The 72,089-nt window shown below is 35.5% G+C and overlaps 6 protein-coding genes, 2 long non-coding RNA genes, 2 other non-coding genes and 1 pseudogene across 12 annotated transcripts; 5 read left to right on the forward strand and 6 right to left on the reverse strand.

The window, feature by feature from the left end:
- Window positions 1-8,789: 8,789 nt before the first annotated feature.
- Window positions 8,790-8,896, forward strand: LOC128291937 (small nucleolar RNA R71). Its single transcript, XR_008281921.1, has one exon. It is a non-coding gene; the product is annotated as a small nucleolar RNA R71 (small nucleolar RNA).
- Window positions 8,897-21,828: 12,932 nt separating this feature from the next.
- Window positions 21,829-23,483, reverse strand: LOC128291786 (uncharacterized). The gene is made up of 2 exons (XR_008281676.1): window positions 22,101-23,483; window positions 21,829-22,014 (listed from the first exon to the last, which is right to left on the reverse strand). It is a non-coding gene; the product is annotated as an uncharacterized LOC128291786 (long non-coding RNA).
- A 1,612-nt stretch (window positions 23,484-25,095) lies between these two features.
- On the reverse strand, window positions 25,096-26,696 carry LOC108488476 (uncharacterized). Its single transcript, XM_017792751.2, has one exon. It carries the CDS (start codon window positions 26,306-26,308, stop codon window positions 25,379-25,381), a length of 930 nt encoding a protein of 309 aa, XP_017648240.1. The 5' UTR covers window positions 26,309-26,696; the 3' UTR covers window positions 25,096-25,378.
- A 1,107-nt stretch (window positions 26,697-27,803) lies between these two features.
- On the reverse strand, window positions 27,804-31,121 carry LOC108487177 (uncharacterized). Its single transcript, XM_017791444.2, has 4 exons — window positions 30,544-31,121; window positions 29,557-29,972; window positions 28,449-28,704; window positions 27,804-28,356 (listed from the first exon to the last, which is right to left on the reverse strand). Exons 1-4 carry the CDS (start codon window positions 30,944-30,946, stop codon window positions 28,238-28,240), a joined length of 1,194 nt encoding a protein of 397 aa, XP_017646933.1. The 5' UTR covers window positions 30,947-31,121; the 3' UTR covers window positions 27,804-28,237.
- Window positions 28,686-30,075, forward strand: LOC128291900 (uncharacterized). The gene is made up of 2 exons (XR_008281883.1): window positions 28,686-29,231; window positions 29,575-30,075. It is a non-coding gene; the product is annotated as an uncharacterized LOC128291900 (long non-coding RNA).
- Window positions 31,122-31,824: 703 nt separating the features above from the next.
- On the reverse strand, window positions 31,825-37,147 carry LOC108489262 (probable phosphoribosylformylglycinamidine synthase, chloroplastic/mitochondrial). Its single transcript, XM_017793666.2, has 4 exons — window positions 36,974-37,147; window positions 36,727-36,778; window positions 32,306-36,506; window positions 31,825-32,092 (listed from the first exon to the last, which is right to left on the reverse strand). The coding sequence occupies exons 2-3, from the start codon at window positions 36,766-36,768 to the stop codon at window positions 32,310-32,312; spliced, it is 4,239 nt and encodes a 1,412-aa protein (XP_017649155.1). The 5' UTR covers window positions 36,769-36,778; window positions 36,974-37,147; the 3' UTR covers window positions 31,825-32,092; window positions 32,306-32,309.
- A 1,131-nt stretch (window positions 37,148-38,278) lies between these two features.
- LOC108489285 (lipid phosphate phosphatase gamma-like) lies at window positions 38,279-40,781 on the reverse strand. Of its 2 annotated transcripts, none has more exons than XM_017793715.2 (3): window positions 40,286-40,781; window positions 40,071-40,143; window positions 38,279-38,566 (listed from the first exon to the last, which is right to left on the reverse strand). In XM_017793715.2, exons 1-2 carry the CDS (start codon window positions 40,779-40,781, stop codon window positions 40,082-40,084), a joined length of 558 nt encoding a protein of 185 aa, XP_017649204.1. In that variant the 3' UTR covers window positions 38,279-38,566; window positions 40,071-40,081. The 2 variants fall into 2 exon arrangements, with proteins under 2 accessions (XP_017649204.1, XP_017649205.1); XM_017793716.2 differs by lacking the exon at window positions 38,279-38,566 and adding an exon at window positions 38,575-38,727.
- Window positions 40,782-41,149: 368 nt separating this feature from the next.
- LOC108488158 (elongation factor 1-alpha-like) lies at window positions 41,150-43,572 on the forward strand (annotated as a pseudogene). Its single transcript, XR_008281884.1, has 3 exons — window positions 41,150-41,278; window positions 41,954-42,432; window positions 42,522-43,572. The product of XR_008281884.1 is annotated as an elongation factor 1-alpha-like (transcript).
- Window positions 43,573-50,339: 6,767 nt separating this feature from the next.
- On the reverse strand, window positions 50,340-50,779 carry LOC108488159 (uncharacterized). The gene is made up of 2 exons (XM_017792458.1): window positions 50,717-50,779; window positions 50,340-50,660 (listed from the first exon to the last, which is right to left on the reverse strand). The coding sequence occupies exons 1-2, from the start codon at window positions 50,777-50,779 to the stop codon at window positions 50,340-50,342; spliced, it is 384 nt and encodes a 127-aa protein (XP_017647947.1).
- Window positions 50,780-62,024: 11,245 nt separating this feature from the next.
- On the forward strand, window positions 62,025-62,660 carry LOC108488160 (uncharacterized). The gene has a single exon (XM_017792459.1). It carries the CDS (start codon window positions 62,025-62,027, stop codon window positions 62,658-62,660), a length of 636 nt encoding a protein of 211 aa, XP_017647948.1.
- Window positions 62,661-71,800: 9,140 nt separating this feature from the next.
- On the forward strand, window positions 71,801-71,907 carry LOC128292271 (small nucleolar RNA R71). The gene has a single exon (XR_008282255.1). It is a non-coding gene; the product is annotated as a small nucleolar RNA R71 (small nucleolar RNA).
- The last annotated feature ends 182 nt before the right edge of the window (window positions 71,908-72,089 follow it).

A 72,089-nucleotide genomic window follows, 5' to 3' on the forward strand; every position in this document is an offset into this window, starting at 1 on the left:
TTGAGTCCTTATACTTTCGTACCTAACTGCAGACGAAACAAACCGTACGCTGAGAATACTCTCATGGTATTTCCATAAACAATAGCTTAATCAACTTTAAAACATGGTAATTCAAACACATTATTGCTATTATTCAATATCAATCAAGACTTTAATAACCTTTACTTTATTTACCCTTATTAACATAACTCGGACACTAACGGATACACGGATCCAACCCACACTCGGGATAAGCACATAGTGCTTCATCGAACAAATCCGAACTTTAACATTATAGTACACAAAGTACTTCATCGGAACAAATCCGAACTTTAACGATGAGTCGACACATAGTGTCTCATCGACTCAATGTCGGAATATCCCAATACTTCCAATTCCTATGACATGTCAACTATATCCGACTAGCCCGACATTGTTAATAGGGTATTCAAAATCACATTCATTTCAATATGGTAAAAATACTTACCTCATTCACATTTTCATACAATATAAATATCAAATATAGCAATAACGATTAAGCTCGGTTTATAGAAATACAAACCACTATTTATCGAATTTAATCGATATCTTCGTTCACTTTCTCTTTTCCTTCTTTGATGACGTATCCGTGCTACGTTTGCTACTAACAATCATACAATTAAAATTCATCAATATACTAATTCATAAAACACATTTTCACTTTCTATCAAACTTTTACAAAAATTCCAATTTCGTCCTTTTTCCATTACTAATCTTTTTCTTTAACTTAAGCTTCATATTCTCTTTTAATCAACTCATTAACAATTTCTAACTCATAAAATTCATTATAAAACATAAATTTTGAGCTCTATTCAACTTAATCCCTATTTAAACCTAACTTAGAATTCTTTTAATAAATCACTCAATTTTCACTTCTAACTTCAATTCCTATCAATTTAACCCATAAAACCTCAATTTATTCAACTAAATCAATATCTAAAAATTTTCTATTTTTCTTCATTTTAACCTCATACATGTAGAACTTTGAATTAGGCATCCATAAACATAAAAATCATAAGAAAATGAGCTAAAACAACTTACCAATTAAACTTTAGGGCCTTAATCCTCAAATTTCCCTTTTCTTTTTCTTTCTTTCTTTCCTTCTTTCTTTCTCACGTTTGCTCTCTGTAACTCTTTCTATGTTTCTTTACTCATTATTATTTATTCATTATACTATATTATATTATTAACCTATAAAAAATATAAATTAACATGTGTAATAGCTATAACATAAAATATCTTATAGCTATTACACATATATACCAACTATTACACATGTTATATCATACATTCACACACATGGCACTTAGGGTCTAATTGCTAGATTAGTCCTTTTACTTCTTTAATCTATAATTAAACTTTTATTCCTTATGCAATTTAATCCTTTAAACTAAATTCAAGCTACTTCACTTAATTAAACACTAAATAACCATTCAACTATAATTCATAAATATTTCTAATAAATATTCATGAATAAATTTCACTAAACTTGATACTCAAGACTCAATTTCCGATACCGTAACTTTCGGTTCATTACAAAAAGAAATTTAGGGAAAATACTTTTTGGAAAATTTGATTGATTAAGACAATACCTAAAGAAAAATCCACTTAGACTTCACTTGTTAGTTGACTCTGAATCGGACGATTTATTCATTCAACTTGTTCTATAGAGATCTCTAAGTTATATTATTATCTCTCTCGAGACTAACAATGTCTAACCCTAGATTGAATAATTGAAATCTCTTTCTAATTAACGCCCTAGGGTTGCATTAACTCGATTTATGGATCCCCCTATCTCTAGGCGCGCAACCAACTCCACTTAATTATGACAAATTTACTCTTAGACAGGGTCTATTCCTCCTCTGAAGAAGAGCTTAACTTGAATCAATATCCTGGAATATCAAAACAAGAATTAAAGAATACATAATTAAGAACAAGTCAAATATTTATCATACAATTCAGATAATAATAACAAGATCCATTCTTAGGTTTCATTCCCCTTAGGTATTTAGGGTTTTAGTTCATACTAATGAAAGAACACATCTCAAAAGAATAAAAATAACAAAACATAAGAAAACCCAAAACTCCTAAAGGAATCTAAAGGGAGATCTTCAGTCTTGATGGTGAATTCGGCTTCTGAGATGGATCAATCGGCTTTCCTTGAGCAATTCCTTGCTTCCTCCTATGCGTCCCCCCTCTTCTCCTCTTCTAGGGTGTATTTATAGGCTTTGGAATGCCTAAGAGCCCTCAAAAGCGGCCTTCTTCAAATAGGACTCTGCTTGGGCTTGACAGGGACATGCCCATGTATGATTACTTCAAGAAGTGGTTAAGCCTGTTAAATAGGCACGGGCGTGTGGTCTACCCGTGTGGGTCGTGCTTCGATTCTGCCAAATTGATACGGCCGTGTGGTCTGCCCGTGTACGATTACTTCAGGCCATGGTCAAGCCTGTTAAATAGGCACGGGCGTGTGGTCTACCCGTGTGAGTCATGCTTCGATTCTGCCAAATTGACACGGCCGTGTGGTCTGCCCGTGTGAGGAAGTCTAGGCCGTGTTAATTTCGTACGTTGGCCCATTTTCTCCGTTTTTGTCCCATCTCGGTCCTTTCACTCTTCTATGCTCACCTAAGTATAAAACATGAAATTAATTCATTAGGAGCATCGAATTCACCAAATTTAAGAAAAAATCATCCATAAAATGTACTAAGCATGGGATAGAAATATGTATGAATTACGGTTTATCAAATACCCCCACACTTAAGCATTTGCTTGTCCTCAAGTAAAATCCTCAACTCATAATCAAAATAAATTCTTCTCAACTTATAATTCTTATCAATAATATCTCAAACTAATCCATAAGTAATCAAACATTGAAAATTTGACTAAAAGAACATCAAAGTTTCAAACATTCCAAGTTGGGCATTTTATCATGAAAACATAGGTGTCTCCCATCATCTAAGTAATTACCTTTGATTCAAAATATCACAGAGTTTCACATCCTCACTAAAGATTCACTCAAATCACTCGAGGTGTTTAAGTACAATAAATGAAGCACTCAATAGTCAATAATGAAAAGTCATTACCATAGGCTTGCATGAAAATCAAATCTCCACCACTATAAATTGAAATGAAAAATCAATCAAAAGGTCTTTAGAGGGTTGTAACGTGGCTTTGGTTAGAGGGTGTGGTCACAAGCTGAAAGAAAGGGATAGAATCGAAATTGAATTGAAAAATTATCTAACTAGAAAAATGACTAGTCATCAATTGTGTACAACAAAGCTTTTTCTCAGAATATGGATTTTAACTTCTTTAGCTTAGAAGATCACTACTACTAATATGTATACATGTATTATTTTTTAAGAACAAGTCAAATTACAAAATAGAATAAAATATAGCTAAGCAACTATTCCAACTCAAATCTTGACAAAAATAGGGATCAAATTAATTTAGGGGATTTCAACAATAATAAGTTATGGGTTAATATTGAGGGTAAATCAATGAATGTGTTGTTAGGCTCAAGGGGGTTCACTAAGGGTTAATTGTGAAGGTAGAATTTTATGGAGTGAGTGGGTTAAACCTAGGTGCCTTTCTCATTTTGACATATCAAATCAAATGGTGTGGTCTTGACATGCATATTCAAGCAAGTTCTAGAATAACAATTCAATACTGATGCACTCATAATGAAAGTGAGTATGAAAGAAATAATAGATGCTCTAAAGACTCAAAATCTCACAAAAATTATGGCTTTTTGATGTTTAAACTTGTGAATTCCAACTCAAGGTAATACCTAAACTTGGGGGAAACAACCTAAAAGTTTTTAATTCTTCAAAAATCAATTCATCATGCTTGATTCTCTAATGTCTTAAAGTTTAAACAATCAATGTATAAATGCCTATGTTTTAATTCAAGACATATCAATAAAAATCATAAATTAATTAAAATTCATTCTAATAGTGATATGAGTAATTCACGTGAGAATAAGACAATATTTAAGGGTTTGTTAATGGTGATATAAAAGACCCCCCACACTTAAGATGTACATTACCCTCAATGTACAAAGATAGATATATTGACAATGATAGATTTATAATCATAAGATAGGGAGAGAAGTGAAACTTCCTGAATGATGAATGAACTCCTTGAACTGGAGTTTTGGAGAATAACCTGCGTGAGAGTGGAGGAGGATACTCCGATGGTGTTAGAGGTTCATTAGTCCACAAGTCCTACGCCAAAAAAATATTATATCTGGTGGTAGCTATGGTCGTGGTCAAGCAGGACATGGCAGTCGTAGAGAACCTTTCCCGGTGGAGTTTTTAGTTCCTATGTGATGATAAGCTTGAGGAGCTCTTTATAACTGTGACAAAATCAGGAACTTTTTAGGAAGTATAAGGAAGTATAATTACTCGTAATAGAATAACCGAAGTTGATAATTGTAAAATAAAAAATTATAAAATATAATAGAAATAAGCTTAAAGAAAAACAAAAAGTAGTCTTAAAATAGAATAAAAATAAAAACATAAAATAATAAATAAAAGTTTTTAAACATCTTCATCGCTAGGTGGTTTAGGAGGTGGGGGTGGCGATGAGATGTGGAAGTGCTGACAAATCTGCTGTAAAGTAGCATCAATGTTATCGAAGCATTGAAAACACTGTTGCTCGAATCGGGTAAGGCACTCAAGATGTTAGTGTATGAACACGCCGCATGAACTGGACGAGAGGGTGGTGGTGGCTGAGATGGTGGGTCCTTATGACGTGGAGGGACATCATCAGTAATGTCCTCAGGGTCTCCCTCATCGGCTGATTGGGCGAGGCGATACTGAGGAGGGTGGGTTCCTCGGCGCTTCTCGATCATCCTCATACTAAGCATGCTCGAGATGCCTTATGGGGACATCTAGCCAATAAGAGTAAAGGAGGATGATTGGGTTGTTGTGTTAATGAGCCCGAAGTGCCGTGCCAGTCGAGTCACGTAGGGGCCAATGGAGATGACCCTCCTTCGATCCCGCTCCGTTTGGTGGCGAATGGCGAGGGCAATAAAGTAGGTGAGGTCGAGTACATGTCTGTTCACCGTGCTCCATAGAAAGTAGGCATCGTGAGTGCTGATGACATCGGTGCTCTCTCGACGTCCTGTCAAAGTGTATGCCAAGATGGCGTGTAGGTACCTCAATAAGGGAGAGAGAGCAGATGCCTTGGAGCGGTTTGGGTCGTAGGTGGCTGAATCGGGGACCAAATCGTACCAGCACTATGTGGTGACGGAGAGTGTTGAGGTCGTTCTTATCCATGAACTCCTCTGTGTATAAGCCCAAAGCTATACCGAACTCGGGCACACTAAACTAGCAGACTAAACCGCCGAGACGAAACTGGACTGTTCCAGGACCATCAAAGTTGGTTATGGCGTCTTGAACATGGAATGTTGAGCAAAGTTTAAGTGTGAGCTCAAGGTACGTCGGCTCGATGATTGCAAAAAAGAGGTCTCATGGATCGGTTGTCAAGAGTGCTCTGTCCAATCATTGCAGCGGCCCACACCTAAAGGTCGGGCCCGTAGGATTTGGAATAGTTCCTCCTGATTGCCGGGTAAAAATTGGAAGCATGGGTGGTGAATTTCCGCGGTAAGGCCCGAGGAAGACCCCCTTTTTACTTTTTCGAAGCGGGAATGGCAGTTTTCTTGCCACATGAGCTTGACATGGTATACCTGCAAGAAGAACAAAGAATATAACATAACTAACTAACTCAAGAAGTAATCATGAATATAGTTAAACTAACCAGTCCAACCAACAATACTCAACAGTTCAATCTAAATGATAGAAGTTTATATAGCAATTGACATAATAAAAGCATGATTATTTTCAATATAAAATGACTGAACTAGACTCTTATCGGAACACACGAAAAGAATGAATGTATAAAAAAGCATTGACTAAAATGGCAAAGAATGAACGTATAAGCATGACTATAGTGAGAACTATGAATATAAATAAAAAATCTGCCAAATAAAACCATATGATTCATAAAATTAGTAAAAGGGATGAAGAAAATAGAGAGAAAAGAGTAAATAAATGCTAAAAAGATGAGAATGGGTGTCGAAAATGGAGTTAGAGGCGGTGCACGGGCGTGGCAGAGAGCCCGTGTAGACTTGCAATGGCTAGGGTTAAGGATATTGGGTGAGGAAGATGATGAATAGTGAAGGGTATTTATAGATTTTGGGACACACGGCCAAGGAACACGCCCGTGTTCCCCAATTTTAGCCTATGTTTTTCTCATTTTTTTTTTGAATTTGGGCGTGTCTGACATTTGGCCCACGCCCGTGTTCCTTGGGCGTGTGGGTGCACATGGCCGTGTCCTGCTTCGTTCGCTTTTCCTACGCCCGTGTATGAAGGTCCACACCCGTGTTAATTTGACAGGTTCGACCACGGATTCTAGACAGGGGCGTGGCAAACGCCAGTGCTATTTTCTCAGGTTCAACCATGATTCTAAGACACGGGCGTGTTGCACGCCCGTGTTGTTTTGGTAGGATCGCCCACGGCCATGTCGCACAGCCATGACCATTTATCGCAGCCTGTGTTTAGGAAAATCTTTGCCCTGTTTCCACACGATATTAAACACGCCCATGTGCTTGGCCGTGTGGGTGTGGTAAACCTGTATTCAAGAGCTCCATTAATAAGTTAGGTGTTTAAACACTTAAAATTTAAAGAAGTTAATATTGTTAGTGCTCGGGCTGCCTTCCAAGAAGCGCTTATTTAAGTGCTCGGGTTGCCTCCCAAGAAGCACTTATTTATAGTCTAAGATTGACTTACCTCCCCATTGAATGGTCATGGTGGTTTGAGGAGTTTATACTCCTCATCCCTGCTATGACTCTCATCAAAATAAGGTTTTAGGCAAGTATTGTTTACCTTAAAAGTGTCGAATTTGGGATGACTTACCTCGACTGTACCAAATGGGGAAATGCTAAGTACTGTGAGAGGAATTTCTTCATTCGGCTTGCCAGTGTCAATGTGAGGATCTACGGCATCTAATGAAACTTTGTCTCCAACCTTAATTTGATTTGGTGAGGCATTGAGCTCATTCTAGCGTAGTTTTGGTTCATCGTGTTTTCTCGGTTTAAATGTTAGCCATTCATCTAACTCCTCAATTTGTAACATTCATTCTTCATGTGTAGATACTTTGTTTTGGATTGAACATGGCTCATGTGTGTCCTTCAAACTTATTTCCTGCAAAATAGGTTGCACCGTATGATCAGCCTTAGTAGAACAATTTGTACAATCACCTTCAATTTTTGATTTGTTGTTCAGGTTGCGAGCTTGAAGGGTGATTGTTTCGTCTTCCACATGAAGTGTGAGTTCAACTGTGCCAACGTCAATAAATGTTCTAGCAGTTGCTAAAAAGGGCCTTCCCAAAATTAAAGGAACGCTACTATCCTCTTCTATGTCTAAAACAACAAAATCAACTGGGAATATAAATTTATCAATTTTAACGAGTACGTCTTCAATGATACCGCTAGGAAACCTGACAGTTTTATCTACTAATTGAATGCTCATCCTAGTTTGTTTGGGTTTCCCTAGACCTAGTTGCTTAAACAATTTGTAAGACATAACATTGTTACTAGCCCCTAGATCAGCCAACGCATTATTAACATCTAAACTACCAATTAAACAAGGAACCGTAAAACTCCCTAGATCTTTTAGTTTGTTGGGTAGCTTATTCAGAAGAATGGCTGAGCAAACCGCGTTCAACTCCACATGCGACTTTCATCTAACTTTCGTTTATTTGCTAGAAACTCCTTTAAAAATTTGACTGCATTTGGCATCTGTGAAAGTGCTTCAATAAACGGTAAGTTAATATGTAGTTTCTTTAAAAGTTTAAAGAATTTACCAAATTATTCATCTAAGCGGTCTTTCCTTGTCGCATTGGGGTATGGTACACAAGGTTTATATTCTGGACTTACTGATTTTTGTTCATTTTGGCCTACCTCATTCTTACCTTCGCTTACCACCGATTCTGGCCTTGGTTTTGCCACTAACCCTTCCTCATCTTGAATGGCAATTGCGTTGAGTTGCTCCTTTGGGTTAGATTCAGTGTTGCTTGGCAGGCTACCTTGTGGTCGTTCGGAAATCAACTTGGCGAGTTGTCCTATTTGAGTTTCAAGCCCCTGGATTGATGCTTGTTAATTTTTGAGTGCCGTCTCGGTATTCTAAAAATGAGTTTTTGACACCGAGATGAATTTGGTTAGTATCTCCTCAAGGTTTGGCTTTTTCTCCTGCTGGTATGGTGGTTGCTGAAAGCCTGGAAGGGGTAGTGATTTCTGATTTCCTTGGCCTCCCCATGAAAAATTTGGGTGATTCCTCCAACTTGCATTGTAAGTATTGCTATCAGGATTGTTTTGAGATCGAGGATTACTACCTATGTAATGTAACTGCTCGTTCTCCATGTTGTGGCCATAAGATGGGTATTCTGAATTGCTTGATCCACCTCAATTTGCTTTGCACTACATTACAGGATGAACCTATGAAGAACTAAGAAAACCACCAATTTTCTTATTTAAGAGTTCTACCTGATTAGAGAGCATGGTGACCGAATAAACGTTATAAACATCAGCTATTTTCATTGGCTTTGTCCTCATGACTTGCCACTGATAGTTATTCAGTGACATCTCCTCTATAAACTCATAAGTATCTTCAGGTGTTTTATTATTGATGGTTCCGCCAGTAGTTGCGTCAACCATTTGTCGAGTCAAAGGATTCAGGCCATTATGAAAGGTTTGAACCTGTAGCCAGAGTGGTAACCCATGGTGAGGGCATCTTCGCAAAAGGTCCTTGTATCTCTCTCATGCATCGTAGAGTGTCTCTAAATCCATCTGCACAAAAGAAGAGAAATCATTACGTAATTTAGCCGTTTTAGCCGGCGAAAAATATTTTAGTAAAAACTTTTTGGTCATTCGTTCCCAAATAGTGATTGACCCCCGTGATAACGAATTCAACCACTGTTTAGCTTTGTTTCTCAAAGAAAAAGGGAATAATCAAAGGTGAATAGCGTCATCAGAAACACCATTAATTTTAAATGTATCGCATAGTTCCAAAAAGTTTGCCAAGTGAGTGTTGGGATCTTCGTCCTGCAAACCATCAAACTGAACAAATTGCTATATCATTTGAATTGTGTTAGGTTTTAGTTCAAAAGTATTTGCAGCTACAGCAGGTCTAACTATGCTCGATTCAGTTCCTGTTAAAGAAGGTTTAGCATAATCATACATAGTGCGTGGAGTAGGATTCTGACTTACTAGATTAACAGCAATCGCAGGAGGTATCAGGTTTTCCTGATTTTCAGCCATCTCCTTGGTTGTGGTTTGAATATCTTCCTCTTACTCATTCTCTATGTATTTTAAGCTTCGCCTTATTTCTCCTTGGTTTCTGCGAACGGTGCGATCGATCTCACTATCAAAAAGTAATGGTCCTGACGGGTTTCTCCTGGATATAAACTAGAAAAACTTTTCAGAAGAAAATAAATGAAGAATTAGAAAGGAAATAAAAATTTAAATTGCAATTGCAATAAAACTAAAATGGCTAAAGTAATAAAAATCAAGTGTTCCTAATATCTTAGTTCCCCGGCAACGGCGCCAAAAACTTGATACGTGATATTCATGACAGGCTTTAAATATTTATAATGAATCGTTCTTGAAACTAACTATTATCACGATGAAGGCAAGTGTACCTATCAAACAGTAGTATAGCTTTAGCAAGACCGGGTTATCGAACCCAAAGAAACTAAAAGTACTAGTATCAACTTTCATTTTATTATCTAGCCTAAAAAAAATAAAAGGGTTTTGTTTATCTAACTAATTGATTAAACTAAGAAATCATAGAAAAGAAATTTAGGGAAAATACTTTTTGGAAAATTCGATTGATTAAGACAATACCTAAGGAAAAATCCACCGAGACTTTACTTTTTATTTGAATCTGAATCAGACGATTTATTCATTCAACTTGTTCCGTAGAGATCCCTAAGTTATATTATTATCTTTCTCGAGACTAACAACGTCTAACCCTAGATTAAAAAATCGAAATCTCTTTCTAAATAACGCCCTAGGGTTGCAATAACTCGATATATAGGTCCCCTTATTAGGTTTCACCCTAATTCGGCAAAATCTTGTCACCCTATCTCTAGGCGCGCAACCAACTCCGCTTAATTATGACAAATTTACACTTAGACAAGGTCTATTCCTCTTCTGAATAAGAGCGTAACTTGAATCAATATCCTAGAATATCAAAACAAGAATTAAGAACACATAATTAAGAACAAGTCAAATATTTATCATACAATTCAGATAATAATAACAAGATTCGTCTTAGGCTTCATTCCCCTTAAGTATTTAGGGGTTTTAGTTCATACTAATGAAAGAACACATCTCAAAAGAATAAAAATAACAAAACATAAGAAAACCCAAAACTCCTGAGGGAATCTGAAGGGAGATCTTTAGTCTTGATGGTGAATTCAGCTTCTGGATGGATCAATCGGCTTTCTTTGAGCAATTCATTGCTTCTTTCTGTGTGTCCCCCCTCTTCTCCTCTTCTAGGGTGTATTTATAGGCTTTGGAATACCTAAGAGCCCTCAAAAGTGGGCTTTTCCGAATAGGACTCTGCTTGGGCTCGACAGGGACACGCCCGTGTGCGATTACTTCAGGCTGTGGTCAAGCCTGTTAAATAGGCACGGGCGTGTGGTCTACCCGTGTGAGTCGTGCTTCGATTCTGCCAAATTGACACGACCGTGTGGTCTGCCCGTGTGAGGAAGTCCAGGCCGTGTTGATTTCGTACGTTGGCCCATTTTCTCCGTTTTTGGCCCGTTTCTCGTTCCTGTCACTCTCCTATGCTCACCTAAGTATAAAACATGAAATTAAGGCATTAGGAGCATCGAATTCACCAAATTTAAGGAAAAATTATCCATAAAATGTGCTAAGCATGGGATAGAAATATGTATGAATTACGGTTTATCATGCGGCATTCGATGTGAGGCACACGGCTGTGTCCTAGCCCATGTCCTTACCCATGTAACTCTTTAACTTAGGTTACACGGTCATCCACACGCCTGTGTGTTAAGCCGTGTGGACAATTTAATTTTCAAAACTTAGGTGCAGGATTCACATGGCCATGTCACACGTCCGTGTGCTAGGTCGTGTAACTCACACGGCTGACACACACGCCCATTTCTCTGCCACTGTGACCAATTTTGAGCATTTTGTTTCCCAATTTTTAAGATGCAAGGGACGCACGGCCAAACCACACTCCCGTGCATATGGTCGTGTGTCACACACGGTTGAGACACACGCCCGTGTGTTTGCCCATGTGGATAGAATAAAACCATTTTCCAAGCCTTATTTCTCACACTTTTTACCTTGCACCTACATCAACACTTTAATATGTTCACCAACCAATTCAAGGCATATAAATCAAACTAATATTCAAGTTTTATACATGACATGTTGCTCACACTTTCAAGTATTTATCTTACTCTTTTCTAATCATATACTTACCTAAGTATGATTTTGTCTAAGTTACTAATCCAAGCATACTTATATACCAAACATGATATAACTTCATGCATTAATATATTAAATATGTTATCACTAGCCATTCCAATGGCTAATTACAACCAAAACATTTACATACCCTTACTTGTCAGCATTAGCCTATACATGTCATTATACCAAAGTAAGTTTCCTGTTTATACCAAAACAAGCTGAAGGATAGTGTGATGATTTTTCGACCGCTCTCTAACCTTTACGAGCTTTCGAGTACTATAAAATAGTGGAAAGAAAACCGAATAAGCATTTTAAATGCTTAGTAAGTTTTTTTAACAGGAATTTAACTTACCATATATTTTTATTAAGATAAGCACACAAAAATGCATCCAAGCAATTTGGCTAATAGCCTAAAACACAAATTCATCAATCATGTTAGTCTAGTAATTCACATAATACTAAGAACATAGATGAGCTCATCTTTTAATGATTTTCATATACGTATGTTTTCTATATAATTATTCCATATTACATGTACATTTCCATGACAAATCATTTCAAGTTTATTTTAGCCATGTCAAAACTTTACCCGTTGAATTTGTTTGAAATATCGATGGATACACTCATGTAGTACACTTGAAGTGTACAAAACCGAAATCTATCAATTCATATCTAGGGGTACCCAATTAAGGCACATAATCAGGAAGTATGCTCTCGAGGCATATGTCAAGAAGCTCAAATGAGCCATGTAACAGGATGCTTATCCGGGCTAAACAGGAAACTCCTAAGAGTTTAGAATAGGAAGCTCATTGAGCTTAACAGGTAACTTCGAAGAGTTATTAACAGAGAGCCCCAGATAGCATAATAGGGGTTCAAGCGAGCCATGTCAAGAAGCTCATAAGAGCCTATATTGTGTAACAGAACGCTCACAAAGAGCTGTGATAGTGCGCAACACATGCACAATCACTATCGATCAGGATGCTCGTAGGAACTATATAACAGGATGCTCGAAAGGGCTTATAACAGGATTGCTCATCCAAGCTATAGTCTGTTCGCAACATATGCATGACTATAATCAATACGAGAAAATATTGTGTCCATTGAATTTTATTATTCATACAAGACTCAAGATTTATCCAGCTTTGTCGATTATGTATTCAATTTCACATCAATAGCATTTACACAATTCATACATACAATGTAACGCCCCTAACCCGTATCCGTCGCCGGATTAAGGTTATGAGGCATTACTGAACAAAAGCACAATTTTGAACATTCACACAAGTCATATTCATTATATAAGCATATGTCCAATTAAATGTTAATCATGATTTTATTAATTCATAATATATATACAAATCATATATTCAACATTTTAATGATATTCGAATATCTAATAAATATCAAACATTTTAATTCATATTTCTATACATATACATATTAAATCAAATAAAATATATCACATGGCATTTTGTCCATTAGCATATACGGCATTAATAACTTCACCATATGATCAAGTATGTTTCATTAAACAAATAAAACCTTATACACATTTAATTATATCAAACTTGGACCATTTTAGAACATTAATAACAAAACATATCAAGCTTAGTTCACATACTAAAAATTATACCCAAATCATCTATATATATAGTTAACCATTTTATAACACAAGTATCGACTTAAAGCGCACTCAATTCACTTGCCAATCATCATGCCTAAAATGCATATACACAACCAATCTATTTTTAACCAATTCGGTCATTTATACATTACATAATACACATATAATATTCTATGGAATTAAATCAATATACCTATACACATACATATAAATGCCAAATCATGATTAACTTACTAACATGATGTATAACGTTTTCTTCACTTAATGCAAGCATATTGAACTTACAATAATCACAAGCCATAACCAAGTTACCTAATTACCTTAAAATATAACAAATCTAAATAAAATAATAGGTAACGTATCAAGCAAAATTTCTACTTATATATGTACCATAAGTGAACACCGAATATACCCCATGCATATATCTTAATTACTACCTAAATAATACATGATATACCTTAACTCATTTATCAACCATTATTTATCTTATTGCCGAAACACATAAACAAACTCCACAACATCATATACCTTGGATACGCTTTCAATATAAGTTCAAACCAAGTTCATATGTATATACAACCATTAGCATTATAACCAACCATAATTCACATGAAGATATATAATGGCCGAAACACCAAAATCACAACCAAGCATAACCATCATCAAAACGAAGCATTAAATCCAAACATAACAAAATATTAAGCCATTTTTGCATGGCTCAAGATTACATTAACCAAAATCAAACATTTCAAAATATAATACAACTATACATGCCATAGTTTCAAAAATTCAGCTTGACCAAAGTCAGTCGATAGTGTGATAGACTTTGCTGACAATCCCCGAGCTCGTAACTTGAATCCAAAATCTATAAAACAAAGGAAAACATATACACACACAATAAGCTATCATAGCTTAGTAAGTCATAAGCAAGTAATAATCAAATGAACATTTGTATTTAATCAACTAAACCAAATTAAATTATCTTTAATCAAATACACATTTTACATACTTGAAACTCATATATCATCACATTATCAATAGTTAATTATAGTAACTTAGCTGAATACACATAAGTTCATAAGCATATATAATTCTCAATTACATAATGCATATTTCATTCGTTCATCTCAAGTAAATACTTACCTTAACTTTCAAATCAACTAACTTAGCACATACTTGACATTTTAGCTCGATATCACATTTGATCTTTAATTGATATTGCCCGTTGAACCATTTGAAATCGAATAGATTATTCAGATAATCACATATATCGTACAATTTCAATGTCCCAGACGTGGTCTTACATGCTATCTCATATCAATGCTACTGTCCCAGACAGGATCTTACATGAATCAAATATGATGCCGATGTCCCAGACATGGTCTTACTCGTAACCACATATCGATGCCAACATCCCAAACGTGGTCTTACACAAAAACACATATATTGATACCAACGTCCCAGATGTGGTCTTACATGAAAACACATATCAGAATTCTATGGTTTAAAGGGGATGTTGTAACTCGATCGAATTGAACTCGTAAACTTAGTTCCCAAATATATTCACATTTGGCTTTCACTTATATAATCTCATACAATTTAATTTTAGTATATAAACTCGTATAAAATTAGAATTAACAATATATATTTGCTTATAAACTTACCTCAGACGATGAAAAACGGAACGAGACGACTAATCTACAACTTTAGTTTTCCCCCGATCCAAATCCAATTTCTTTGGTTCTTGATCTATAACATATTCAAATTAAACTCATTAAAACATATTTTCACTCAATTTAGTCCAAAAACACATAAATGGAAAAATTACCATTTTACCCTTGACATTTCATACTTTTTACAATTTAGTCCAAATTGCATAAAACACAAAACATGTAAATTTTGCACACATCATGCTTAGGCCGAATGTTCCTAGTGTTCATACAATTCCATAAATTTTACTTATTTCACATTTTAGTCCCTTAATTTATTATTTTTTTTGCAATTTAGTCCTAATTACTCAAAATCATCAAAAATTCCAAAACAAAACATATCAATCCAAATCATATCTTTCATATTTCACCAAACAACATCACAAAACTCAAATATTCATCAATGGCATAACTCAAAATATTCACCAAAATCAGAAATTCGAGCATGGGCTTTGTAGATAATATAGCAATGACTTCAAAAACGTAAAAATTATCAAAAACCAAGCTAGTTACATACCTTGATTGAGCTTAGCAATGGCCGAACATGAGAAAACCTTATTCTTTTCTTTTTCTTTTAAGTTTCGGAAAAAGCAAAATATTATGAAACCATATTTTAATTTTTATGTTTTATTATAACATATGTTATTTCATGATTTACCATTTTAACCTTTGATATTTAATAACTGAAACATATATATTAAGGCCACAACCGTCCATCACTAACACCAATGGTCGAATTGCTTTATAAGTGCTTTGTATTAATAAGACAAGTTCAATTAAACACTTTCACACTTAACCATCAAATTTTCATTTTACGCGATTAAGCCCTTTTGTAACTCCCCCACGCCCGAAACCGTCACTGGAGTCAAGCTTGAGGTGTTACTAAACTTATCTTACCTTTTAAACAACTCTAAATCACTTATTTTAATTTTCGGAATAAACTATTTTCTGCGTCATGGTTGCTTAAAAAATCATTTCTCGAGTTTCAAAACTCGAAATTAAGATCCGTAAATTTTTCCTAAAACTAGACTCATATATCTATCTATTAATTTTTTTAGAATTTTGACTTAGCCAATTAGTACAGTTTATTAGTTAAAGTTATCCTGTTTTAGAATTGACTACTGGCCTCTACTTACTACGAACCACTTTTCTCTCTATACAAAATTCATATGACTATACCGTTTGTTTCCATTAAAACTATATTAAATAAGGATTCTAAACATATAAAGTACACCACCTAATTATTTTTGTAAAATTTATGGTGAATTTCTAAATTTGGAGCAGGGATCCAGAAATTGCTCGGCCCTATTTCACTAAAACCAGATATCTTATAAAATACAAAACCTTTACCTGTTTTGATTATTCCATATGAAAATAGACACAATGAGCTTTAATTTCATATATTATTCACCATCAACCCATGTCTCTACAATTTCTTGTGATTTTTCAAAATCACGTTATTTCGATAATTGAATCTGTTTTTAAGTTACTTTCACATTTTCATAGTTTTCATGTGATAGTTACTACTTAATCATACATACTATTAAACATGTATATCATCAGCCATTCTATTAGTTAATCACTAGAAAGTATTTACACATCATTCATTGATCATATCATATTAAAAGAAACCAAGTTCCTATACATGCCATACACAAAGCGAAACGTTTAACTATACCAATATGGTTTCTTCGATAGTGTGATCGGTCTCCGAGCGTTTCCTTCGATCCCCGAGTGGCTTGATAAAACTATAAGAAAAAGAAAATAAAGAGAGTAAGCACTAGGCTTAGTAAGCTTACAAGCAAATAAATTACAACATTCAACATGTTGAATAAATATACATAATGTCACCTAGCCTCATAAACTTCCTTTACTTCTCATTTTCTACATTGTTCTTTACTCACTTACCTTCTTTCTTACCTGACCTTTCACTATTCATAAATATAATCTACCTTCCCTTTTTGCTGATAATTCACTGTAATTTAACGTGTACAATAACCCATTGAACCACTCGGAATACTAAGGATACTAGGTCGTTCTCGTCTATCAATATCTCGCAATGCCATGTCTTCGACATGGACTTACATGAATTATTCTGTCTCCAATGCCATATATATATATATATATATATATATATATTATGGGCTTACATGGCTCATTCCTGTCTCCAAAGCCATATATCTGATATGGACTTACATGGCTCATTTCATCTGTCTGTCCTATCAACCCCAATATTCTAACATTCCTAAGGTTCAAGCGGGGCTTCGATGCTTTTTCTCTCACTTACGCCTTTAATTCGACTTTAAATATTCTCATAACATAAATATATAAATGCTGGAATTTGACAATAATAATGTAAATAAAAGAATATTGCATTTATTTACTGTAAACTTACCTTGATACAAAATGTGACTAAACCTTACAATTTAGTCCTTTACTTTTTCTTTTCCTCGTTCTTCTTTGGATTCTTGATCTATAATATAAAATATTTCTACTCATTAGCATTTATTTGATTTCTATTTCACTTCACAATTTATGCTGTTCAAATTTCGAAATTGCACTTTCACCCCAAAATTTACAGCTTTTTTACAATTTAGTCCTGCTCAATTCACCCATCAATTGAACTAATTTTTCTAAATTAACACTTTTATTTTATCATTATAAACTATTTCACAGCCTTTGATATTCTGAATTTCAACACCAACATCTAATTCACAATTTTGCTCACAATTAGGTCCTAAATACCATTTTCTATCAAAATGACTTAATAAAACAACCTTAATATGAAATTAGAACTTCAATTTCATAAAATTCATCATAAACTACCCTTACTCAGCCAGGGTAACTCCCAATTTCACCCACCAAATCAAAAACTAATGAATTAGATGATTGGACCTAATTGTAAAAGTCACAAAACATAAAAATTACTAAGAAATAGTAAAATTGAACTTACATGGTGCAAAAATATGAAAAACCAGCATAGGAGACCTGCTACGGCGTTTCGGCTGAGAAAGATGAAGAAATGTCTAGATTTTCAATTACATCATTTTTTAACTATTAACTTTTATGCTAATTCCAATTTTGTCCCTTGTTCACATTGTTTTCTTGCTTATTTCATACCCAAACCGTCCAGCCATTAACCTTTGGGTCTAATTGCTCTTTAAATCCATCTTTTAAATACTTAAGCTATTTACTCACAATTTAACAAATTTTGAGCTATTTTCGATTTAGTCCTTTTAATTAATTAGCTATCCAAACATCAAAATTTTCTAACGAAACTTTAATACTAACTCAATGACACTTCATAAATATTTATAAAAATATTTATAGCTCGATTTTAAATTCGAGGTCTCGATACCTCGTTTTTGACCCGTCTGACCTAATAAATTATTTTAATTCACTAATTTCACCATTTCACAAATTCTTCTAAATTCTTACTTGACTCATAAATATTAAGTTACTATCTTGTTCAATCTTATTTGTCCTATTTAGTGATCTCAAATCACCATTTTTGACACCACTGAAAATTAGGCCGTTACATTCTACCTCGGATTTGTGGTTTCGCAACCACTGTTCCGTTTAGGCCCTATTTTGGGATGTTACACCTTTTATTTAATCGGGCACTCAAACGACAAAAATTAAAGCACGAAAATTTTACACATATAAATTCACATATAACAAACGTAGAAAAATAATTTTAAAATATTTTTGACTTAGATTCATGGTCCCGAAACTACCGTTCCGAATAGGGTCTAAATCGGGCTGTTACATACAACATTCAATTTAAGCATATAAATAAATAAGATTTAGTTACACGAACTTACCTTGTTACTTGTTCGTATACAAAAATTTACAAATCTGACACTTTTTCTTTTCCTCAATCTAACTTCGTATTTGAGTTTTCTGGATATATATAAATGAGTTTAACATCAATTTAATCCATTTCATACTCAACTGAACTCAATTCACTTCTTATGTAAAATTACTATTTTGCCCTTATACTTTTCATAAATGATAATTTTGTCCCTAGTCTCGGAAAATAAAATTCATGTAATTTAATCCTTATTCCAAGCCTAACCGATTTTTACATGTTACAATAACAGCACATGAATTTCAGAAAAATTAAAATTTTCCATGGGTTTTACCACTTTTCAATTTAGTCCCTAAATCATAATTTCATCAAAATTTTCTTTGTAAAAGTTGTTTATCTATTAACAACCTTTCATTTTCTACCATAAATTTCAAGTTTTCAACATTTACATCCATGGAAAAATTTCTATACTTTGATATCTTTACAAATTAATCCCTAAACTAGATAGATTAGACTATTCCGAACACAAAAATTAAAAATTACAAAAAACGGGACAAGATTACTTACCCAATTAAGCCAATAAAGCTTGCTTTCTCTTTCCTAGGGTTTTCATGTATTTTTGTGGAAGAAGATGATATAAAATGATGATATTAAACATTTATTTAATTTATCATCTTTTATTTATTTCATTTCTAATTTAGTCCTTTTCTTTTCTAATTTTTCATGGATGAATCATAAAAAATATCTACTAACTTTTATTAATGGTCTAATTACCATATAAGGACCTCAAATTTTTAATTCTATAGTTATTTGATACTTATAGCTACTAGAACTCAACTTTTGCATTTTATGCAATTTGGTCCTTTCCACAATTAAACATGAAATCGGTAAAATTTTCTTATCGAAATTTTCATACGTCTTTCCTATCACAATACAGAACATGAAATATTATTAAAATAAATTTTCTTTTTGACTCGGATTTGTGGTCCCAAAACCACTGTTCCGATTTCATTGAAAATGGGCTGTTACACTCTGGACAACGGTTTACTTGGGAAAAGGTTTGGTTACTAAGTAATAATATTAGGGACCATTTACACCGATATGTCACAAATTCTTCATTGAGGGATTGCTTTCCCAACTATTAGATTTTCAATGCCCCTTATTCGATTTCCGATCATTGCCTAGTTATTCACTTTTTACGATCCAACACTTTGGTATTCTGATAGATCCTCTGCCAGATTATTTTATTTTGAATCCTGATGAGTTTTTTAGCACACATGTGAAGAGAAAATTAGAAGTGTTTAGACGACATGTAGTGGGTCGATCGGTCTCTTCTCATCTTATAGCTTTAGGCGCTGCTTTGTCTACATAGAGTAAATTATTAACTAGGCAAAAGAACGAATTTCTTTGGGTTGCAACAGATTGGTTAGTGCAGTTAAATCAAGAAACACCATCAGATGTTATTTTGGTGGAGATTACTAATCTTAAAGGGCTCTTAACTTGGAGGATGATAAGGAGGAATTACTTTGGTGCTAGAGGGCTCGGTTGAACTGGTTGAAACATAGTGACCGTAATACTACTTTCTTCCATAAATATGCCTCCTATAGAAAATGTGTGAATATTGTTATTGGTTTATTTGATAAGACTGGCATTACTAACACTACGCTCGAGGTAATGTCTAGGGTGGCTAAATAGTATTTTGTGGATTTGTTCTCTTCTTTCTGTCAAGGTGACTTATATCATATGTTAGGGGGATCGACGTCTATATTACCTGCAAATGAATGAGGACTTGTTGTTTGATTTTACTCCTCAAGAGATTCGGTCAGCCATAACATGGATGTTTCTTCTGAAGGCTCCGAGAAAGGACAATTTTCCTACCTTGTTTTTTCAGAATTACCGGCATATTGTTGGACCTAACATTACGGATTATTGTCTAGGGATGCTTCGGGGAGAGTGTCCCTCTTTAAGATTAATAGTACGAACATTTTCCTCATTCCCAAAGTTGGAAAGCCATGGCACATGGCACATGTCACAGTTCGTTCGATTTGCCTTTGCAATATGATTTATAAGATTATTTCCATGGTGTTCATGAATCGTTTAAAGAAGGTACTTGATGTCTGTATTGATGAATCTCAGAGTGCTTTTGTTCTTAGACAATTTATCCCTAATAACATCCTTATTGCTTATGAAGTTCTTCATTTTTTTAAGCGAAGACGGTTTGGGAGGACAAATTTTTTTTCGCTTAAACTAGATATGAGCAAAGCTTACGATCGAGTTGAGTGGCACTTTTCGTAGGCTTTCATGCATCGAATGGGGTTTTGCTCTGACTGGGTTTCCCTAATCATGCTTTGTTTTTGTACGATGTCCTATTTCGTTGTTCTTAATGGGTCTGTGGACGATTTTTTCCTTCCTTCTAGGGGTCTTTGCCAGGGCGACCCTTAAGTCTTTATCTTTCTCTATTGTGTGGTGAAGGGCTTTCATCTTTGCTCCGTTTGGCACAATGCGACAAAGTGTTCCATGGTGTTCGTCTTGGTAGGTCTGGCCCGCGCCTTACCCACCTCCTTTTATTTTGTAGATAATTCTATGATTTTTGGTGATGCGACAATGGAGGGTGATACCACGATTAATTTATCTTGGATAAGTATGGACTATGTTCAGGACAACAGGTTAATTTTGATAAATCTTTTATTTATTTCGGTGCTAATGTAGTTCCATTGGTTTGTTCTCGTCTTGGCTCTCTACTAGGGGTGCAAGTCACCACAAATCTTGAGAAATATTTGGGTTTACCATCTATGGTTGATAGTCGAAAGTGAGAGGCTTTCTAAAACTACAAGGATCATTTTCGTTGATGCATTGATGGATGGAACTTGCGGTTCTTATCTCAAGAGGGTTGAGAGGTTTTTATTAAATCAATTTTGCAAACACTCCTTACTTTTACTATGTAATGCTTTTTTTTCCCAATTCTTTATGTCGTAACTTGGAGGCACTTATGAGTAAGTTATGGTGGCAAAAATCGGGAGGATGTACGAGACTTCCTTGGTGTTCTTGGGCCTCTTTGTGCGAATTGAAATGCAATGGGGGTATGGGATTTCATGATATGGCAAAATTTAATATTGCTTTTCTTACGCAGTGTTGGCGTATTATACCCGGGTTGTCTTATGAGTCGTGTTTTTAAAGCCAAATATTTTCATATAGTGGATTTTTTGCATACAAGTTTGGGGTTTCACCCGTCTTTTACCTGGCATAGCATCTGGAGCTCTCGGGGTTTGTTAGAGAAGGACCTTGGTCGGCGGGTGGGCAATGGACGATCCATTTCCATTTAAAATTATTGGTGGCTTCCGAGTAGTGGCAACTGCAGAATTGAGAACACCTATGTTTGTACTCAGTCAATTGGGTAAGTGATTTAACGTAACCGGGTTTGGCTCATTGGAATGTTACCTTGGTGAGGTCCCTGTATTTCGAAAATAAAGCCGACCGGATCTTAAGTATTCCTCTCACGTTTTGCCTGCAATGACATGCTTGTTTGGAAAGGGGACCCAACAGGTTTCTATACAGTCCGTAGTGGTTACAAAATGTTCATTTCTTCTGCGCATATGAACTATTCCTATACTAGTCGTAGCCCTACTATGTGTTCTAGAGTTCTTTTCACAACATTGTGGAAAGCTAGAGTCCCACCTAAAGTGCATATTACGACTTGGCGCTTCTACCATAACTATGTCCCTACTCTATCTACACTCTACAACAAACACTTTTCTACAAATCAGTATTGTTCTAAATGTCAAACCGTCCTTGAGACAACTTACCATGTTATACGGTATTGCCCTTTAACAGCTTCGATATGGGAGAACCTATAGATCACTTGGCTTGTGTCATACAACGATGCAGATTTTGTTAGTTAGCTCGGTTTCTTGTTTACAACTTATTCTGAGGACTTGATAGAGTTGATACTTACGATGATTTTGGCCGTCTGGATGTCGAGGAATCGTAGGTACCATGATGGGATTACCCACACTTCTCTGAATGTCATTTCCCTTATTCATTCGTATCTCTAAGATCTGACTGCCCTCGATGGGACTGTTGGGGCTACAGTGGGTTCACGTGCTGAGTCGTGGAACCTTGCAATTGAGCTTTTCGTAAAGGCAAACTTCAATGCTACGTACAGGGGACGCATACGGCCAGGTGTTGGGTGCCTGCACACAACTTCACCGCCATGTCTCATTCGCTTTCACTGTAGAGGCATTAGCTTTTACTTGGGTTGTGGAGTTTGCTCATGACCTCAGTTTGAAGAGAGTTGTTTTTGAGGGGATTCGTTGACAGTTATTCGAAAGCTCTACTCCAAAACAGAAGACAGGTCAAAAATTTCAGCTCTTATCAAGGAAGGTCAGCACTGTTTGCTTACCGGTTTCATCGTTCTCGCCATCAAACATTGTTACAGGGAACAAAATACCATTGCTCACCTACTTGTGTCTCTAGGTTTTCGATGGGCTCATGACCAGTTCTCGGTGGAGCGGGTTCCGTCGGAGATTGAATCTGCAGTAGCTACCGATAGGTGGTGGATCGACCCTCCCGATTAGCACTTTGCCATTGTGTGGTTCTTCGAAGCAATATCCCTGTAATCCTTTGACCTACTTCGTCCTTTGCCTCTCCATTGTCTTACATATCTCGGTCTACCTTTTGGCATTGGAGAGTTTTGGCTTCCGTGTGTTTTCTTGTTTGCTGCATTTTAGGGGTTTTTTCCCTTTTTTTTTTTTTTTTGCCTTCTAGATGCCTTTAATGGGTCTGTTGGGTTTATTTGCTTTTTTTTTCTGTTTGTGCTGGGATAGTGGCAGCGGGCCCTGCTGCTTGCTTTGTTTGTTTCCCGTTTTGCCCTTCAATAAATGGAATCCACTTTTTCAAAAAATATGACTTCAAAATATAAATTAGGTATTTTCATATTTGTTTGGTTTTTTTACATAATATCCTATTTATCAAATAAAAAGATGCAAGTCATATGACATTTTTATCCTTTTAATTAAAAATTTAAAATTAATTTATGCAAAAAATAAAACTACTCATAATTTTAAGGAGGGTGATTCACTTACACCCTTTCATCTATTTTATATAATTAATATTTTCACAATTTAACTATTACATTTATCAATATAGTTATACATGACATGCATGTAATTTTTGAACTAATTTGGTATTTCTACCATATTAATTTAAAATATGGTAAATATTAATATTTATTGAATGGTTGAGAATTTTTAATAAAATAAATAGTTAAAATTTTTAATTTATGTTAAATTTAATATACATAATCTATATATATAAATAAAATATAAAAATAAAGTATAATCGTTAAAATGTTAATCATATAAAATTTTAAAAAATTAGAAAATTACTTTAATTTTATTCTAATATATATATATATATATATATGTTAGTAATTGTCCCAATTTCTAATTGAAATAAAATAAAAATTCTCCTACCCACTTGTGAATTTGACCGTCACCAATAATAAACATGATAATGGTCCTTTTTGACTAAGCCTTCCAATCAAACTAACAGATCTTAACAGGATCGCGAAAACAAAATTCCCTTAAACTAATCCTTGGAAGGGGGATTCAAACTTTTTTATCTTTCCAGTAAAAAATCACTGAAGATTGTTTAAAACCACAATTAACTTTTTGTTTCTAGCCACAATATTCAATAGCAGGCAGGGCCATAGCTTCCTACCAAATATATATATAAAAGCTGGTCAGAGTATCCAAATAGGTATAAAACTCATCAAACAACCATAATTTATGATAAGGGGATCATGACCTTCTTATTCTAAAAATTAGGTTACATTTTGTCCACTTCATTTAAAATATGAAAAATTAGTTTCTATATATTTTTTTGACATAATACTTAAAATTACTCATGACTCCTTTAATTCTTAAATATGAGGATAATACGTTTTAGCGCATTTGAACCCATATCCTCCACTACTTACAATAATATCCATATCAATCGAGTTAAAACTCAATTTCCATTTTCAAATTGCAACAATTTGAATATTTTTTATTATAAATGGCATGTAATATCTTTTAATCAATTTAAAACCTGAAATATATATTTTGATTGAGCTTCATATGACACCACTTATGTAAGTTGAATTACGACTCCAATTTTAATAATTAGGGTCTGTTTAGTACGGTCTCTAATAAGTACTTTTAGTATAAAAATATTTTGAGATAAAAATATTCTTAAATAATTTATTTTTATAGGCTGAAATTTTTAACTTCTCCCCAAAAATATTTTTAAATAGAGATGTATTGTGTTTAACTTATTTTTATTTTACTCTATAATATTATTATAATATCTAATCTCACCACCATTATTAATCATAGATAAACGCAGCAGGGATAATTGTATGTATCAAAATATCAAAAGTAATTTGCCAACACCATTGATCTCTGTAAGTGCATTGAAAAGAAATTTTATCATTTGATTTCAAATTCCAGTATACTATTGACGAAGCCTTTCTTCTTTGAAATGTCCCCCCCAAAAAACCACCTTTTTTTATGTATTACCTAAGAGCTGTAGAGATTCTCTCTTACGGCTCTAGATGATGTCTTAATACAACACTCATGTATAGGGGGAAAAAATTTAAATTACAGCTTCTTCCTAGAAAAGAAAATAAAAGCAAAAATATTCAGAAAATTAATTGAAGAAAAATAAAGTTAGATGAATCACGTGAAACCCAATTTTCTTTTCTTCCAGAAATTCATCTCAGGATTGAGTCTTTCGGCTGTTCTCGCCGGTTCCGATTTACACCTTGTGAGGATTAGAGGCCGTACATCCCCAACGTGCTCTGTTTTCAACTCCACTTTTTCCTCTTCAATACCCTTGCAAAATCCCAGATTTTCTGAATCCATTTGGGTTCCCTGCTCCGAGTTTCTGCAAAGGGACACTTTTTTCAAACTGGGATTCTCTTCTTCTTCTTTGAATCCTCTGTTTTCTAGCTTTGTTTTCTCTGTTTCTTCTTCGTTTTTGTCTTGGTTAGCTAATGGCGATCCCCAAAACCTACAAGCTAAAGAAGAAGATCTGTACGGAGCAGATCGACAACGTGTTAAAAGCAATGCATTTTTGGGTGGCGATGAACAGGAAGAAGATGCGAAAATCTTAGCTTCCTTCTCATTTTCTTCACTCTTTTCTTCTTCTTCTTCTGGTACGGAATCTCCAGTTTTGATCCCAAATTTCGATGAATCTTCCCCATTCTGTGGTTTTCTACAACACCCCATATGGAAAAACGCCCCCAATTTCTTCCAAGAGCATCGAAAACCAGGCTTGGCCTTGACTTTCCCAGGGAGATGATGAAAAAACAGAGCGTTTCTGATCCATTTACAGCGGCTACGGCGGCGAGTCGGGAGTCCGGGTCGACTGGATTTGGAAGCGGTTTGTTTGGAGCGTCTGACACGAACCTGACCCATGCAAGTAACTTTAGGCGAAGAAGGCTCTTGGGTTTCAATGGCGGTATTCTTTTTCCTAACGAACATTGGGCTTGTACGTGACCTTCCCCTGCTTCTACTCCCGACATTGCTTCTCAAAAACCGCATCAATGGTGGCGGATACTTCTCAGCACGACCCGGACTCGACATGGGTTTCGACGATAGCTTCATTTTCCCTCCCAAACAAGAACACTTTTTTTTTCTTTTTCTACTCTTTTTATCACGAGTATTTGTAGATTTGGCTTTCGCTTTGCTTTCGTAACAAGCTTTTTTTTTCTTTTTGAGTTAGGAGATTGAAAAGATTTGTACTTTGGCTGTTTGTCTTCCTCTAAAAGCATGTGGTTTTGCGTGTAAGAGGTCTGGGGATGGCTGGCTGTCCGTCTTTGGGTCTGCTAACAAACTGAAGAAGATATAGTGGTCTCGTCTGTGGTCACCTTCCTTGTTTGTTTTTCTCTCTGCTTTTGCTTCTTTTTTTTCTTATTAAAAAATTATTTTGCACGGATGGGTGAATCCATTGTAATATAACACATAAATATATATTTTCTTTTGTTTTTTTTTTGGGGGGTTGTAGTCTTGTAGGGTTCTGTTTGGCTTAGCCTGGTCTTGCCATCGAGGTCATTCATTATTTTACTGAAGAAAAACAACCTGTAAAAAAACAAATGAAAGTAAAATAGGGAAAACGACAGATTCATCTGCAAGTGTAGTTAATATAGTGCAGTGATGACCGTTGGATCTTGATTCAGTGTAGTAACATTAACATCCTAATAAGCTATTGTTTGGAAGAAGAGGAGTTTTAACAGGATAAGGTGAGGCTGTTGTCTATTCAGTTCAGTCACAGAAAAGCATTCATGATTGGATGGTGATTGATGCAAAGCGGAAATAAAAAATAAAAATGTTAATTTAAACATAAAGGAATTTTGTTTGATTATACTCATTTATCTTTTGCCCTCCATGAACAAGTGTAGAATCAGTAGCTAACAAGGATAAAAACTGTAGATCTGTAATTTATACAGTAAACCACAGTACAGAATATAAATAATGGTTGAATCTGTTTGCTTTAGATTAGATCCATAGGTCTAACATGACAGGACAGCCTGTACTTAAAAAGTCAACCATCTACATATGAAGACATCAGATTTCTAACACTGATGTTTTGAATATCAGACATTCTGTTTTGAATGCTTGTTTTAGGTTTGCATGCTTTAAGCCTGACAGTCACCGCATTAGGTCTTTCACCCTCGTAAACTTGACCCTTTTTTTTCATTTTAATCTACAAAATATCATTGAAGAAATGTAATGGATTAGAAAAGCTGTTCACTTGTTGTGATCAAAAGTCAGGTTAAAGTGAACTGATCATTACCCTTTATAGATATCTCAAAGCTGTTGGAAATCATGGGAGGTTTTTAAGTTTGGTTTTGTTTACCCTCCAATGGCGCCTGATAATGTGAAATGGGCTCTATCTATCATCAATAAAAGTCAAAAAAAGTAGAAATTTTTCAGGTAAAGAACAAGTTATGGGGTCATCTTCCATGGCTCCACCAATATTTTATCTGGCTCTGAACAAGCAACCACCACCGCACTATAAATATCTCTTACAATTGCTTGCTTCCAAGATTACCCTTTTAGTGCATTCAAATCAACCTTTGAGAGTTTGCGGGAGGGACTGTTATTTACCAACAGGCGAATGGACATAATTGTAGTTTTCTCTTCCAACAAGATAACAAAAAAGTCAACTATGATATACAGGCTTTCCCTTAGGCACTCAAGAAAGAGCTTGACTAACAACTAGGCAAGCTATATCCAAGTCAATTAGGAACTACTTCGTGGAGAGAGTTCAGCTCCAAACACTAGGCATAACATATATATATAAAGATATCCTAATAAAGTAATCAGACACTAAGGGGAATACAATAAACAGACTACAATTTATGGGTTTCTGATGCTATAGTAATATAATATTGAAGGGTCCAGTCAAGGAGGTGCACAGGGAATTAGGCAAGCTAGATTTTGATTTTAAGAATGGTGTGGCCCACACTGTTGGTATTATTGTTCTGATGGTCTCTGACGATTGCTTATGAATTTCCTTGATATCAGTTGGACTTAAAACTCCATATGTCTTTTCATACCAACCAATGATTTCCTTGTTTCAGATCCACTTTTAATAGAGCTATCTTGATCCTTCATACATTCTTGGTCCCCTTGGGCCTCTGTATCATCATCTGAGAATCATTGCATTGGTATTAAAGATAAGACACTACAGAATTTAACATAATCTGTAGCCTAGAATTCATGAATCTGATCTAGGTCTTACCTGAGCCAGTCGACAGAGAGAAATTAGTCAGGCGTTTAACGCAATCCTTTAGTGCTTGGAGTTCAGCTTCTTTCTCTCGGAGCTTGGATTGAGCCGAATTCAATTCAGATTCTAGCTCCTCGATTTGGTTTTCCTGCTGCTCGATTAACACATGGCACAGTTTCTGATCTAGTTCAGACGGCAATACTCCCTTGCTCTGGTATGAATCAAACCTCTCTCCCACTGGCTCATGCAAACTTTTGGCTGAAACCTCAGTCTGCAAAAGTATTTTCGGGTGAGTAGCAAAATTGTTGTAATTCTAAGCAGAAGCAACAGAGTTTATAAAAAGTCAGAGCAGAAAAAATATATATATTTATGTATATGTACTCATTGCAGAGGTATTTATATGTTTCCCATCTTTCTTATGCAATTTTTCTCATTCATCAGCTACTATGTTTCTTTACTCTAACCACACAAATTGGCATATTCCGTCTTTAAGGTCTGTTCAATGTCCACAGTTATCAAATTTCCCCATGTAAAGTGATGCTATCACTGCTCATCTTCATTCCATATGTTTCAGTTCCTCTTGGTATGGCTTAATACCAGCATGCAGAAGTTCCTATTCATATTCGAAAAAATATCCAAAGTGCTCTACATTATGAAGGTTGCTGCATGCACCGTTAGTTCTGTAGCACGATTTACTTTGAAAATGTTACGTCAGTTGGTCACATGAACTATCAGCTAGTATTAGCATCAAGCGGTCAAGCTATGAACTAAGATCCACAAAGATATTCCTTTCAACAAGTAAACCTACTAGCTACTCTCTCATGCATTTTACTCCTTGATCACTCACACATACAGTAAAACAGTTAGTGGTTAAATTTGGTCAGCTATGGAATTTCATTGATAAGAATCATTTGTTAAAGTGGTCTGCAATTGCATTTAAAAGAGAATTGTTGGATCTAGAGACAAAATTATCCCTTTGAGAGTTTAATCAAAATCTAATTTTAGATAACTCTTGTCTTAAATATTTAGTAAAGGTAGAGATATGGATAAACCAGTAAAAAGGAAGCACCTTTAACCAGTAAGTAATTGAAATGAAGGATGTAAAGGTAGTCGAAAAGTTAACCTCACTCAATTTTTGCAGTTCTAACTCGAGCTCTGCCTCTAGTTGATCCATTTCCACAACCTCCAGCTCTGGTTCAGGCTCTTCGGTAAGAACACTACTGGCATATTCACCATCATCAATTACTGGGAGGCTGCAGACTTTGGTCTCATTATGGTCTCTGGTCCCAGTACCTGACTTCCCAAGCAGTAACTGTGAATTCTTGCCACTAAACTTCTTTGAGCTTGCGGCAACTTCACTTGCAGATCTGGAAACATGTAGATTGCAAGATGATTTTCTTTTACATAGTGTAGTTTTTAACTCCTGAACCACTTTTGCAGTCTCATCCATGGCTGAGTTCAATTTATCAATCTCAGCCCTCCCAGCTGACATTATGTACATGATACCAAAGCCAAGTCCCCAGTGAAATACAGAGCTATCTGAGGAGTAAAAAATACCAAGTAAATTTGAGTATTAGAAAAAAAAGTAAGTGTATCTTGACAGACACAAGGAACTATAAACAATCTTTATTACCCCTCTTCATCACTTTCTATTGTATCGATTATCAAGTCAGGAATTTCTTTACCAAAAGAACAATCTTTTAATAAAATATTCACAAAGCCCACCCCACCCCACCAGCAGCCCACTTTTCTCCAACCTTGAGAATTAAGTGATGGACTGAGAAGCGGTTGGTTCCATAACCATGTTTGCAAGTTATGTATACCGCTAGAGGTCTAGACATTGACTTGGCAACATATAAACATCTTTTACTCTTCCATGTCTGACATTCACAACAACTTAATAAGATCACAGTGCAAACTGGAGCTCTGTTTACTATCACTTAGATATTAGATGACAAAAATTTGAGAACTTAAAGACATATATAATTCAATGAATTCCATCAAAATTCAAAGCATACCCATATCTACAACTACATTTAAATTCTAACATTTGCAGGCCTGACTGAACATCAAATACAGCTTAAGAGTTGATAAATGAATAGAATCATACCTTTAGAAGGGAAAGCCCCACACTTATAAGCCTCATTTTTAGCAGTTCTCCTCTTCTTCAAGCAAACAGAAAACTTCTTTTTGTTCACCTCTACACCACTACCACCGTTTGATCTTTTCTCAGCCTTCTTCAAGACAACTTTTTTCCTTGCCTTAACCCCAGTTTTAGTTTTCACAGCAGACTCAGAACTGGAAAATCTAAAGAGCTCACCTTGCTTCGGTTTTCCATCCCAATTACTCTCACACCCAGATTCCAAAAACCGATTTTGGAGACGAGGATCTTGTTTTTCTGTATCAAAATTGGTGTTTGAGGAATCTTGAGAAATTGAGTTAGGGTTAAAGAGGTGTTTAGCAAGGAGTCCGGTGGATCCTGCAACAGCTGCGCCCAAGAGAAGTTGCCACATTTGAGATCAAAGAGCGAATAAAGGCATAATTTTTGAGAGATCAATGCCTTGAAGAGTAGAGAGAGAGAGACAGAGGGGTAGGTGGCAGTGGCAGTAGCAATTTGCTAACTTTCTTAATTTTCGGACACATGTTTCCCGCTCTGCGCCATTTTTACCAATTTTCGACCATCTACCTAAGGTTTTGGAAATGTAAAAAATATTTTGGTAAATAATGAAAGTAAATATTTAATTAATTATTACATATATTTAATGATTTTCAAATTTAATATCAGCTAAATGACACTGTAGTTAAATGTAATATAAAAATATTAATAATTAAAATATATAACATTTTAAATAAAAATAAATAAATATTAAAACTATAATTAACTTTGATTTAATGTACAATTGTTTATATTAATTTTAATTTGATATAATTATACACGTGAAACTTTAATTATAATTTAAATGTATACTTAAAACTTTAATTTTAATTTAATCATCCTCATTTAAAGAAATAAATACATTAATTTATTTTTATTCGAATAAATATAATTATTTATATATGCAACATATAAATATAAAATAATATTATATTAATAATTGTGTTAATAATTTATAATAATTGTATCAATTAACATTTAACTTACATACTCTTATATTAGTGATATTATTAATACCAATCAATTAAGACTCAATTCAAATATTGCTAGGTTACTTCTTTAAAAGAGAATATTAGTTTAGTACTTTTAAAATTCTCATAACAGCAATTCCTAAAAATATTCGTGGCACACAGTAAATCACACGCAACTTCAATGAACTAATTTTTAGATATGATAGGAAAAAATAAAATAAACCCAAGATAACAGGTGTAAACACACGATTGAGGCATACATGGATTATATTCACTATGGAGCTCTCAAAGATACTGTGATTTATTAGTAGATGAAAGTACCAAAAAATATTATGAGCTGACACCGAACAAGATTGTAAAAGGAAAGCAAAAAAAAAGTAAACTCTCCTGTCAGTTGCATGATGAAGAAATAGAATTAAGAAACAGTTCCTGAGGTTTGCACAAAGCAAATACTCATAACAATTAAACTCAGATGAAGCATCCATCATCAATCACACTTCAACTCCTCTCATTTGTCCTTTGAATCTCATAACCTGTGATTAAAAAAAATTTAATAAAGTGAGCTCAATGCAAATGTTATTTCCAAATAAACTAGCGGTTGCGGTTAAATTTTGTCATATTTGCTATTACTTCTTTAGATTATGTTGCAGGATTTTGTCGAAGACAAGCACATACACTGCGCTTTCAATAACTTTCAAATATGAAATGCCAAGATCAAACATCATAAGTTGAGTAGAAAAACTGACCATATCATGAGCACCACTCTCTGGCATTTTGGAACATTCTTAACCATGGACTAGGGCCTTTCTTGTCCACATTCCAGTCCTTTGGATACCAAGGGAACTGCCACATCAGGAAACACCGCTCTGGATGAGGCATCATGGCAAGATGTCGACCATCAGGAGAACAAATTGCAGCCACTCCTAATGGAGAACCATTCAAGTTGAAGGGGTATGCCTCTGTTGGGTTCCCATCATCGTCGCAATATCTTAATGGAGCCAAATCTGAATGTAATACACTATCCAGAACACCATCATCAGGAAAATATGCTCTTCCCTCACCATGGGCAGCCCATACACCTAATGTACTGCCTTCCATTCCTTTAAACATCATGGCAGGAGAGTCCTTTATAGTCACACTTGTGAACCGGCATTCAAATCGGCCAGACTCATTGTGCACAAACCTGGGCTGTGATGGGTCCCCACCAGCACCAAAAACACCCCCCACTTGTGGCCCTGGAACCCACCCTAACAGAGCCATTAACTGACATCCATTGCAAACGCCAAGACTGAAAGTATCAGGGCGCTTGTAGAATTCCTGAAACTGATTGAGAAGAGGCTGATTGAAGCGTATGGACGCAGCCCAACCTTTTGCAGAATCAATCACATCGGCATAACTAAAACCTCCAACAAATGCAACTCCACGGAATTCATTCAAAGAAATAACTCTGTTAAGAAGGTCCGACATTGCAACATCCCAAGGCTCAAAACCAGCAGCATAAAATGCTGCTGACATTTCTCTGTCTCCATTGCTCCCTTCCTCACGAACGATGGCTACTTTCGGTTTTAAAGTTGTAGTAAAAAATTTCTCATCCGTAACTGAAGGAGTGAAAGACAAGGGCCAAGAAGGCTCATGCCGGAACTTCAAACCTTCTTTCTCCAGTTCCACACAAGATGCCAATCTCTGCAACTTTTCGAGCTGGAAACTTGTATCCTCCCACATATCTCTCAGCAGAGAAGTTTTCTCATTTAAATGAGCAATTCCATCAACCTTGAGCTCTATCACAGGTGAGGTGGTTACTCGTCCTATTATCTCAGCAGAAACATCCACACTGCTAAGCTTCTCCATCACACTACCCAAGTTATTCTTGCTTACCTCAAGAATGACACCAAGCTCTTCAGCAAAAAGTGATTGGAAAACACTATTTCCTAGAGAAGCCAAGTCCAATGCAATGCCACAATTTCCAGCAAATGCCATCTCCAACGCGCAAACTAGTAATCCACCATCACTGATATCATGACCTGCAGAGATCAGACCATCTCCAAGAAGATCCTGCACCCCCTCAAAAACTCTCTTAAGGTAGGAAACATCATCAATATCAGGGCAGTCATTCCCAATCTGATCAAAAACCTGAGCCAAAGCAGATCCACCCAGACGCCGCTTTCCCTTTGCCAAATCAATATGAAGCAAAATACCATCATCACCTTGCTTCAAATCTGGGGTTACCGTTTTTGTTATGTCAGGACAAGTGACATAAGCACTAATTACAAGATTTCCAGGAGCCTTAACAACCTCCCCACCTGCATGGGCAGCCATTGACAGACTGTCCTTCCCACCATCAATAGCGATACCGAGTTCAATCATTGCTTCTGAAAGAGCAATAGCAGCGTCATACATGGCTGCTCCTTCACCCTCAAGCTTGGCAGCATACATCCAATTTCCACTTGCTTTGACATCAGACAAAGAAGTAACCTTTGCCCAAACAAGATTTGTGAGAGCTTCTCCAACAGCAAGTCTAGCCATTGCTTTTGGATCAAGCAGCCCCTTGATAGGCTGCTCTCCAATGGCACAGGCACCCCCAGTTAAGTCAACATAACTTTGAGCAATGACTGCAACATCGGCTAGAGGTAACTGCAAGGGACCAACCGTTTGCTGCTGTGCTACAAGACCTGTTACACATCTATCAACTTTTGTTGTCAAAAACCGTTTGGAACATACAGATGGAAGTCTTAATACTCTCTTCAATGAGTCCATGACTGTGATTGCAGGAGCAACATCAAGCGGTTCTCGTGCATAAGACACTCGCTTGAATTCAAAGGATTTTTGAGGCATGTCACCAAGCACTTTCTCAAGCTCAAGATCAACAGCTGGAGGAGGGGGAGGGAGTCCACTTGCACGACTTTTTTCAACAGCTACGCTATCAACTAGAACAACACGTCCCTCACCATTAATAGTCCCAATAACAGCCATTGAAAGTCTTTCCCTTGCACATATTGATTCCAACAGCTTGCGGCTTTCAGGTTTTACCAAGATTGCGTCTTGTTCTTGATACTCTGCACCCCATATCTCCAAAACAGACATAGTGTGATCTCCAACAACAATGGCTCTAATATCAATCTCAGCACCCTTTGGGTATATGATTTCCTTGACAACATTGCAATTCCCACCAGCTCCCTGATCATGAATGCTAATAATCGGGTTATCCTCCCCCATCTCAATGCAGGCACGAACTACACGGTATAGTTTTTGTGCCATTTCTGCATCTCCACGCTGTACAGCATTAAAATCAAGTTCTGCATCGTTCTGGCCACTAACCATACTAGACGCAGCTCCACCACCCATTCCAATACGATATGCAGGGCCACCAATCTTTACAACTAACATTCCAATTTCTGGGTCCCCTTTCGATATATGAGTGTGATCAATCTGTCCAATGCCTCCACTAAACATGATGGGCTTCAACCATTCACGACGTTCACCACTAGGGAGTCTCATTCCAAATGTTCTAGTAAAACCCTGGATTAATGGCTCACCAAATTTGTTACCATAGTCAGATGCACCATTGCTAGCCTCGATGAGAATTTCCAAAGGAGAAGCCAAATTTGATGGATAAGTGAAAGATGAGTCTTCCCATGGGGCATATGATCCCTCTATATTAAGATTCCCAGTTGTGTAACCAGCTGTGGATGCAACAACAAATGATCCTCTTCCAGTGGCATGTGTATCCCTAATGCGGCCACCTGCACCTGTCTCTGCACCAGGGTAGGGTGCCACTGCACATGGGAAGTTATGTGTTTCAGCTGTAAACAAGACATCAATTTCACGAGTTGTTTCATTTAGTAGGCAGGCAGTTCCAGGCTTAACTGGTAGTAATCGGTATGCAAGAAACCCTTTTATTGCACTCGAATTATCCTTAAAACCAATGACAGAATTATTTGGGTTTGCTTTCAAAGTGCTCTTGACAATTTGCATGAGGGTCCTATCCATGGGCTGTCCATCAATAACAATCTTCCCTGTGAAAAACCAATGCCTGCTATGCTCACTGTTAGATTGGGCGATATCAAATAACTCTACATTTGTCGGATTCCGCTTTATGTCCTCCACAAACAGCCTGGTATAGTACTGCAAATCTTGTTCATCAAATGCTAAACCCATTTCGTGATTTATTTCCTCCAACGCTTTCCTTCCCCTCTCAATGATAGGCACAAAACAAACCTCCTCCAGAGCCACACTAGTTTCAAATGAAGCGAGCCTCTGCCAATAAACACACTCCGTCATCCGATCATGAACCATCGCAGCAAACTCATTAATTTGATTTTCCTGCAATGCTCCCTTACTATACAACAAGTATCTTCTGGACCTCTCCATTCGAGTCACCTCAGTCAAGCCACATGATTGACAAATTGAAACAGCATTCGAGGACCATGCTGTTGTAAAAGACAACCTTGGCCCAACTTCAACTATCACTGTATTCAACCCTTCTTGCCTCTTCTTCACAAGAAAACTCTCAGTTGCCAAATTTTCAGGTTCGTATGTTTCCCCAAGAATCCATTTAAGTGTTGAGAACTTCTCAGATGAAATCTTTGAAGCAAGGCCTATATTAAAACACTGCTCGGTTTTCAACCCAACAATCTGATTGGAAACTTTGGTTTGTACCGATTTGAGAAGCTCGTCGTTTGCACTTTCTTGTATCAAAGGGATGCGGTAAAAATGGACGACCTCTTGAGCAGGCTTTTCAATCAATCCAGGTTGCTCATCAACCGAACTAGTAGGGACATTTCCAGAAGCCATTGCTTTAGGCTTTGACCGAGAAGTGCACCTCGAAGAAGCACCTTTTGTGTTAGACAGGTATCCCATCCGGCTTGGATTACATAGCTTGCCCCATAATAGATTCCTTGGCTTAATCGAAGAATTTCTCTGCAAAAACAGAGTTTGCCTTGTTGTACCCTGAAATAAGGCAAAGTGCACCAAAAAACGAAGAAGAAAGTTATGAACCTGAATCAGTTTGCAAGAGCTCAATGCAGTTTTTATTTGTTAAATAAGAAAAATTAAAGGAAAACAACAGTCCTATTTCTTAGCTAAAACAAGGAAAACCCGTACGTGGAAAATTTCTTTAACACACTTTCTCGGAGACCAAACAGAGTGTAGACCATAAAGGAAAACTTACTTGCAGGAACTCTGCCGCAGTTATCTCTCTTACCCCAGCCATTTTCAAGTAGCTGCAAGAATACAAACCCAGAGGACAAAATAAGTTGTATTCAGATAATAAAGTTTAGGGTTTAGGCCTTAAACCCTATTCAGATAATAAAGTAAAGAAATGGAACCAAAATCACAGCAGAAAGAGATGAAAGGAAGAACAGTTTGTATAAAAGTGAAATAAGAGGCAGTAAGTAGTGGGAACGTAGGGAACTAACCAGATTTTTAAGTCTTCAGTTTGGAGTGATGACCAAAAACCCTACTCTCTTTATTCTTTTTCTTTTTTTTTTTCATTTTTTTTTTCTAATATTCGTTTGTATTTTTTTGCGCCGAATCCTTTGATTGTGGGGACTAAATAGTCCCCCACGAATCCACTAGTCTAATTTTATACCTATTATCGGCACTCAGTTACAAAATTATAAATATTTTTTATTATAATTAATATTGTTTTTAAAGAATAAACAATATTATTATTGTAATTATCGGATTTTAACTTTTGTCAGAAAGTAGAATTTTGGAATTCGATTTCATAAATCGAGATTGTGAGATTATAAGTAGAAGAATTAATATGAAATATATCAAATAATGGTTAAAAATTAAATCGAAAAATTATTAATTAAAATTTATGAATTAAATTGTAAAATTCAATTGTTATTAAATTTTAAATTTAAAAATATAGAGAACTTAATTAATACTAAACCTAAAGACATTGGAATAAATTGATGATTATTAAAAATATTAAAAGATGAAAATATATCACAATTTTACACTTCCATCAATTTCTTCATTTAACAAAAAATCAAATTGAGAAAGTTAAAAATTAAGATGAAAATAATAAGAAAGTGAGAAAATTGAAGTGAATCCACTAAAAGTGAGAAAATTGAAGTGAATCCACTAATTGATTATTAAACATATATTATATTAAATGATAGAGATATTATTCAGTACAAATAATATGAAAATATAAAATAAAATTTTAAAATTTAGAAGAAAACTAATTTAATTAATTTTAATATTATAGTAACAAATCGATTAAAGAAAGAAATTCAAAATTCTGATTTTTATGTTTTGAAGTTTACAATTAATGTTAAAAATCAAATTTTAATTAAAATATTATTTTGAGTGAAACTATTAGATTAATCCAAATATATTTTAAGAAAAAAATATGCATTTTTAACTTGTACGCATCTTTTCATTTTTAAAAATTTAAATATTGTTAAAAAATCTTGGGGAAAATATTGTTAAAATTTTAATTATATATTCAAATTTTAACCAAAAATAATACATTTAAATTTGAATATATAAATTATATATTAAAATTAAATCTAATTTTCTAATGAATAAATATAATACACTTAAATTAATACAAACAATAACTCGTAGATAAATATATCTCTGATTCTTAATATTATTTAAAAAAATGTATGATCTAAATAAAAGAAAAAAAATACTAAATTTAGGCCTAGGTCTGGGAAACACTGAGCTCAAGAAGAAAAGAAACGAGTAGAATCGGACAAAGTAAATCCAATTAAGATATTGCAAGTTATCACATGTTGAAGTTTTAACCAGGTAATAGTAATTAAAGGGTAGTAAAATACAGGGACGTATTTGTAAAATATGATCTATGTTCTGTATAACACACACAAAAAACAAAACAGCAGTATGATCTTAACCAACACACAGCATCCTCAACATCAATGTTCCAATCTGGTTTCTCATGCAGTAGTAGATCAGCATTCACTAAATCCTAGAATTATATCATCCATGGGCTCTGAAGCAGAATCTCAAAGCACTAAGGCGAAGACACTGACCTGCAAAACCAAAGGGATCGGCTCCTTGTTACATTATTTCGGGAATCATGATTGAAGATGGCATTTGAAACTCCATGACAGCAAAGTTACAGTGTCCAACTCCAAACCACCAGAACCAACTACAGAAGCCATTTTTGATACCATGCCACAATGTCCTACTTCTGCATCAAATTACAACCTCAAATACTTCTCACAACCTTAGTCCATTATTCTGCCACAGTGTTTAAAAAGTGCATCCTTCCTAAAGGTTACTGAGTTATTAAACAAACTGAAACTAATCGGTAGATCACAAATGGTTTCTTATCCGGCTAACCATGACCCATCAGGTCATCTCAATAAGCATAATCATTTCACACTGTCCTCAGTGCTCCACAGCTCATCTTTATGTTATTTTGACTCTTCATTTTTCTTTAAATACCATGTGTATAAGGATATGATCCTCCAAGCACCCTCTAGCTACATGGAGAAACTTACATACCCATGTTGGATGTGTACTTGTGTCAGACATTGACACAAGTCTGAGTTAGCATAGATTCATCCTTCTAAAGATCGAACTCCTCATATAAGCAAACTACTGAATCCTGATAACTTCAAGTTATTAAGAAAAAACATACAAAGACATTCTAAAAGCTTTCCTGTAGTTTAATTAGATTAAAATATTATCCCAATTGTTAGAAACAACTAACATGATTGTTTATATACCATTTATCCACTTATAAAATGTAAGATAACAAAGCAATTTTGAAGCACCACACCTCCTTTAGTTTAAAAGAACATTTTGGTGGCTGGTCCTTTCTTTCAGATTTCCATGAACAGAGGGGAGAATTGAATGAACACTTCATTAGAAGCAAGGGGTCATCTAGCATCTAATGGGACATGAACTTACCTTTGACAATCTATGATGACATGAAGTTTTTAGTTTTTACAATAGGGACAGCCTGAAAACCACCAAAGGGGGTTTTATTGCAGTTTATACTCTTATGATTTATGAAGAACGGATTTTCCTAAATGTTCTTTTTTACACAGAAGAGTTGACCATTCTAAAGCAAAGCATAATTTGAATGCTTTCTTGTCTAAGATGGAAAAAGCACAGCCATGAATGGGTCCATTGCTTCAATTCACTTCCGTTACTGCAGGATTAACAAAACAAAGTAACAAAGCCTGGACCCAAGTTATAATTGAATGCGTAAAATACTCAAGGAAAGTTTCCACCGATAGCCAAATAAGCTTTTATATGGATTCAGAATTGCCTCCACAAAAATAGAAAGCATGTTTTGGTATCACGTTAACATGAAAAGTAGGAGATGCAATGCAAGATTAATTGTGAAGTTGTATCCCTGGTTCCCCTACTTCACTAAAATGTGCTAAAAACAGCCTAAATTGTATCATTTATGGAATAAGTTACCAAACTTGCATAAGCACAACATCAAAGAAGCTTTCAATTCTCCAGATATGATAAAAAGAGCACACATAAACTGAAAAGAAGAATAAAATTATCCCATACCCGATGAGTTCCTAATAATCAACTGTTCTTTGAAGCCATGACTTTTCTGGCAGCCATACCCTTCCTAGCAGCCCTGGCATTATCATATTCAAACTTCAACACATCTGATATATGAGAAGTATCCTTGACATAAAAAAAACCTCCCAAGGGCACTCTCTTCAATCAAAGGAAAATAACAGAAAAGCTTAGAGTCACCAGCCAAAACGAAACCCCACCAAGAAAAGTCCCCAAAGCAGCTCCAGCGAAAAACAGGGCCACAGTATGGTAACCGAAATAAACCCTGGAATACATAGTCAAAACAGCCGAAGACCAAGGCAAAAACAAAGCAGCCCACTTGGTTGTGACTTTCCAAATCCCACCAATCCCCTTACAAGTCAAAAGGGTAAAATAAACCGTACAAAAGAACATGTATTGACAGTGACTTGAAGGCCAACCATGAGAATCACACATTTCTAATAGCGCACAGGTTTCAGGCCTGGCTTGTTGAACGGATTTCTTGATCAGTTCATTAATGAAGTGAGATATTAAAAGCCCTAATCCAAAGAACATTCCTTGAAGCTCTCTACGGAAGTAGAAATGAGAAACAAAGCCACCAAGGGAAATGAAAACAGGGACTAACGAAACCCAGGCTAAGAAATGGCCGAGTTGATCACGTCTTTGATACCTGACATGGGTTAAAGTCACAGCTTTTAATGGATGATCAGCTCTCATGGTGAAAATTCAAGTCAATCGGAGAAACTAAAAATAAGGTCAGTTTCAGGTGGGATATAGTTTGGGAGGATTGGGTTTTAACTGTTGTTTCAGTTCAGTGTTTGTTCCTCGAGAAACTGCCGGTAATGAAAAAGGTGTGAGTGAGCCGTTGATAGACGCATACACCGACGAAGAAACAATACACGTGGGAATAAAGGAACACACACGTTGAAAGATCCCATCTTGTTTTTTTCTCAAAAGGTTAGGGGTATTATTGGTTTTCCAACATGAAGAGAATGTCAAATTAACGTCTAGTCTGAGATGTCTGTCGTGAGCCGTTGGATTAACTGCAATCCGACGGATGAGAAAGAAACCCTAGTTGAGCCAAAGCTGAGAGTGTCGCTGGCTACTTAAGTTAAAGCAGCCTGTTGCTCTCGCCTTCTCTTGCTCTCACTCACCGCTCTCACATCCTGCTTCTGGTCAAGCCAATCTCAAAAGACTCCCCTTTTAGCTCACAGGTAGTAACCCATTTACAACTTATAATTATCTCTCAAATGTTATTGCTTTGATTCGAAGAAAAACGTGGTCTGATTTGTTGGTAGCTGAAATATTATATCTGATTTGCTGAAATAGTTCTCATACGATTAATTTTTTTGCGTGTAGTTTCCGATCTGATTCTTTGTTTTTTTGGTTGTGTTTTTAGATTTCATTCATGCATGTACGTTTTGAACTCTGAAATTTATTTTTCTGAGCAAATAATTCCTGTGATAACTGGTTTATTGAAGCAAATGCTGCCTAAGGGAAATTTTTTAACGAAAATATTTAAAATTGTCGGGGATTATTTTCTTAGGTTCGTTTGTCTTCGATGGCCATGTTTGACTGGCTTCATGGGAACTTCATGGGAAAGGATAAGTTAAGATCTAGTGGCTGTAGTTCATTGGAATGAACTCCATATCTATGGAGGAACTGGGCTCGAATCCCAGCGGCCACGTTTTGTCAATGTTGGATCTGTTGAATTTAAATGTGGCTTGATTTTCTTTTTCGAAATTGACTTGAACTATTCTTCATAAACAATAAAAGTGGGTCTCGGATTCATTGTTTATTGTTCACAAGATATTGGTCTTCTTGTGTGATTTTGACTTGGAATTATGTATTGAGCTTATTTTATGAATATGTTTCTTCTTGATTTTTAGCTCTCTCGAGTTCTGTAATGGGTAAGGAGAAGGTTCACATCAACATTGTGGTCATCGGCCATGTCGACTCTGGGAAGTCTACAACCACTGGTCATTTGATCTACAAGCTTGGTGGTATTGACAAGCGTGTGATTGAGAGGTTTGAGAAGGAGGCTGCTGAGATGAACAAAAGGTCATTTAAGTATGCATGGGTGCTTGACAAGCTTAAGGCCGAACGTGAACGTGGTATTACCATCGATATTGCCCTCTGGAAGTTTGAAACTACCAAATACTACTGCACTGTCATTGATGCCCCTGGACACCGTGACTTCATCAAGAACATGATTACTGGTACCTCACAGGCTGACTGTGCTGTTCTCATTATCGACTCGACCACTGGTGGTTTCGAAGCTGGTATCTCAAAGGATGGTCAGACACGTGAGCATGCTTTGCTTGCGTTTACCCTTGGTGTCAAGCAGATGATTTGCTGCTGCAACAAGGTAAGGTTTAGAACGTGTTGGAGTTTATTGTTAGATTGTATTGATGTTCTTTTTATTAATAATTGAATTTCAATTATCATCTTGTACAGATGGATGCAACAACTCCAAAATACTCCAAGGCAAGGTATGATGAAATTGTGAAGGAAGTCTCCTCATATCTTAAGAAAGTTGGTTACAACCCTGACAAGATCCCATTTGTCCCAATCTCTGGATTTGAGGGTGATAACATGATTGAGAGGTCTACCAACCTTGACTGGTACAAGGGTCCCACTCTCCTTGAGGCTCTTGACCAGATCAATGAGCCCAAGAGGCCTTCAGACAAGCCACTTGGCTCCCACTTCAGGATGTCTACAAGATTGGTGGCATTGGAACTGTCCCTGTTGGTCGTGTTGAGACTGGTGTCCTTAAGCCTGGAATGGTTGTGACCTTTGGCCCTCTGGTCTGACCACTGAAGTTAAGTCTGTTGAGATGCACCATGAAGCCCTCTCTGAGGCTCTCCTGGTGACAATGTTGATTTCAATGTCTAAAACGTTGCTGTTAAGGATCTCAAGCGTGGTTTCGTTGCTTCAAACTCCAAGGATGATCCTGCAAAGGAGGCTGCCAGCTTCACCTCTCAGGTCATCATCATGAACCACCCTGGGCAGATTGGAAACGGATATGCCCCAGTCCTTGACTGCCATACCTCCCACATTGCTGTGAAGTTTTCTGAATTGCTGACCAAGATCGACAGGCGATCTGGAAAGGAGCTTGAGAAGGAGCCCAAGTTCTTGAAGAATGGTGATGCAGGGATGATAAAGATGGTTCCCACCAAGCCTATGGTTGTGGAGACTTTCTCTGAGTACCCACCCCTTGGACGGTTTGCTGTCAGGGACATGCGTCAGACTGTGGCTGTTGGTGTCATCAAGAGCGTTGAGAAGAAGGATCCAACCGGTGCTAAGGTCACCAAATCTGCTGCCAAGAAGAAATGAGATTGCATTTGATAGTATCAAAGCCTTTTGATTTTGGTTTTCTATGTAGTCTGGTACTTAACAGTTTTTTAGACCAATTTTGATATGTGTTCATTTGGTTGAGACTGGCATCTGCCCACGGATTGTGTGTTTGCTTTTTCCGTGTCAATTGTAGTTGAATTCCTTCAAAGAATGCTAGTTTGATATTTCCTTGTTTTCTTAATGTTATGATGGTCCTAAGCCTTCGATTTTCAACTAATTTCCTGGTCAATTCAGGTTTTTAATGATAAATTAGTGAAATACTATTTTGGTAATTATAAAATCATCTTTCAATTAACGTAAAGAAATGAAATTTTTTAATGATGTGTGATTTGTATTTAGAAAGATATGGACGAATATCATATTAAAGTTCATAAATTAGAATTTCTAAATTCGTAAAATACAATATTTTAACTGGAAGCCAAAAATGGTCTTAATTTAGATCATCGTTGGTTTGAAAATTTTAAGATTTGTTATACTTAAATTGTAAGATTTGTTATATTTGTTTTTCAATATCATGCTTTCATTAAAGAAAGAGGAAGGTGCATAGAAGGTCCACCAATCCAAAAGCTAAAAAATTTACAAAAGTCCAAAGCTCAGTTACCAGTCAAGAAAACCTAGCAACAAACATCAAAGTCACCAGCAAAGACAGATGTATCTTTCAACGGCATGTGATACCTTCATGTGATGCCTTCAGAGGAAGGTCATCAAGGACTTGCATCAATGAAACTTTTCGTACCTTTTTTACTATCTTATATTATAGGGTATTTTAGGGGACTTCATCAAGGACTTCCACCTTTTAAAGCTTTCTTTATATTGAAGAGAAGTTTCCAATATATGTATATATGTGTACAGGGAGGGGTCCATTTATACTAGTGTAAAACTTAAGTGATTTTGCTTTTTTGTAACTTTTTACATTAGTAATATTTTAACAATTCAACCATCATATTTCATGATCCATTCATATAGATAATGCATGTTAAGTTTGGCATAAATTAAAAATGAGATGAGAAATTACCCTTATACTTTACCAAATCTTCCAATATGGTACCGACACTTTTAATTTGTCCAATCTGGTACATGTACTTCAATCTCCTTAATCATAGTGGTACTTGACCCTAACGCCATTAAAAATGATGAAATGATATGTTGACCAATTATGTGGTGCCACATGGCTCATGTTGATTCATTAACTAATAGTTCAAGGGCTTCTTTGCAATAAATCCTAAAATTATTCTCTTTCCCAAATTACATTTTTCACAATACTTTATATATGTGTATATATGTATATATGTGTGTGGGGAGGGGTCCATTTATACTAGTGTAAAACTTAAGTGATTTTGCTACCAGTCAAGAAAACCTAGCAACAAACATCAAAGTCACTGTTGCTGGAGAAGAATGCTTAGGAAGGTCGGAAGTCACCAGCAAAGACAGATGTATCTTTTAACGGCATGTGACACCTCCTGAGGAAGGTCATCAAGGACTTGCATAAATGATTTTTTTTTACCTTTTTTACTATATTATATAATAGGGTATTCTAGGGGACTTGCATTAAGGACTTCTTCTTTTTAAAGCTTTCTTTATATTGAAGAGAAGTTTCCAATATATGTATATAAGTGTGTGGGGAGGGGTCTATTTATACTAATGTAAAACTTGGGTGGTTTTTGTTTTCTTGTGACATCCCTTCTGACGAAGCTCTAGTGTTCGAGTGTTGTTTATAGAAGTATGACATATAGAGTAAGTTTTGAGTGGGTAAGGTATTAAGATTGACTAAGTATATAAGTCTATGGGTTCGCTTTCTAGTGAAGTCTATTCTAGGCAATTTTGCGAAGTCCTCAATTTGTATGAACTATTTACTTTATTTTATTATCCTGGTTGAACAATCTGGTTAGACGAACGAAAATTTGGTTAGTATAGGACTAAGTTTCTGCAATCGGTCAGATCCATATATATGAAGAGAGAGAAAGTGCTTAGTCACAAGGAATGAGGGGTTTGGAGGGAAATTAGACTTACCCACTAAGTTCTCCTTCCGTGTATTTTGTATAAAGCAAGCTTTGGCTTCTTGAGCAAGTTTTTTGCTTTCTTTGGCAACCATATTTTCTTCTTAAACTTTCTTTGTATTTTTCTCTCGAAAAACCTATACTTAAGACTTGCTTGAAGATTTTGCGTTCATTGTACTCAACCAACTCTATCGTTGTTTAACACCTGGTTAATATCGATGAAACTCAAGTTATTTTCATGATTATTTACGGGTCTTAGGGTTTCATGCTTTAGGGCCAGTTTAAAGTGCGAGGAATGAAAGTTTCAGATTCTGGGTTTTCTATTAATGTTCTTGTAAACTTGTTTAGTTTTTTGGTATAATGAACTGATAAGTTTATGTAACACCCTACACTGGAACTGATCACTTGATCCATAGTATAGAGTGAACAACCATTAAACACAAATACATTTAAATAGCATTTTCAATAAAAGAACAATTATAAATATATAATATCAAATACATTCAAATTCATGTTATTTTAGCTTAACTTGACCTAAATCGGGTTTCAGAAACGTTTAAAACAAATAGGGAGTAAATTTGGGTTAAAATGAATCAATTACAAAATTTTGATAAAAATTACAAAATATGGGTCACACGGCGGTGTAGCCAGACTGTGTAGCATATTGACTTGGAAGAAACGACCGTGTGGGGAGACCGTATGCAACACATAGTCGTGTGACAACTTGTGTCCCAGGCCGTGTGCCCCTAAATGAACCTTCAATTTCAAGTTTACCAAAACTAACTTACTTAGACTACAAGTAACTCATACCAATCATTAAGCCTACTTAAAACACACCTAAAGGAGCCCGAAACATGTTAAAAACATCCAACTTAAGTACCTAACCAATGTGCCTTCATTGATACCACAAATAAAACCATTCAACAAAGTAACACAACTAATAAAGAAGCTTCATCAATTGGCATCTATTCATGCCTAAACCATCAATCTAAATGGCCAAATATGAACATACTCTACAAGCTACCATTTCAAAGCACCATCACCAAATAAATGACATTAAGGATCAACTTAACCACAACCAACACAAGTACACATCCAAAACCAACCACATTAACTAAATATACCAAAATAACTTAACATTTTACATATCAACAACATAACACCTATATACATGCCACATTCCAAAATGATAAACAAAAGCTACTGAGAAGGCTAAATAGTGTGAGCTCCAAATCGATCCGTTCGGTTAGTTTGCAAGATGATAACTACAAAAGAAACACAACTATTTAATTTAACTAATTCAAAACAACATCAAATGAGATATAAATGCAAATTCATTCATTTATCCTATGAACTTACCTACTATCCAGTGACACCCCAAACCTGACCGGGACGAACCAGCTCGAATTCTAAGCATTACATTAGCCACCTAAGTGACTCTCCAACAAACAACTACCCAAGACACACCTCGACCTTATAACACCTCAATCTTATCTAATTATTAGTTATTTATTAATGCAGAAGCAAATTATTAACCAATTTAAAACTTTTCCTATGTAATTTAACCTAAGGGCATTTTTTTTATTTTACCACCTATGGTAAAACTAACCCAATTTTAGATCTAAGTGTTTACTGACCTTCTTTTAGTTAAATTATGCAAGCCTAAAAATTTTAGCTTAATTTGAGTTTGTTTACTATGTCTAATTCAAGTTTTATTATTAAGGACTAAATTGTAACTTTAAAAAAATTAGAATACCAATTTAAATAGATAAAATTTCAAACCCCAAAACCCACATGACCGTGTCCCGCAGATCGTGTGTCATCAAACGACCGTTTTCGCATCGTGAAAAACTTTTAGACCGATCGCACATGCTCGTGTGTGATAGCTCCAGTCTCCACACACCCATGTGCAACCTATCACACGCCCGTGTAAAAAACACTGCACCTATTTTTGCAAAAAACTTATTTTAAAACTGGATTTTGCACATTTTAATGGCCAATTAAACCTGATTTAACTACGATTAATTAACATACCTATACGTACACCTTCAATTGAGTTTATTGACATCAATTAAGCCTTAATTATATAAAATTAAGAAATCAATTTCATGCATAACAAACACTAAATAAATCAAACAAGTGGCGTACCTTTGTCATTAGTAAACCACTCCATGGAAACTTTATTTAAACAATCATTAGTATAAATTCATGCCTCACACACCGTGTTATCAATCACCGTGTTATCAAGCAACATACACTGTAAATCATTCAATAATTAAACTTAAACATGCCTCAAAATTATTATAAAACCATATAAAATAAAATGTCCAATGTCCAAAGTCCAAAGTCCAATTACAACCAAAATTAAACTAATTCCCGAGAGTTCCACAATGCCCGATTCCAGTATTTAAAATGTGTAATAAAGTCTCTACCAAGCTTAAATCTCTTGAAACTCTCTTGCTTGGCTCCTCAGCTCCTCAGGCCTGACGATTATATCCACAAATTGTGAAGGTGTGAGCTTTAAAAAGCTCAGTGAATGTTAATAAAAACGACTAGTAAATCAACATCCAAATCATGCTTAAATCACATCTAATCAATCACCAATTATCAGCCATAATAATGAAACATGTCAATTTAATTTCCATATGCTTTATCAATATCAAGAATCAATTATTCTTGGTTTACAAACATCGAATGATATAACAATAATCACACATAAATATATTGGCATACACTTCTCATGGCTTAATCAGGTGATCATACATCGGATAAACAGATCTCCGAACTCCCACAAATATCAAATACGATCTATCGAGTTGAGCGGGCCGAAGCACACGCTCTCTTATATAGCCTCAAATAACCCAATGACTGGAGACTCATGCTCAACACTCCCTTATCTACTCCAAAAAAATCAGTCCACCTAGAGCCATATGCTCACAATATCACAAATAAATGTGAGTACTCACAAATCCTATGGCATGCTAACTATATCCAATGGATCCACCATGCATGTTGGCAATATATTTAGTCAAACATAACATATAAATCAGTCATTATTGTGCTCAATTTAATGTGACAAAATGCTTATGTGTAACATGTAACATAGTTATTTAACATCCAATTAAATCAAGCATTTCATTTACCATTTTCCAATGTTCAGTTACCAATTGTAACACCAATATATCATGATCAAAAACTCCAGTAACCATGTCCTAATCATCAATATAATTAGCCTAATTAAATTGCACAAACTTACCTAAATGCTTACTTACCATTATTTAATAAAAATTTAACTCTTGTACATATAATATCAATCTTGAAAAAAATCAGCCATTTAACCATAATTAATCAATTGAAATCATCAATTAAGCTACTAATTAAACATAAATGAGGGTCAATTTACTAAATTGCCCTTAGAAAACTCACCACACAATTTATTCTACCACAAACAAGTGATCAACCAAGCAAATCCAAGCTTCAATTTCGGTTAGCTTGGTCCTCTTCAAGATTCATAACTTTAACAGAGATAAAGTAGACATTTCCACCTTTCCAACACTATAATAGACACGAATTTTAATTAACTATACTAATCGAAATCCTCTCACAAAGATACCTTATCAGATTTGTAACATCAATTCGGAAACTCGATTTCTCACAAAACCAATCTCTCCAGCCCTCCTAAACACTTTCAATCATTAATACTAGACCAAATACACTTATACTAAGCATCAATATCATCTTTAAATCAATTTCACAAAATTTCAAAAAATCGGTTCATGAAGATGATGAAATTCAGAATTCTTTAAATTACCTCACAAATCATTTTTAATCTTGATAAATAAGATCAAAAACCTTTTAATAGATCCATTTTGAGTTGGAACATCTATTGATTTGTGGATTTCCTCTCAAAATTCAGGATCCACTATTAAAGAAACATGTGTTCTTGGAAAAAGATAACATTGATAAAAAATCCTTTAATTGACTCTCAAATCATGTAAAAATGTTTCTAATCATCATAAAAACAAGTTTAGGATTAAATATTACCTTTGATTCGCTCTAAATTCGTTGATTGAAAATCTTGATTCAAGAAACTTGAGAAATTTCAGAATATTTTTGGCGACTTTTGCAAATAATTTTGGGTGAATTGAGAGAGTATTTTGAGAAGGAAATTTGCTGGATCTATTCTTTGATGACAGATCTTTAAAATCATGCAAAAAAAAATCAATTTTAAAGCTCTCTGATCTAATGTAAAATGTGTGAAAACTAGGCTAGATACATTAGTTTTAAAATTGGAACCACCCACTAGAAATTTAAAAATTGGGAAATATGCCTAATAGCCACTGCCACATTTCCTTTACTTTACCAATTAATCCTTTCCCTCGAAAATTCTGAATTTTAAGGTTTATTTGTCATATAAATACTTTAAAATTTCCCTTGTTTTACAATTAAATCCTATTTAATTAATATTTAAATTTTACTCAAATTACACCCAATAAAAATTATTTTAAAATTCTTTTCAACCCAAATTAATTATTTTCACTAATAATTATTTAAAATCTTTAAAATTAATTTTTGAAAATATTTTATATATTGTTTTTAATTTTCTATATTATTGTTTAATAAATTTTAGATGAAATTAACCTCTTAAATTAAATTAAAATTACTAGAAACCTTATAAATTCTTAGTTTCACACTCGGAACCCGAAAAATATACCCGAAACTACTAGACCTAGTTTAGGGATATTACAACTTCCCACCTCTAAAAAGAAATTTTGTCCTCAAAATTTACCTGAATCAAACAGTTAAGGACATTGACGTTTCATCACATATTTCGACTTCCAGGTGGCTTCCTTAGTCTTGTGGTTGCACCACAAAACTTTTAGCAACGGAACCATATTATTGTATATAGCACCTTGACCTCTCAATCTAGGATTGCAACCGGTTCCTCTTCATACGAAAGATCAGATCGAACCTTAGTCTCCTCAACAGGAACAACATGAGAAGGATCAGATTTGTACTTCCGTAACATGAAGATATGGAAGACGTCATGAATACATTTTAGCTCTGGCGACAACAACAAACGATAGGCAACTAGTCCAATCCATTTGGCAACTTCATAAGGGCCAATGAACCTCGGACTGAGGTTACCCTTCTGTTCGAACCTTAGAACTTTCTTCCACGGTAAAATCTTTGGAAATACCTTATCACCAACCTGATACTCGATGTCTCGATGTCTCGATGTCTTAGGTCAGCGTAAGACTTTTGTCAATTAGAAGTAGCCTTCAACCACTCGCAAACAAGTCTCGCCTTATCCTCAACCTCTTGAACCAACTCTAGACCCAAGTTCCTCTTCTCCTCCATATCCAACCAACATAGAGGAGTCCTACACCTCTGACATACAAAGCCTTGAACGGTGCCATCTGAATACTCTTCTGATGGCTATTATTATACGCAAAATCGGCTAATGACAAGTGACGATCCTAGTTACCTTCGAAGTCAATAACACAACTATGAAGCATGTCATCAAGAATCTGGATCACCCTTTCTGATTGACCATCGGACTACGGATGATAAGCTGAAATGAAATGAAGCTTCAAACCCAAGGCCTTATGCAACACCTTTAGAATCTCAAAGTAAACCACGGATCTCGGTTTGTTATGATCGAAACAGGACTCCATAAAGACAAAAAATCTCTCAGATATAGAGCTCAGATAACTGATGCAGACTAAAAGTTGTACAGATTGGCAAAAAATGTGTAGATTTCGTAAATCTATCCACAATCACTCAGATCGAGAGTCAAAGGCAAAATCGAAACGAAGTCCATCATAATACGCTCCCATTTCCACTCCGAAATCTAAATAGGCTGAAGCAAACCTGATGGATGCTGATTTTTTATTTTCACCTCTAACAAACCAAACATTAAAGTTTTACATCTCTTATGATTTAATCATTTTTAATTAAGTAACTAACCAAACATTAAAATTTCTTAACCAAAATTTAACACGACTTTAATATAACTCTATAAACACTAATTAAATGATAAAATACGAACTCACTAGTCAAAATTATGGTCCCGAAACCACCGTTTTTAACCCCACTAAAAAATGGGATATTACAACTTTCCTCTTTAAAGAAATTTTTGTCCTAAAAAATCTTACCAGAGAAAAGGTTCAAATATTGGGATTTCATGGTTTCTTCCATTTCCCACATAGCTTTTTCTACCTGTGTCGAAGCCATAAGACTTTAATTAATGGTACAGATTTATTTCTCAACTCTTTACTTCTCGAGCTAAGATCTTTATAGGCTCTTATTCATAAGTCAGATCAGTTTTATTTCAATTTAATGTATAATTAAAGTTTTAGAGGTATTTCTAAACGATAAGTCACCGATCCAATTCTTTCTAATACTTTGTATGGTCCAATAAACCTGGGACTAAGTTTCCCTTTCCTGTCAAATTTTAACACTTTCCTCCATGCCGAGACTTTCAATAATACTTTTTCACCAACGAAAAACTCAATATCTTTGCGTTTTAAATCAACATAGGATTTCTGACGATCAGATGCAACTTTCAAATTGTCATGAATGATTCTAACTTTATGTTCAGCTTCTCAAATCAAATAAACCCCAACTAGCTTCCTTTCATTTAATTCAGACTAGAACAACGGACTTCTGCATTTCTGACCATATAAATCCTTATACGATTCCATTTTTATGCTTGATTGACAACTATTATTATAGGAAAATACAACTAACAGAAAATACGGCTCCCAACTACCTTTGAATTCAATAATACAACACCGTAACAAACCTTCTAAAATCTATCTTACTCAGTTAGTCTGACCATTTGTTTGCGGATAAAAAGTGGTACTATAATTCAAATTGGAACCCAAAGTTTCGTACAAATTACCCTAAAATCTAGAAGTGAATCTCGAATCACGATATGATATTATCGAAAAAGGAAGTCCATGCAATCTTACAGTTTCTGCAACATATAACTTTGCCAACTTCTCAAGTGAGTATTCAGATCCAACGGGTACAAAATAAGTTGATTTTGTCAACCTGTCATTTATAACCTAAATTGTTTCTTTTCTGCTCGGAGTCAATGGCAATCCTGAAACGAAATTTATAGTGATCCGCTCCTATTTCCACTCGGGATTCATGATAGGTTGTAACAAACCTGGAAAAACTTGATGTTCTACTTTCACCTGCTGACAAATCAAAACATCTAGCTACAAACTCTAAAATCTCGCGTTTCATATCAGACCACCAATAACGTTGCTTTAGATTATTATACATTTTGTTACTCCCAAGATGTATCGAATAAACACTACTGTAAGCTTCATTCAATGATCTGCCGTAATTTGGTGTAGCAGATTAAACTAGTTTTCGCACTTTAGGAGTTTGAAATTAAGTATTATTATTAGGGTTTAATTATTATTAGGACTTTAGCTTTAACTTGTTTATTTATACACACAAAAAAAGAAACTGAAATAACAATTGCAATGCCTTATATTAACAAATAAGGTAAAATAAGTATGTGATTACAATAATCTTATGATTGGTTTTTAGGCACACTCTAACAGTTTTCCACTAACACTAAGACTAATCAATCATATATCTAATACCAAGTGACTTAGTGTGACGATCATGCTTCTACTATGCTAGACGCTTTATTAGTGGATCAACGATGTTGTCATCTATTGGTACTCTGCGTATTTCCACATCTCCTTGATCAAAGATTTCTCAAATGAGATGAAAGCACCTATGTATATGTTTGGATTGTTGGTGAGATCTGGGTTCCTTTGCCTATGCAGTAGCTTCGTTGTTGTCACAACAAAGTTCCATGGCATCTGATATGCTAGACATAACCCCTAGTTCAAATATGAACTTCTTAATCCAAACAACCTCTTTTGTAGCCTCATTAGTTGCAATTTACTCAGTTGTAGTTGTAGAATCAGCTACTGTATATGGCTTTGAACTTTTCCAGGCCACAGCTCCACCATTAAGGAAAAACACAAAACCTGATTGTGATCGTGAATCATCCTTGTCAATTTGGAAGCTAGCATTAGTGTAACCTTTTACACTCAGCTCTTCCTCACCTCTCTATATATGGAATGTATCCTTACACAAAACCCAGATGTAGCATCAAAGAATAAGATACATCTAGGAGAGTACATAGCATGGCATACATGATAAATCTAATAGGTGAAGCATATGGAATCTTACTTATACGTTCTCTCTCTTGTGAAGTTGAAGGACACATTTCCTTCGAAAGTGAAATACCATGTCTTATAGGTAGGAATCCTCTCTTAGATTCTTCCATGATGAGCCTTTTCAATACTTTATCTATGTATGTAGTTTGGTTTAGACCCAGGATTCATCTTGATCTATCTTTATAGATTTTGACTCCTAATATATATGTAGCCTCGCCCAAGTCCTTCATAGAAAAACAACTTCCTATCCAAGTCTTAACAGACTGTAGGGTAGGTATGTCATTTCCTATGATAAGTATGTCATCTACAAACAATACTAAGAATACAGTAGTGCTCCCACTAATTTTCTTGTAAACACAAGGCTTATCTTCATTTTTGATAAAACCAAACTTTTCGATTGCATAGTTAAAACGAAGATTCCAACTTCAAGAAGCTTGCTTCAATCCATATATAACACCCTAACTAGTCTCCGTCGCTGGATCAAGGGTACAGAGTGTTACGTCACGTATAAAAATAATCAGCATCAATAAATCATTCAAATCTGAAATTCAATCATAGCATAAAAACATTTATGAGGCTTAAATCAAGCTCGCAAGGTATTAAAAATAGTTTGGACTCAATCAAAGACTTATTTAAAACAAATAAATTTTTTTTAGGAAAAACTAAAAATTTTGAATACAGAGGTCACACAGCTGTGTTCTAGGCCGTGTCAAACCTGCTCCTAAAATCAAAATGACACACGACCATGTGGTGTGACCGTGTTAGGCACACGGTTGTCTCATGCCGTGTGCACCTAAAATGACTTCCAAAACAAGATCCATTTCTTAGGTGCCAATCCAAACCAATTTCAACCATTTATATACCTTCAAACACATTCAAATAAACTTAAAACATACCAAAACATTCAACCTAATTGCCTAACCAATGTACCCTCATAGATACTACAAATTAATCATCCAACAAGTCACACACATATTAACCATCAAGTTAATACCTTAAAGATATACATCACATACCAAATTATTCATTTTATTACATCCATTTTACCATATTTCAAGTTAATTTCATAAGTCCTAAACCAAATGACCAAAAGCATTTATAATCACAACTTTAAGCCAATGATATCAAATATATTTTTAAAACCACAAAGACTTCCTAAAACCAAAATCCAAACATTGTCAACATGACCAAAATAACCAAAAGACTTTTAGGACATGCCATTTATAACCCAACTTCAAGTTGATCAAAACTTCTACCTATTTGGGAATGGATAGTGTGTATGCTCCAACTTGAAATTCCAACCGATCGAGATTTCTGATGATCTACAAAGAAAGACAACAATGGAAGTAAGCAAATCAATGCTTAGTAAGCTCGTATATGACGAAAATTAAACTCATCGAATTTGAATCATTTTGTACATTTCATGCATAATTTTATTAACAAGCTTATGAATTCATTCAATTCCTATACCCACAACAAATCTCACAAGTTAGTGAGTTCACATATATACATAAAACTTGAGCATACTATAGCAAAACATTCAAATAACATATTTACCAATCACTTCATCCAACTTAATCTATAATATGTGACACATTCCATTCAAAGTTTGATACCGTATATCCATTTCATAATTATTCCTTCCATAAATCAATTTACATATATCCATTTCAAGTATCAACGTTATCACAACATGATTCAAAAATTCCAAGTCAGTAATCATTTAAACTTACAGATATTCAGAATTTATAATTCATTTATTTCAATGAAATGGTTCGGTATCAAATAACCTTTATTCGTCTGATGGATATTTGTAAAAGTATTCAATACACAAGTCCAGAAACAGATAATGCTCATAAGAGCTAATCAGATACAAAACAAATGTGTTAGGTTACTCGTCCGGGCTAAACCAATGACAACACAAAAATAGTCTGGCCAGGGCTAGGTATACATGTAAGGTTGCCAATCTAGGCCAAACCTTTAAAACGACAACAGATTACCAATCCAGGCTAAATTCGAGTCACGTTCATGTAAGGTTGCCAATCTAGGCCAAACCTTTAAAACGACAACAGATTACCAATCCAGGCTAAATCTGAGTCACGTGTATATCAAAGTTTGCAACACATGCTGGAGCTCGGTCCAGAATAGAAATTCAGACGAAAATCTCATGTATGAAACTTTTACTAGATCCATCGAAATCATTTTAGAAATTCATTATATTTCACATCGATCAATTTCACTTCAACAATTTCAAAAAAAGTATATATGTACCATAAAAAAATTAATAATGAATTATAAAACAATAATAATATGAACTTACTTAGACAAAAATAGTTGTGAAACAAGGCCGACAACTAATACGTTAATTTAGCTTTTCCACAATTCAAGTCCGATTGTATCGTTTCTTGATCTAAATAATAATTTTATTCAATTAATACAATTTTGACACTTAAATAAGCATTTTTATACAATTAAGTCCTTCCATCATCATTTTAAAAAATTGTCCCAATATTTTTCCTTTTATGCAATTTAGTCCCTAGACTCATAACTTGAAAATTTATCATTTTTAGTTACCAAACATGCTAGCTGAATTTCTTAGGCTTTCTAACTTGTCCATTTTTATCAAAATTTCACTAAAATTCCATGAAGTTTTACTATTTTAAAATTTAATCCTTAAACATTAAAATTACTAAAATCACTTTACAAAATAGTCTTATTTAGTTATCAAACTTAAATATCTACCACCAAACTTTAAAAATATCTCAAACTCAACAATGGCATAATTCTAAACATTTAACAATTTTACAAATTAATCCCCGGGTTAGCTAGCTTAAGCTAAAACAAACTCAAAAACATAAAATTTACGAGAAATAGACTCAATACAGAATTACATGCAAATGAGCATGCATGGCCAAACCTTCCAACTTGTTTATCCATGGCTTTTCAGTGGAGAAAATAAAAGTGAACAAGATGATGTTGTTTTATGTTTCTTTTATTATTATTATTACTTTTATTAATTTAATATATTTTATCAAATAAACTTAATTTAATACATAATTTATTTAAAAATCTCATATGTACCATCCACCATAACTTAATTATGGTTAAATTACCATATAAAACCCTTTAAAACCATCTATATGCTCATTTAACCAATTTTAATCAATAGCAATTAAGTTTTATTATTGGTACAATTTAATCCCTTTTAATTAATTAAATAATCAAACAATGGAATTTTTGAACCAAATCTTCACATACCAAAATAGTAACTCTGTAAACATTATTAAATATTTACAAGCTCTATTTACAGAAATGAGGTTTTGATACCTCATTTTTCAAAACCACTTTACTTTCGGGACAACCATAAAAACTTAACCATTTATTCAGTTAGCTAATATTCATCAAGTGAAAATTAACTATAAAATTATTTTTGACTCATATAATTTAAATACTAATTATTACGAACTTATAAGTTAGATTTGTAGCCCCAAAACACTATTTTTGACACCACTGAAAAATGGGCTATTACACCATAAATGGTCTTTGTAGTTTGCATATCTTATTAGCATCTTTTGGATCGATAAAACCTTCAAGTTGTTTCATGTACACATCCTTTTCCAGTTTCCCATTAAGAAAAGCTGTTTTGACGTCCATTTGCCAGGTTTCATAATAATGAAATGTAGCTATTGTAAGTAAGATCTAGATGGATCTGAACATAGCAACAAGAGACAAGGTTTTGTCATAGTTTAAACCATGAACTTGTTAAAAACCTTTAGTGACTATTCGCCCTTTGTATGTTTGTACATTATCATCCATGTCAATTTTCTTTTTGAAAACCCACTTGCACCTTATGGGTTTAACCCCTTCAAGTGGGTCAACCAAGATTCATACTTGATATTCTGACATGGAATCCATCTTAGACTTTATGGCCTCAAGCCATTTCTCAAAATTTGGGCTCGCCACCACTTTTTGATAAGTCTTAGGCTCATATTGATCCATAAGTAGAATATCTCCATTTGTTATAATGAGAAATCCATATCTCTCAGGTACATGGCATCCTCTTAATGATCTTCGTCGTAATTGTGTTTCTAAAATAGTTGATTATTCCGCAACAAATTGTGGATATTGTTGCTGCTCAATCTCTAGTTCATTGATCTGTTGTTGTTCTCAAATTTTTCTGAGTTTAATTCTTCTACCAATTCCTTTTCTAGAGATAAACTTTCTTTCAAGGAAGACTCCTGTCCGAGCAACAAACACTTTGTTCTCGGTAGGATTGAAGAAATAATATCCTTTAGTTCCCTTAGGATATCCCACAAAGATGCACTTTTGATATTTGGGTTCGAGCTTACTAGACGTCTAACGTTTAACATATGCTTCACAACCCCAAGTCTTTATGAAAGACATACTAGGACGCTTCCCAATCCACATTTCATATGGTGTCTTTTAAACCAATTTAGATGAAACATAATTTAGTGTGAAAGCAACTGTTTCAAGTGCATATCCCCAAAAAGAAGTGGGAAGATCAAAATGACTCATCATTGACCGAACCATGTCTAACAATATTTGATTTCTTCTTTCAGAAACTCCATTCCATTGTGGAGTACCAGAAGATGTAAGTTGTGAAACAATCCTACACTCCTTCAAAAACTCATCAAACTTTAATCTTAAGTATTCTTCTCCTTGATCTTATCGAAGTGCCTTAATACTTTCACCTAGTTGGTTTTGTACTTCATTTTTAAATTCATTGAAATTTTCAAGGGCTTCAGATTTATGACGCATAAGATAAATATACACATATCTACTAAAGTCATCAGTGAAAGTAATGAAGTATTCAAAACCTCCTCTGGCTTATATGTTCATTGGTCCACATACATCACTATGTATTAAGCCAAATAGATCACAAGCTCGCTCACTTTTACTATTAAAAGGAGTTTTAGTCATATTATCCAACAAGCAAGACTCACATATATCAAATTGTTCAAAAATAAAAGAATCCAAAATTCCATCTTTATGGAGCTTTGATATGCACTTCTGAGCTATATGGCCCAATTGACAATGCCAAAGATAAGTTTGATTAGAGTAATTTATTTTTTACCTTTAGTATTTATGTTATAAATGGGTCTATCTTGAGTAGCCCATTTACTAATTGTGTCGAACCATAGAAAACATTATTGAGATAAAATAACCAACAATTATTCTTAATAATTATCTTAAAACCATTTTTGTCTAAACAAGAAATTGAAATAATGTTTCTAGTCAAACTTGGCACAAAATAACAATCCTCCAAAATTAAATAAAGTTCATAGGCAATGATTAAATATGTGTTCCTACAGCTAATGCAACAACTCTTGCTCCATTTTCAACTCTCAGGTCTACATATCCTTTAGCCAAATTCCTACTACTTTACATACCCTGTACAAAGGTACAAATATGAGAACCACAATTGGTATCTAATACCTAAGAAGTAGATGTTGATAAATTAATATCAATAACATAAATACCTAAAGTGGACGCTCCGTTTTCCTTTGCCTTCTTGACCTTTTCAAGATAGGCAGGACAGTTCTTCTTCCAGTGTCCTATCTTACCACAATGGAAATATTTTCCTTCCTTAGTAATTCCTCCTTTATGTTTCAATGTAATCTTTCCTTCGTTAGGTTTGACCTTGCCATTATCCTTAGGATTTGTCTTATCATTAAGCTTTCCTTTGACCTTGTCTTTGCGGACCATCATAATGAGCCTAGGTCTAACCTTTTTCATGTTACTTTCAGTAGTTTGTAACATGCTAAGTAACTGTGGAAAAGTCTTATTAATCTAATTCATGTTGAAATTAAGGACAAATTGGCTAAAACTATCCAAAAACAATTGCAAGATGACATTGCTGGCCAACTCTACATCTAGTTTTTTAAGGCTTTCAATATAGCTTATCAACTTGAGAGCGTGAGTTCCCATAGGGGGTCTCTTCACCATTTTGCATCAAAATAGAGCTTTAGAGGTTTCGTACCTCTCTTGACATGCTTGCCCCTCATATAATTCCTTGAGGTGTTGGATCATGTCATAGTCAACCATATCCTCATGTTTTTTTTGAAGCTCAAGAACAATGGTGGCAAGCATTAGACATCCTATGTCTAACATGTCTTCAAGATGCTTCTTATATGCATTCTCTTCAATGACATATAATTTCTGTTCTTGTTTGAGGACAATCTTCAAGTTATGGAACCAATCAAGAAGGTTCAAGCCATTCAACTTGTCCTTCTTGATAACTCTTGAAAAGAGTTATAATTCATAATTTTTGACTTAGTTAACTACTTGTGCTTAAGTAAAATTAGTTCTATTTTAGGTAATTGCATGATTATTTTTAGTCAATCGAGCATTTCATGGAAAAAATTGGGATGGTGATTACTTTAGTGCATCTATACTTTTAATTGTTAGTGGAAAGGCTTTGTAGTGGTTGATTGATAGGTTTGAGGAAGAAAGATATCAAAGGATGGAGATTTTCTAAGGCATTATGAGAGATCATGGCAATGTTGAGGAAGAAAATGATAATACCCAGTATCAATTAGAGCATTCAATAGTTGGCTCCCTCATATGCATGTGTAATGGAAAATATCTACCTCAAAATTAGGGAAAAAAACAATCATTGACTGACAATTTTTACCCTAGAGGATCACCTAAGTATAAAAGAAAAAGGGGGGATTAAAGACCAAAAAGAGAGGTCTGCCATTAATGAGAGCTAAAGGTACGACTGATTGTAAAGACGAAGCTTCGATAAAGGTATTTTTGTGATGAAAAGAGTAATTTAAGCTACTGTGAGCTTGGGTGAATACGTGCACCAAACGCTAAGTTAGGGGAATTCATGTTATGAACCTAGATTTCTTCCTCTGCTATTTGTTCTAAATCTGCTAATTTAAATTGTTATTTTAAGATGTTGATGATATTAAAATACTTGAATTTGCATAGACCAGTCATGAACTAACTTAGCACAGCTATGGATTACTTTTTATGATGTTTCAATTCTGATGAATGTTTATGGATGAACATGATTTAGTTTATTACTTTATTCAATGTTTATTTTTGTTTATATGCTTATTAGGGCATTGATAAATGCTTGATAAGTCTGAAAGGAGCTTAATATCGACAGAGTTATGTTGCTTGGACCAAAATTGGGTAATATAAAAAACATTGAATGAAATGCTCGTGTAAACTCTAAACATAGAGCTTTACCTTATATGATTTAGAGAATTGTGCATTAGTCATGGTTGCTAATTCTTAGCCTATAGATGTATAGTGTCTTAGGAATGAGTAGCTTTAAGTCTTGCTTTCAACAGAGATGGACCACGTTAGTACCCAATCGAGCAGTAGGTTACCATATTTTTTCCATGGCATTGTTCTCGCGTTATAACTAATTTAGTAGTAATCCCAGACTTTTCAATCAATATTCCAATCTTGCTAGAATCTTTAGTGCTTTTATTTGATTTGTTGCAATTGCAATCTACGATAGCATATTTTATTTCTTTCATTTTTAGTGTATTAATTGCATTGTTATTTCTTAAAATATCATTCGATTTATTTATCTTTTCTACTCAATTGTGATAATTTAGACAAAGAAGACTAATCCAATCCTCATGGGAATGATACTCACTCATCACTTTGTTACCAAATTCGATGTGTATACTTGCAAAATTCACACATCATATTAACATGCGACAAGTTTTTGGTGCCATTACTGAGGATTGGTGATTAGCTATTTTAGTTTTTGTTATTGCAATTTTTATATTTTTAGCTGTTAATTTGTTTATTTTGTTATCAAAATAGGTTTGCTACTAGTTGTATGCATAAAGGCCTTCCTATTGAAGAACTTTATCCTTTAGATCTAGAAATTGAAAGGACCTTGCAAAGAAGAAGAAGATATCAAAGAGAAATGAATCAAAGTGGTAACAATCAGCCTGATTTGAATGAGCTACTTAATCCGGGAGATGGCAATGGTTTTCCTTAGATTGCTTAGATGTTTGATGATCGTGATAGGCCAATTCAAAACTAGCAATCACTCTTAGAAGTGGCATAGAACTAGATAGAGTTGACAAGAGTGTTGTTGCTAAAACAACAAATTCAAAATATGATCAAAGAAAAACTCTTAAATAACACAAGAAGAGCACCACAAAAGAGAAAACTGGACCAAGCGATGCTAAAGCAAATTCAAATAGTACTACTGAACACAATGCTCAGGCAAAACAATCACTACGACCTAAAGTTCGCCCACCCCCACCATTTCCCTAATGATTTCAAAATCACAGACAAGACTAACAATTCAAATGATTCTTGGATGTCCTTAAAAAACTTCACATCATTATACATTTAGTGGAAGCTTTGGAGAAAATGCCCAACTATTTCAAGTTATGAAAGACATACTTTCAAGGAAGAGACAATTGGGAGAATTTGAAACAGTCGCACTTACTGAAGGGTGCACTACTATGCTGACAAATAAATTGCCTCCAATGTTAAAAGACCCAGGAAGCTTCACAATACCTTGCTCAATTGATAACCAATATGTTGGGAAGGCCTTTTGTAATTTAGGTGCGAGCATAAACCTTATACCCATGTCTGTGTTTAAAAAGCTGGGAATTAGTGAAGCAAGACCTACCACTATGACCTTGCAATTGGCAGATCGATCATATGCACACCTAGAAGGTAAAATTGAATATGTCCTGGTAAGGGAAGATAAATTCAATTTCCCTACTGATTTCATTATATTAGACTATGAAGCTGACAAAGATGTGCCTATTATTCTAGGTAGACCTTTTCTTGCAACAGGTAGGACTGTGATTGACGTTCAAAAGGGTGAAGTAACTATGAGGGTGAATGATCAACAAATCACTTTTAACGTTTTCCAATCTTTGAAATGTGCTGATGATATAGAAGAGTGTCATGCTGTCAGTTCGTTAGACTCTGTTGTGGAAGAGAAGTTAAAAAAAACCATGACAAAGAGCATAATGAATTGGATTCAGTTGACATTGATGATAAAGGGCCATTAGGACACCACAAGTAGTTGCTGACATCCAAATTAATTTTCGGTAGACCTGGAAATAGGTTTGACACATTGTAGTTATCTACTCAAATTTTCAGCCCTGCTAAACTTCCCATAGAAGAACCACCCATGTTAGAGTTGAAACCTCTACCTGCGTAGTTAAAGTACGCTTATTTGGAGAAGGATAACACACTACATGTGGTTGAATCTATTGAGCTAAATTATGAGCAAGAGATTCAATTTTTAGTTGTACTTAGGAAATTCAAAAAAAAAATTAGGATGGGCAATCGTAGATATTAAAGGAATCAAACCACAATTTGCATGCACAAAATTTTGTTGGAAAATTGCCATGGCAGTTCTATTGAGCAACAAATGAGGTTGAACCCTATTATGAAAAACATGGTGAAAAAGAAGATAATCAAATGGTTGGATGTTGGCATTATCTACCATATCTCAAATAGCTCTTGGGTGAGTCCAATCCAATGTGTGCCAAAGAAGGGAGGTGTCACCGTGGTTAGTAACGATAATAATTAGCTTATACCTATACGATCTGTCACGGGATGGCGAGTCTGTGTGGACTATCAGAAGCTCAACAAAGCTACAAGGAAAGACCATTTTCCACCGCCTTTCATTTAACAAATATTAGACTGATTAGCTGGTAAGGATTTCTACTACTTCTTAGATGGATATTATGGGTACAATCAGATTGCAATCACCCAAGAGGATCAAGAAAAAACAACATTCACCTATCCATATGGTACATTTTCCTTCAGAAGAATGCCTTTTGGTTTGTGTAATGCACCGACAAAATTTTAACTGTTCATGATGTCAATATTCTTAGATATGGTTGAGAAGTTCCTTGAAAGTTTTATGGATGATTTCTCTATCTTTGGGAATGATTTCGAAGGTTGTTTGCACAACTTAGAGCTGGTACTTCAAGGCAGTGAGGAGTCTAACCTTATTTTAAACTGGGAGAAGCGTCATTTCATGGTACAAGAAGGCATTGTCCTAGGGCATAAGGTCTCTCATAAAGGAATTAAAGTTGACAAGGAGAAAATAGAAGTGATTTAGAAGTTGCTACCTCTAACGAGTGTTAAGGGAATTAGGAGTTTCTTAGGGCATGCTAGATTCTATAGGAGATTTATCAAAGACTTCCCTAAGATCTTTAAGCCATTGTGTACCTTGTTGGAATAAAATAAACCTTTCCTTTTTGATGATGCTTGTCTATCTACTTTTGGGGAGCTGAAGAAGTGGCTAGTGGTTTCTCCAATAGTACTGGCCCTAGATTGGTCACTGCCATTTGAGCTCATTTGCGATGCGAGTGGTTTTGCTATTAGAGTCGTGCTTGGCAACAGATAGGTAAAATTTTTCACACTATTGACTATACCGGCTGTACTTTAACAGAAGCACAACTAAATTACACTACCACTGAGAAGGAATTATTAGATGTTGTGTTTGCATTTGATAAGTTTAGATCATATCTAGTAGGCACTAGGTTCATTGTGTATATCGAACACTCTACAATTAAATACTTAGTAGCCAAGAAAGAAACAAAGTCGAGACTGATCAGGTGGAGTCTTTTGCTACAAGAATTCAATCTAGAAATTTGAGATAAAAAAGGAACAGAGAATTAAGTAGCAGACCATCTATCCAGGTTAGAAGTTGGGAATGAGGATGGCAATGTCAAGCTTATTAAGGAAGACTTCTTAGACTAGCAACTGTTAGCTACGATGACATTTTCTTGGTATGCCGATATAGTGGACTTCTTAGTAAACGGTCTGTTGCCACCTGATCTTAACAGCCAAACTAAAAAGAAATTCCTTCATGAGGTAAGATGTTATTACTGGGATGAACCATTCCTATTCAAGTAGTGTGCTGATAAGATAATTAGGAAGTGTGTCCCTGATGATGAAATACACAACATTTTGCAACATTGCTATTCAACCTCTTATAGAGGATACTTTGGAGGAATGAGAACTGCTACCAAAGTATTTCAATCAGGATTTTATTAGCCAAGTCTATTCAAAGATGCCTATAGCTTTTATAAAGCATATGATCGATGTCAAAGAAATGGTAATGTTTCAAGAAGACATGAAATGTCATTGTAAAACATTCTAGAGGTTGAGTTGTTTGATCTATTGGGAATAGAATTTAAGGGTCCATTTCCACCATTATTTGTCAACCTATACATACTAGTGGCAGTCAATTACATCTCCAAATGGGTAGAAGCTGTAAGCCTTCCTGCCAATGATTCCAAGTCGAGGATGAAGTTCTTGCACAAGAACATAATCACGAGATTTGGAATGCCTCGAGCCATCATCAGTGATGAGGGCTCTCATTTTGATTGTATACTCATCAATAATGCTTTGCATAGGTATGGGGTGAAGCACAAACTTGCCATAGCATATTGGTACGTGATATTCGTGACAGGTTTTAAAGATTTATAATTAGTCGTTCTTGAAACTAACTATTATCCCGATGAAGGCAAGTGTACCTATTGAACAGTAGTATAGCTTTAGCAAGACCGAATTGTCGAACCCAAAGGAACCAAGAGTACTAGTAATTACTCTCCTTTTATTATCTAACCTAAAAATTAAGGGATTTGTTTATCTAGAATAATTAACTAAACTAAGGGTACATAGAGTGAAAATTGGGAAAAAGCTTTTGGGAAAACTTGATTGACTAAGACAATACCCAAGGAAAAATCCACCTAGACTTCACTTGTTATTTGACTCTGAATCAGACGATTTATTCATTTGACTTGATCCGTAAAAATCCCTAAGTTATATTATTATCTCTCGAGACTAATAACGTCTAACCCTAGGTTGATTAATTGAAATCTCTTTTTAATTAACGCCTTAGTGTTGTATTAACTTGATCTATGGATCCCCTTATAAGGTTTCACCCTAATTTGGCAAAATCTTATCACCCTATCTCTAGGCGTGCAATTGAATCCGCTTTATTATGACAAATTTACTCTTAGACAGGGTCTATTTCTCCTCTAAATAAGAGCATTAACTTGAATCAATATCTTGAAATATTAAAACAAGAATTAAGAACACATAATTAAGAACAAGTCAAATATTTATCATACAATTTAGATAATAATAACAAGATCCGTTATTAGGTTTCATTCCCCTTAGGTATTTAGGGAGTTTAGTTCATAATTATAAAAGAAAATATCTCAGAAGAATAATGAATACAAAATATAAAGAAAACCCAAAACCCCTGAATGGAAATTGAAGGGAGATCTTCAGTCTTGACGATGAATTCGGCTTCTGAGATGGATCAATCAGCTTCCCTTGAGCAATTCCTTGCCTCCTACTCTGTGTGTCCCTTCTAAGTGCCTCCTCAGGTGTTTAAATAGGCTTTAGAATGCCTAAGACCCTAAAAGTGACCTTTTCTGAATAGGACTATACTTGGGCTCGGCAGGGACATGCTCGTGTGACACGCCCGTGTGCGATTACTCCAGCCCATGGTCAAGGCTGTTGAATAGGCACGGACGTGTAGTCTACCCGTGTAAGTTGTGCTTCGATCCTGCCAAATGGACACGGCCGTGTGCCACGCCCGTGTGAGGAAGTCCAGGCGATGTTGATTTCCCATGTGGGTCCATTTTCTCCATTTTCGGCCCGTTTCTCACTCTTTTTTCTCTCCTATGCTCACCTAAGTATAAAACATGAAATTAAAGAATTAGGAGCATTGAATTCACCAAATATAAGGAGAATTCATCCATAAATGTGCTAAGCATGGGATAAAAATATGTATAAATTACGGTTTATCAAATACCCCCACACTTAAGTGTTTGCTTGTCCTTAAGCAAAATCCTAATCTCACAATCAAAATAAATTCTTCTCAATTTATAATCCCTATCAATAATATCTCAAAATAATCCATAAGTAACCATACATTGAAAATTCAACTAAAAGTACATCAAAGTTTCAAACATTCCAAGTTGAGCATTTTATCATGAAAACATAGGTGTCCCCCCTTATCTAAGTAATCACCTTTTATCAAAATATCACAGAGTTTAACATCCTCACTAAAGATTCACTCAAATCACTCGAGGGGTTTAAGGACATCAAATAAAACACTCATTAGTCAATATGAAAAGTTATTACCATAGGCTTGCATGAAAATCAAATGTCCACCACTAGAAATTGAGATGATACATCAATTAAAAAGGTCTTTAGAGGGTTATAATGTGGCTTTGGTTAGGGGGTGTGGTCACAAGCTGAAAGAAAAGGTTAGAATCGAGATTGATTTGAAGAAATCACCTAACTAGAAAAATAACTAATTATCAGTTGAATACAAGTAAGCTTCTTCTCAGAATATGGAATTAACACTCAAGCTCAAAAATGACGAATTACTACTAATATGTATGTAAGTATATATATATTAAGAACAAGTCAAATACTATAGAACTTTGAAGAATAAAACATAGTTAAGCAATTGATTCAAATCAAATCTCGAAAAAAATAGGGATCAAATTAGGGGATTTCAACAATAATGGGTTATGGGTTAATATTAAAGGTAAATCAATTAGTGGCTTGTTAGGCTCAAAAGGGTTCATTAAGGGTTAATTATAAAGGTAGGCTTGTGTGGAGTGAGTGGGTTAAACCTAAATGCCTTTATCATTGTGACATATCAAATCAAATGGTGTGGTTTTGACATGCATAATCAAGCAAGTTCTAGAATAACGATTCAATATTGACGCACTCATAGCAATAATAGAAGTGAGCATGAAAGAAATAATTGATGCTCTAAAGGCTCAAGATCTCACAAAAAATTATGGGTTTTTGATGTTTAAACCTATGATTTCGACTTAAGATAATACCTAAACTTGGGGAAAACAACCTAGAACATTTAATTCTCAAAAATCAACTTAGCATGCTTGATTCTCTAATGTCTTAAAGTTTAAACAATCAATGCATGAATGCCTATGTTTTAATTCAAGACATATCAATAAAATATATAAATTAATCAAAATTCATTCTAATCATGACATGAGAAGATCACATGAGAATAAGACAAAATCAGGAATTTTTCAGATAATGAAATAAATAACCCCCTACACTTAAGATGTACATTGTCCTCAATGTACAAAGATATATATACTGGAAAATGTAAATATAAGATCATAAGATAGGGAGAGAAGTGAAACTTCTTGAGTTATGAATGGACTCCTTGAATTGGAGTTATGGAAAGTAATTGGCTAAGGTACTAATGAGGGTGGAGGAGGATACTCCAGTGGTGGTAGATGTTGGGTTCCACAAGTGCTGCGCCAAAAGAATATTACATCTCTTGTAGCTATGGTCGTGGTTAAGCAGGGCATGGCAGTCGTGGAGAACCTTTTCCAGTGGAGTTTCAAGTTCCTAAGTAATAGTGAGCTTTGGAGCTCTTTATAAATCTTCATCGCTAGATGGTTCGCGAGGTGGGGATGGCAATGAGATGTGGAAGTGTTGACAAATCTGATGTAGTGTCGCATCAATGTGATCAAAGAGTTGAAAACATTGCTGCTCAAATCGTGTAATGCGCTCAGATATGTCAGACAGTGAAGCCGTCGCATGAGTTGGATGAGTGGGTGATGGCTGAGACGGTGGGTCCTCGTGACATGGAAAGACATCATCAGTAATGTCCTCTGGGTCTTCCTTTTTAGTAGACTGGATAAGGCGGTACTGAGGAGGGTAGGTGCCACATCGTTTCTCGATCATCCTCATATGTAGCATGCTCGAGATGCCCTGTGGGGACATTTGGCAGATGAGAGTGAGGGAGGACGATTGTCCCACTGTGTTGAGGAGCCTAAAGTGTCGAGCCAATCGAGTCATATAGGGCCCGATCGAGATGACTCCTCTCCTATGTCGCTCCATCTGATGGCGGATGGTGAGGGCGATAAAGCAGGAGAGGTTGATAATGTGCCCATTCGTCATGCACCATAGAAAGTAAGCATCGTGAGTGTTGACGACGCCGGTGCTCTCTCGTCTCCCTGTCAGAGTGTGAGCCAAGATGGCACGTAAGTACCTTAAGGAGGGAGGGAGAGCTGATGCCTTGGAGCAGCTAGGATCGTAGGTGGCCGAGGCAGGGACGAAGGCGTTCCAGCACTTCGAGGGAGAGTAGTGGATATGGCGGCGATAGAGGCTGTCGAAGTTTTCCTTATCCATGAACTCCTCCGTGTATAGGCCCAATGCGATATCAAACTCGGGGACGCTCAACTTGCAGACTAGACCATCGAGACGGAAGTGGACCGTTCCGGGATCATCGAAGTTGGTCATGATGGTATGAAGATGGAACGTTGCGTAGAGTTCCAATGTGAACTCGAGATACGTCGGCTCGACGATCTCAAAGAAGAGCCCCCACGGATCAGTCGTCAGGAGGGCTCCGACCGCGTCAGTCAATTGAATCAGTTCAAGTGCGGCCTAGTGAATGCATCGGCCCACACCTAGGGGTCGGGCCTGTAATATCTGATATAATTCCTCCTGGGGTCCCAAGGGAACCTAGAGGAATGGGTGCCTAATCTCCGTCTAAGGACCCAAGGATGATGCTGCTCCTTTCCTCTTCTTTGAGATGGGGACGACGATTTTCTTCCCTCGTGAAGATGACATGGTATGTTTGTAGTGAAAAAAATTGAAATTGAACCAATACGCCCCAAAAATAGCATGAAAAAGAAAAAACAAAACTAAATAGGAATATTTTATGAGACTCACGAACTAGATGAAGAAAATAAAACTAAAAAATAACTAAAGCAAATATATCAAGTTATTAAAATAGGACTATGAGAATATCTAATGCATGAATGCATGTGGGTAAGCATAAAATCCATGAAAGCACGAAAAATGGAGGAATGTAGTATGAAAACTGGCAATATTCTTTAATGATAAGCATGAGTATTTCTATTATTCTACTATGAATATTCACTTAAGATAGTCAAATGGATCAGAGAAATCATGAAATAGGAAAAATATTTAAAGAAAATAGAGAGAAAAGAGAAAACAAACGCAAAAGGGAGAAGCTTGGGTCGTCGAAAACCGTGTTATAGATGGCGCACGGGCGTGGCAGGTAGGGCATGTGGAGTTGCAGCGGCTAGGGTTAGGGATTTTTGGGGAGGGGGATGATGAATGTGAGGGGTTTATATAGATTTTGGGGCACACAGTCATGGGGCACGCCTGTGTACCCTTATTTTAGCCCGTGTGTTTTGCGATTTTTAAATTTAGGCGCGTCTGACATTCCGCCCACGCTCGTGTTCTTTGGGTGTGTTGGTGTACACTGCCGTATCACATGGCCGTGTCTTGCTTCATTCACTTCTTTCATGCCCGTGTATATAGGTCCACGCTCGTGTTAGTTTGACAGTGTTGACTATGGGTGAATGGTACGGGCGTGTCACACACCCGTGTTAAATTCTCAGTTTCAACCATGGTTTCAGGGCACGGGCGTGTCTCATGCCCGTGCTATTTTGGTAGTTTCACCCACGACCTTGTCACAAGGCCGTGGCAATTTATCGCATCCCGTGTTAGAGAAATTTTTTTCTTTTTTTCACACGGCTGTATCGCACGGCCGTGTTTCCTCCTGTAGTGTGAGCATGACCTAAGGCACGCCCGTGTGCCTGGCCATGTGGATGGGAAAACCCTGTGTTCCGAGACTCAGTTAGTAGGTTAGACGTGAAAAACTAAAATTTGAAGAAATCAATATTATTAGTGCTTGGGTTGCCTCCCGAGAAGCGCTTATTTATAGTCTAAGCTCGACTTACCTCTCTGGTGTGTGATCATGGTGGCTCAATGAGTTTACACTCCTCATCCCTGCTATCAACTTTATCAATATAAGGTTTAAGACGAGTATTGTTTACCTTAAAAGTGCCGAATTTGGGATGAATTACCTCGACTGTACCAGATGGGAAAATACTGAGTACCGTGAGAGGAATTTCTTCATTAGGTTCAGAAGTGGCACTACGAGGATCTGCTACATCTAGTAGTACTTTGTCTCCAACCTTAAGTTGATTTGGTGAGGTATTGAGCTCGTTCTGGCTCAATTTTGATTTATCGGGTATTCTCGATTTCTGTGTCCACCATTCATCTAGCTCCTTGATTTGTATCCTTCGTTCTTCATAGATAGGTCCTTTGATGTTGCTTGAACATGGCTCATATATGTTCTTCGAACCTGTTTCCTGTAAGGTAGGTTGCACCACATGGTCAGTTTTAATAGTATGATTTATACAACCACCTTCAATTTTCGATGTGTTATTCGAATTACGAGTTTGAAGGGTGATTGTTTCGTCTCCCACATGAAGTGTGAGTTCACCTGTGCCAACTTCAATAATTGTTTTAGCGGTTGCTAAAAAGGGCCTCCCTAAAATTAAAGGAACGTTACTATCCTCCTCTATGTCTAGAACAACGAAATCAACTGGGAATATAAATTTTTCAATTTTAACGAGTACATCTTCAATAATCCCCCTAGGAAATCTGATTATTTTATCGGCTAATTGAATAATAATCCTAGTTTGTTTGGGTTTCCCAAGACCTAGTTGCTTAAACATTTTGTAAGGCATAACATTGATACTAGCCCCTAAATCAGCCAAAGCATTATTAGCATCTAGGCTACCAATTAAACAGGGAATCGTAAAACTCCCTGCATCTTTTAATTTGGTGGCCAGCTTATTCTATAGTATGGCTCAGCAAACTGCATTTAGCTCCACATGCGACGCCTCATCCAACTTCCGCTTGTTTGTTAAAAGCTCATTTAAGAATTTGACCGCGTTTGGCATCTGCAAAAGAGCTTCAATAAATGGTGTCACTGCTCGTTCTCCATGTTGTGGCCATAGGATGGGTATTTTGAATTGCTTGATCCACCTCCACTTGCTTCGCATTGCATTACTGGGTGAACATGTGAAGAACCGAGAAATCGTCAACTTTTTTGTTCAAAAGTTCTACCTAATTAGAGAGCATGGTGACTGAATCGACGTTAAATACGTCGGCTGTTTTCATTGGTTTTGTCCTTATGACTTGCCACTGATAATTATTTAGTGACATCTCTTCTATAAATTCATATGCAACCTCAGGTGTCTTATTATTGATAGTTTCACCAGTGGCTACGTCAATCATTTGTCGAGTCGAAGGATTCAGGCCATTATGAAACGTTTGAACCTGTAGCCAGAGTGGTAACCCATGGTGAGGGCACCTTCTCAAAAGGTCCTTGTATCTCTCCCATGCATCGTAGAGTGTTTCTAAATCTATCTGCATAAAAGAAGAGATATCATTACGTAATTTGGCTGTTTTAGCTGGCGAAAAATATTTTAATAAAAAATTTTAGGTCATTTGTTCCCAGGTAGTGATTGACCCTCGTGGTAATGAGTTCAACCATCGTTTAGCCTTATTTCTCAATTAAAAGGGAAACAACTGAAGGTGAATGGCATCATCAGAAACGCCATTGATTTTAAAAGTGTCGCAAA

This window comes from Gossypium arboreum, chromosome 4, assembly GCF_025698485.1.
Source record: "Gossypium arboreum isolate Shixiya-1 chromosome 4, ASM2569848v2, whole genome shotgun sequence".
NCBI classification, from domain to species: Eukaryota; Viridiplantae; Streptophyta; class Magnoliopsida; order Malvales; family Malvaceae; genus Gossypium; species Gossypium arboreum.

Coding starts and splice junctions, on each gene's coding strand:
- LOC108489285 (XM_017793715.2), bottom strand. CDS start 40,781: ATGAGAGCTGATCATCCATTAAAAGCTGTGACTTTAACCCATGTCAGG. Junction 40,144..40,285: donor TGCTTTGGGGACTTTTCTTG/GTGGGGTTTCGT, acceptor TGATAATGCCAG/GGCTGCTAGGAAGGGTATGG.
- LOC108488160 (XM_017792459.1), top strand. CDS start 62,025: ATGAAAGACATACTTTCAAGGAAGAGACAATTGGGAGAATTTGAAACA.
- LOC108487177 (XM_017791444.2), bottom strand. CDS start 30,946: ATGTGGCAACTTCTCTTGGGCGCAGCTGTTGCAGGATCCACCGGACTC. Junction 29,973..30,543: donor TGGGGCTTTCCCTTCTAAAG/GTATGATTCTAT, acceptor TTTACTCCTCAG/ATAGCTCTGTATTTCACTGG. Junction 28,357..28,448: donor CTCTCTGTCGACTGGCTCAG/GTAAGACCTAGA, acceptor AATGATTCTCAG/ATGATGATACAGAGGCCCAA.
- LOC108489262 (XM_017793666.2), bottom strand. CDS start 36,768: ATGGCTGGGGTAAGAGAGATAACTGCGGCAGAGTTCCTGCAA. Junction 36,507..36,726: donor CTGCGGCAGAGTTCCTGCAA/GTAAGTTTTCCT, acceptor GCCTTATTTCAG/GGTACAACAAGGCAAACTCT.
- LOC108488476 (XM_017792751.2), bottom strand. CDS start 26,308: ATGAAGCTATCGTCGAAACCCATGTCGAGTCCGGGTCGTGCTGAGAAG.
- LOC108488159 (XM_017792458.1), bottom strand. CDS start 50,779: ATGGAGGAGAAGAGGAACTTGGGTCTAGAGTTGGTTCAAGAGGTTGAG. Junction 50,661..50,716: donor TTGAGGATAAGGCGAGACTT/GTTTGCGAGTGG, acceptor CGCTGACCTAAG/ACATCGAGACATCGAGACAT.